Raw genomic sequence first — 72,089 nt, 5'->3', positions numbered from 1 at the left:
GACTTCTGTTGTATGTTGTATTTCGTCTTTCTGGATTAACTGTTGTTTGTTTCTTTTTTTGTAAATTATCCCAATCTTATTTTTCCCGAACTACCTTCAGTTTGGCGTTGGGTCGGGGCTTTGGTTAGGTTAAGGTTTAGGTTTTGTTCGTGTACCTTCGCGAGTTTCCGTTCGGATCTTGGTTTCATTTTTTCTGCGATATAGTAGTTTCAGTTACTGTCTTGAGAGAGGAAGGAGAAGGTTGTTGGAGGGTTGTCTCTCCAAATGTTGAGAGCCGCCGCCGCGGAGGGTTGAGATCTGAGTATGGGTTTAGGTTTTGGTTCGGTTTAGGCGGGTTTCTTCCTTCTCCGTTCATGGGAAGTATTGGGTTTTGAATGAAGAATTTGTTTAGGTTCAGAAGAAGAAGGAAGGAGGAACATGTTTAGACTGACTGTTTTTCTTCACTTGCTTGGAATATGTTTGGTCTTTTGTTAAATTTCCAAGGCCATCATTATCGTTTCCTTTTAGTGGCCTTAGGCCTGCGTAAAAGCTGCAAAGGGTCATTTTCCACTTAATATCAGTCAGCATTTAAGATAGGAGGCATTCATTAGCTTTTATTTGTTTGGTTTCCACGTGCAGACCGTTGGAGAGGGAAGGGGCGGCGGTTTCCTTAGATCTAGGGTTTCCAAGTGTGGTTACTACCAAGTGGGGTTGGGTCGGGCCTGACCCGCCCCAAGAACTGTATCCATTTTCCTTTTGTGGGCTTCTTACCCTCCCACACGCGGCCCACGTTGTCTTCTTTTATTATTTAATTTGTTTTTTTATAGTGTTGTGTATGTACCCGTGGATGTATCTAACATCTAACCAACCCCTCTTAGCCTAGTGGTTGAAACTTCCCTTGTTCCCTATGACGTCCTTGGGTTTGATCCTTGGCTTTTGATTTTTTTTTAATTTCATTAATTTATTCTCTTTATTTGGTTTTCGTTCCGTAAATATTTGATTTGGATTAATTAGTTTTGTATCCCCCCACTTGATTTAAATTATCTTGGAGCATTGTGGGTTACATTCTTTTTTTAAAATGCGTTAAAAATAAACCTATTTATTTATTCTTATTTGTTTATTTATATATTTATTTATTTATTTATATGTTTATTTATTCATTTGTAATCGACTTCTTACGGGGTCCTTTTATATCAAGCCTTAGGGAGGGCATCCATTCAATTTCCTTATAATTCAAACTTCTGTGCCTCGAACATTTGAGTCCTAAACCTTCACTCTCCAATATTCAAACCCTTGTTCTCATTAAAATATGAAGAAAAAAGATTACCTGGATGGAATATCCAGTCGTAATCCCAAATAGTAGGCCCAAGTTGTAAGAGCTTGTAAGCCATAAATATTCGTCTTCTCTTCCCCACACTCCATTATTCAGATCATTTTCATAAGTAAGTTGGAAAAAAAGATTACCCTGGATGAGATATCCAGTCGTAATCCTGAATATTAGGCACAAGTTGTAAGAGCTTGCAAGCCATAAGTGTTCGTCTTCCCTCCAAAACACTCGTAAATATTCGAACCATTTCCTTAAGCAAATTTGGAAGAAAAAGATTACCTGGGTGAAATATCCAGACGTAGTCCCGAGCATTAGACTCAAGCTGTAAGAGCTTGCAAGTCATAAGTACTCGTCTTTCAAACTCCAAAATACTTAATTCCTATCTTAACCCCTTTCAATAAAGATGAAAATGGAACATGGTGGATACCGTGCACTCCTGAGATTAAGATTCGAGGTGGATGCCTCGCCTATCTTAACTCTCGCCGTCATTGTCAATGCGGTTTCTTCAAACCCCTTTCTCAATCAAATTCAAAACACTTAATCTTTATTAAACACTTTTGCCAATAAAGATGGAAATGGAACATGGTGGATACCGTGCACTCCTGAGACTAGGATTCAAGATGGATATCTCGCTCATCCAAGTTCTCGCCATTACTCAAAAATACATCCAACCAATCAAACTCTTTCTCGCTGCCGTGCGATTGATCAGAAAACCCTTTTCATAAACGAAAGACATCTTGTCTTAAGATGACGCAAAGCAATGTTTCGGCCATAATTGTTGAGTTGAGATAAGTGACGTTTTTCCGAATGTTGATTTGTAAATCCATTCGATGTGTGGTATATGTCTGCTCCTCATCTGTTTTGGGTAAAACAATGTCTTCGTCGATTAATACAATATAGCTTTCGTTAAAATCGACCAACAAACAAACATTTTCTACCCAGAACTACGTAAGCCTTGATTTCTCTGTTGAGATACGTAGGAGCAGGATTTGTAAATCTTGTCAGGCCCACTAATAAAAAACTTAGGTTTAGTCCTTCGTCGAAAATCCAAAAATATTCTCCTCTCTTCTATTCTTTCTTTCCCATCTAATAACTTAAAGCCTAACATTTCTAAGCCAACAATAACGCACACAATTAACCTAATGGTTCCCGTTGAGTACAACGGACGTAAGGGGTGCTAATACCTTCCCCTTGCGTAATCGACTCCCGAACTCTGATATTGGTTGCGACGACCATAATCATTGTCGTTCTTTCTTGGGTTTTATCGATATTTCCTCTTTCATTTTTAGGAATAAATAAAGTTCGGTGGCGACTCTGTTTAGTCCATCATGCGAGCGTGCGATTACGCTTCACTAAGTCGTGTTCTCATTTTTCGAGGTGCGACAGATGGCGACTCTGTTGGGGAACTGACTCCCTATGTGAGTCAAGCCTAGTTAGGTCGTTTGTGTGCCTTTTCTTGTTTACTTGTGTGGATTTTCTTTCTCGATTTTGCTATCTTTATTGTCATATTGATACAAATCTATTGTATTGGTTTGATTATGCTTTGGTACATGGATACTCTGATTGCAAACCGTGTGGGAAAGACTTTTTACCCGAGTCTTGAGTAAAAACTTAAGATAGGACAAGGTTGAGTAGTGCGGGTCCGCGAGATGAATTTCTCGTTGGGTCAGTGCGAGAACCTCACTTAGAGTAGATTCTTGAGAGGATGTTGTCGCTCGACAAGTAAGTTGCCGTAAGCTTCGACATTTTCTTTAGGATCCATGACTCTAAGAACCATTTGTAGAACCTTAATTCTTTATCCAACTAAGAAAGATGGTTGTGTAGCGTGGGTCTGCGAGTTGAATTTCTCGTTTGATCGATGCGAGAACCTCACTTAGAGTAGATTCTTTAGATTGAGTTGATGCCCGGCAAGTAAGTTGCCGCAGGTAGCAAACAGTCTAATGGATCCATGACTATAGGAACCTTTTTTTAAACCTTAGATCATACCGGGTGAGAACCAAGTTCTATACGAAGCAATCAAACTTATCTATGCCTTAAGCCTATTGAACTTATACAAAAAATGCATCACATTCATCCACATACATTGCATCAACATCATAAAAAGCAAGCTCTTAGTTGTCTCTTATTTGTTTCAGGAATTGAGAACTTGAAAATGACAACTCCAAGGAGAAACACTTTCACACTTAAGTACAAGGAACCTAAGCTGGACAGTCTGAAGGGTTTGATCTCTGATTTGACTCTCAGTAAACGTGATTACTTAGGAAAAAACTATGGGAAAATTTTGAGCCTTCTGACTAAGAAAGTTGACTATGGGATTATCAGCTCTTTGGCACAATATTATGACCCACCTCTACGCTGTTTCACATTCGCTGATTTCCAACTAGCTCCTACTTTGGAAGAAGTTGAGAGAATCGTGGGTCTCAAATTGAAAGATTTCAATCCATTTCCAAAGCTCGAAGAAGAAGCGGGCCCAAAGAAGATAGCTTCAGCCCTAAGTATCAATGTCCTGACTGTTCTAGACAATTGGGTTGAGAAAGGGGGTTGCGAAGGTTTTGCCATGACGTTTTTGGAAGATTTAGCTCTGAAGTTCAAGAAAAAGGGAAATTTGAATGAATTCTATGTTGTGTTGGCTTTATTGATCCATGGGATTGTGCTCTTCCCAAATGTTGAAAAATTTGTGGATCAGGTAGCCATAGAAGTCTTTCTCCCTGGAAATCCCGTACCATTTCTCTTAGCTGACATTTACCATGCCCTTCACGCTCGACATGAAAAGAGGGGTGGAACTTTGTTGTGCTATGCTCCTTTTCTTTATACTTGGTTCATGCAACATATGCTCGAAGAAGGCCCTTTTGTGGCAAAAGAACTTAAATCTCCTCAAAGATTAGCTTCTCTCACTGCAAGTTCCATCCGATGGTATATCCGAGAGTGGGAAACCCCAGACATTATAGTCAGCTGTGGGGAATTTCCTAATGTACCGTTGTTGGGTACTAAGGGTTGCATCAATTATAACCCTATGTTATCTCGAATGCAACACGGCTACTCCATGGATGGTCCTCCTGACGCAAAGGACTTACAACCATTTGTGCTCTTTGACATCCAAGCAAGCAATCCTGATGTAAGAGCAATACGAAAGGCTTGGTTAAAGGTTGTTAGGAAGGGTAAAGAGTTTGGAAAAAGAAACCTTCTCGCCAAAGAACCTTACACTCGATGGGTGAAAGAAAGAGTTGGGGAAATCCATTTGCCATTTATCTTAAAGGCTTCAGCTTTTCCCAAAAATCCTGAGCCTAAGCCCATACTCCTTGAGGACATGGAGAAACTCACTACTAAGGTTAAGGAGCTCGAATTGGAGAATACTGAATTACGGATTCAGATGAACCGAGTTATCTTGGAAAATCAGAATTTGAAAGAGGAACGTAAGGGGAAAGCCCAGGAACTTGAGGATAGTAACAAGAGAGCCAGGCTATTGGAAGACCAGAAGGACGATCTTGATCATATCCTTATAGGTTCCACATCAGTGATTCGAACCAGGAAGGAAGAGCTCAAGAAAGCTGAATATAGAATCTGTGAGTTAGGGAGAATGTTGGATAAATCTCTTATGGATAAGAAAGAAATTAAGCTCGACTTTGAGGCACAGATCCGTGAACTAAGGGACACTCTGAAGAAATGCAAGGAAACGTTATCTCGCGAGATACTCCAAAAGGAAGAAGCTGAAAGAAATTGTCACCATCTCAAGTACCAGTTGGAAGAAGCTAATAGGAGGTTTGCAATTTTGGAGAGCCAAGAAGGTGATGCAGCCTACTTGCTTCTAAAGAATGATTGTGTGTATTGGAAAAGGTTGTATAGAGAGGCTAGAGCAACCTTAGATGAAGATCAACAGGTCATCAAGAAACTCCAAGAGATCTATGTTGAATGGAATGGCAAGTTCCGCAACTTAGCTAGATTTGTTAACCTCAACATGCTGGAACTCCCAGAAAAACTCCAGGAAGCGGATTGGTGTATGTGTCCAGAAAACACGCCTCCTCAAGTTTTGCAAGAAAATGATTAAGGAACTCACCACAGACCTTGCTACGATCATAAGAGCTGAGACGGAGCTTAAGTTTACTTGTACTTGAATTTGAATTGTTGGTGTTTAAATCTTTTGTATTTGAATCATTTGTACTTGAAGTTAAATCCTTTTGTATTCGAATCTGATTTTGATTAATGGAAGTTGTCATTTTGGGCCTCAATTATTACGTGTTATTCTTATTTAATATATTCTAACATTGTTGGAATAAATAATGAAGATAACTAAGAGCTTTGCATAAAATGCACCCATAACATACACTCATGTCATTCTTCAAACAAAAAACTCATTTTTGTGTCTTCTTCAGTTCCACACTGAGTCCTCAACACCACTACAACACCAGAGCCAGCGCTCGTCAAAGAATGGAAGATCAAGAACAAGAATTGGAGAGAGTAAGCTCAGAATTTGAAGACCTACGAGGAAACATGGGTCAAGTCATGGAGATACTACAAGTCATTAAGGCCAAGTTGGACACCCAAACGGCAGTCGTTTCAGAAATCACCATTCCTACGATTGAACCCCAACCTGCAAGGACAGTGCCGACCACTTGGCCATTCTATGGCTTACCTCCCGGCTTCACACCTCCGGTTGAAGGCGCCCTTGGTTTTAGACAATCCACTCAGCAGACGGTTCCTCTACCAACTATCAATGAAACTCATCCAGTGGTCCACACGTTCGCACCACCTCTTGTCCATGCACATGTGCAGCCTTATTTTGAAGATCAACAACATGCTCCAGATTTTTCGGACGAAGATGATGAAAGGCATGAAGACATAAGAGGAATGAAAGAGAATTTCCAGATTCTTGAGAAAAGGTTAAGGGCTATGGAAGGTGACCAAGTCTTTGGTGCTGCTGCTAGGGAGATGTGCTTAGTGTCAGGTCTTGTGATTCCTGCGAAATTCAAGACCCCAGATTTCGATAGGTATGAGGGTCACTCATGTCCTAAAAGTCACCTTATTATGTACTATCAAAAAATGGATGCGCACGTAGAGGACGATAAACTTATGATACATTGCTTCCAAGACAGCTTGATGGGTGCTCCCTCTAAGTGGTACTTAAGTCTTGATCAAAGTAGAATTCGTTGTTTCCAAGACTTATCTGATGCTTTCATCCAACATTATAAGTATAACATGGATATGGCCCCAGATAGGAGGCAATTGCTCAGCATGTCCCAGAAAGATAACGAGTCTTTTAAGGAATATGCACAACGATTGAGGGAAGTGGCCTCGCAAGTCGAACCACCCCTTGTTGAGAAGGAGTTAGTAGATTGGTTCATGGATACGGTAAAACCTATGTTCTATGAAAGGATGGTGAGTAGTGTATCGGCAAGCTTCTCTGACTTGGTTGCCGTGGGCATAAAGGTCGAGCTTGGATTGAAGAATGGAAAAATGATAACCACCTCTGAAACATCTAGTAATAATGTCAAAAAGTTTCCCGGAAGTTTTCAGAGAAAGAAAGAGGGTGAAACAAACGCAATGTCAACCAGTCAAAGAAGGAGTCATTCATGGAAGAAGCAACATCAATTTGCTCAGCAACAACCAACTTATCCAATGTAGTATATTCAACAACCGTATGTGGCAGCAGTCACACCAAATTTCAACCAATCACAAGCTCCTGTCTATCAACCTATTCAACAAGCACCGGTATACCAGCAAGCACCCATGCCACCCGCTTATCAACAGCCGAGGGCACAGGCTCCACGTCCACAAAATCTTCCAAATCAAAATAGGGTACAAAGAGGTAGACCTCCTTTCGCTTCAATCCCTATGACGTACATTGAGTTATACCCATCGTTACTGCAGAAAGGGTTGGTGACTCCCAGACCTTTGGGTCCTCCACCAAATCCCTTACCTCCATGGTACAATCAAGATGCCCATTGTCCTTTCCATGAGGGTGCCCTTGGGCATGATCTAGAGGGATGTTATGCTTTGAAGCATATTGTGTGAGAGCTGGTTGAGAATAAGATCCTTTCATTCCGAGATGTTGGACCCAACGTAAAAAGTAACCCTCTGTCGGTGCATGGTGATGTTAATGCCATTGAGGATGCTTCTGATGTTTGTATAATCCAAAATGTTGAAGATGTTAAAACTCCGTTGCTAGCACTCCATGCAAGATTGGTGGGAGCTAGTTTGATTGATACATGTCACAACAACTGTGAAGAATGTGTCGTTCATCCAAGGGGATGTAAAGTGGTACGAACCGATAATCAAAACTTGATGGATCAAGGTGTTTTACAAGTTTGTGGTCCTGCAACAAACGAGGAAATTTCAGTCATTGAACCCTTTTTCAATCTACCAGAACCTGTTGAGATAACTTATCAAAGAAAAGATGTTGTCCATCCATCACCCGTGGTAGTTTATATGCCTACCCCCTTTCCTTTTGCAAGCACCAAAGCGGTACCTTGGAAATATGACATAACTATGGTAGATGGAGTGGTAGATGAAGAACCCAGAGATGTTAAAGGTGAGAAAAGCTTGGAGAATGTTGACACCAATATCACTAACATCGCAGAGACGAGCAAAATGACCCGCCGCGGTCGGATTTATACTCCCGATGTTAATATAATCCCTCAAGAACCAACAAGGGAAGCTACAACTGCAAATCCTACCCCAGAGTATGGAGGGGTACAGCCGGCAGTGCAAGCAGATGAAGCGATTGAATTTCTAAAAATGATAAAGAAAAGCGACTACAAGATAGTTGACCAGTTACATCAGACACCGTCAAAAATATCTATCTTGTCCTTGCTTCTGAATTCCCAAGCTCATAGGGAGGCTGTACTGAAAGTGCTTGCTCAAGCTCATGTTACCCAAGATATAACGGTTGGCCAATTCGATGGGGTGGTCGCCAATATCACAGCCTGCAACGCTCTAAGTTTCAGCAATGAAGAGCTACCCAAGGAAGGGAAGAATCACAATCGCGCCTTACATGTATCCATAAAGTGCCAAGAAAATGCTCTGGCCAGGGTCTTAGTTGACACTGGATCGTCCCTCAATGTTCTACCAAAGAGGGCACTTGCTAAATTATCTTACCAAGGTTCGGAAATGAAACCTAGTGCACTGGTGGTAAAAGCATTTTATTGTTCTCGGAGGACAGTAGTTGGGGAGGTAGAGCTCCCAATCCAAATCGGACTGCACGTATTCCCTATCAATTTCCAAGTCATGGACATAAATCCCGCTTATAGCTGCCTTTTGGGACGTCCATGGATACATGCTGCTGGGGCAGTGACTTCTACTTTGCATCAGAAAATGAAGTTTGTCGTCAATGACAAGCTCGTCATTGTCTCGGGTGAAGAAGATTTTATCATTAGTCAACTCTCCTCTTTCCGTTATATCGAGGCTGATGAAGATGCCTTAGAGACCTCTTTCAAAGCACTTGAAATATCCAATGCCACACTTGTAGAAGTAAAGGATCCTATTGAGAAAACCAGTTTATCATTCGCCTCTTTGAATAGTGCAAGGTCAGTAGTTGAAAGTGGAGGTCCTACAGGTTGGGGGCAAGTCATCAATGTCAGCGAGAAAAATGATCGATTTGGTTTGGGGTACAAGCCTTCTGCTAAGGAAGGAGTGGTCCCTGCAAAGGACCGCGTGCGGAGCATACAAGAAGTTTTCCTGAGCATAGGATTTATCCATGGGGATCAAGTTGGTGCCGTTGAAGATGACACTGAAGATGGAGAAGCATCAAATCTGGTATATCGGTGTGAAGCAGCCTTAACAAATTGGGAAGCAGTTGAGATTCCATAAGTTTTTCCTGTGTCAAAGTAATTGTGTTTTCCTTTGTTTTTTGAAAATCCTTAGCTCTGCCCAAGGCTAACGGATCATTTGTAGGGCCACTTTAAATTTCAAAATCATTATGACAAATAAAGAGCATTTTGTTCAAATTCTTATCGTTCATTTATTTATTTTTCTTTCCCTAAAATGGCAATCCTTTCAAAAACTACAAAAATATTTTTAATTCTTTTGCATTTTGTTTCCACTTTTCTAAAAAAACCATCATTTAAAAAACATGCAGAATAATCAATAAACCAGTTGAATTCGATGACCCCACTACTTCCTATAACTTTGAACTCCCCATCTACCAAGCGGAAGAGGATAGTGAGGAAGATTGTGATTTCCCTGAAGAATTGGAAAGGCTGCTCGAGCACGAGTCAAAGGCCCTTCAGTCGCATCAAGAACCAGTAGATACAATCAACCTTGGCACTGAGGAAGAAAAGAAAGAGGTCAAAGTTGGGACTACACTTGGGGCAAGCATCAAAGAAAGATTGATCAAGTTGCTACAAGAATATGTAGATGTATTTGCTTGGTCGTATCAGGATATGTCAGGTTTAGATACTGATATTGTTGTCCACAAGCTACCACTGCAGCCAGACTACCCGCCGGTGAAGCAGAAGCTCCGAAGAGCAAGACCCGACATGGCTCTAAAGATTTGTGACGAGGTGAAACGCCAATTTGATGCCGGTTTTCTAGCAGTTGCGAAGTACCCTCAATGGGTAGCTAATATTGTACCAGTACCCAAAAAGGATGGCAAGGTCAAGATGTGTGTTGATTACAGGGATCTAAACAAAGCTAGTCCAAAGGACGATTTCCCCTGCCACATATTGACACTCTGGTAGATAACACTGCTAAGTTCGCGGTCTTCTCCTTTATGGACGGATTCTCCGGTTATAATCAAATTAAGATGGATCCAGAAGACATGGAAAAGACCACATTCATCACCCATTGGGGAACATTTTGCTACAAGGTAATGCCATTTGGTCTAAAAAATGTCGGGGCAACTTACCAAAGAGGAATGGTCACTCTTTTCCATGATATGATGCACAAGGAAATTGAGGTTTATGTAGATGATATGATTGCAAAATCCCAAAGTGAAGAGGATCATATAGATCACTTGCAAAAGCTATTTGAGCGTCTTCAGAAATTTCAACTACGGTTGAATCCTGCTAAATGCACCTTCGGTGTCCGATCTGGAAAATTGCTTGGTTTCATTGTTAGTCAACAAGGAATTGAGGTAGATCCAGACAAGGTTAGAGCAATACAAGAAATGCATGTTCCACGTACAGAGAAAGAAGTTAGAGGATTCCTAGGACGTTTGAACTATATCTCTAGGTTTATATCTCATATGACTGCTACGTGTGAACCTATATTCAAGTTTCTTAGAAAAGATCAAGCAGTTGAATGGAACTCTGACTGCCAAAGGGCTTTTGAGAAGATCGGACAATACCTGCAAGAGCCCCCTATTCTAATTCCACCTGTTCAGGGGAAACCACTCTTTATGTACTTAACTGTGCTGGAAAAGTCAATGGGATGTGTGCTAGGACAACATGATGAAACCGGCCGAAAAGAACATGCCATCTACTATCTGAGCAAGAAGTTTACCGATTGTGAAACCCGATATTCACTCTTGGAGAAAACTTGTTGTGCTTTAGCATGGGCCGCTTGTCGTCTAAGACAATACATGATTTGTCACACTACTTTGTTGATCTCAAAAATGGATCCAATAAAATATATCTTCGAAAAGCCTGCTTTAACTGGAAGACTCGCCCGTTGGCAGATGTTACTGTCTGAGTATGACATCCAATATGTATCCCAGAAAGCCATTAAAGGAAGTGTGTTATCAGATTACCTGGCAAACCAGCCAGTTGAAGACTATCAACCGTTGAAATTTGACTTCCCTGATGAAGACATTATGGTATTAAAGGATTGTGAAATCCTAGGACTTGATGAAGGACATGAACCCGGATCTCGGTGGAAGCTCATGTTCGATGGTTCCTCCAATTACATGGGGCATGGCGTAGGAGCTGTTCTATTGAATCTGAATGGTGGATACACTCCTTTCACAGCAAGATTGTGTTTTGATTGCACAAATAATATAGCAGAGTATGAGGCGTGCATTGTTGAAAAGTATATTTTCGGCAAATATTTTAATATCGTATCCACAGAGATTGGTTGTTATTATCGCCGTTCTATAATCCGAATTGTTATAAGTTTAGAATGTAACCAAGTTGTTTTGTTTGAAAAGTTATCTTTTGAGTAAAATGTCACTAAAACAATAAAATGGTTTTAATCAAATGTAAAAAGCTTGGCAAGATTGGAGTTCACTATTCAAATTGCTTATGATTCCTTACGACAACTATATAGATTTAAGATTATTGATGGTGTTCAAGTATCCTCTCAATATCATTTATGTCTAAATGATATTGTGATAATCACTATATTAATCTTTAGACGATTTCTCCACCTAACTATCAATATAGCAATCTTGAATGATTGATACAAAAGAAGAGTAGTGAATAAATCTATTTCTACAACTTATTCACTACTTGAAAATATATTTTATGTCAAGACTTAAATAATCTCTTTCAACAACTACTCAAATCTAATATTCAACTTAGGGCAAAAATATCTTTCAATACATCAACAATCTTTCATCATATATAAGAGTCAAATGAAATACATAAACAAATAAGAATAGCTACTACCTCCAATCTTGACAAAATGGGGTTTAGCTCCTCCTCATCATTTTGGAAAGCAAAACTCAATGGTAAGAAATCTTTTTTTCTCTTACAAAGTATCAAACTATGAATCAATCAATGAACATTTTCCATTCTGTTTTCTTAAAGGGTTGACCTTTCCTAAAATGCTCATTTTCATCTAAAACTGAAAAGCCCCTTAAAACAGATACAAAATTGTCATACACAGCTGGCAATAAAAACAGAACACTTGGCCAAAACAGCTTGCTGAATTTGCAAGGTTCGCGGCGCAAAGGGAGATCGCGGCACGAACTGAAGCTACTTCAGCTTCCATGCCTTGCAAGCTTCATCAATTATTCTTCCAAGTGTTAATCTTCAAAAATAGGCCTCCAAATTGCATTCAACACTTCTTCCAAATTATGATTATGCATTCCGAAGCTCTCTTGTCCAAAAATTCTACAAAACTAACAGATATGTGAAATAACTACTCAAAACAACATCAATTAAGCCTAATTGCATTTATACAAAATAGTGAGAATAAAAGTGTGTAATTGCATTAAAAATTGGTAAAAGGGACTAATAAAATTATATAAAAAGTAGTACTAATTGGTCCCTAACAACTCTCCCCAACTTAGCATTTTGTTTGTCCCTAAACAAAAGTTTCCACCAACACAACCAAGGTAATGACACAAAAGATTGAAACAAGGATTAACCAAGGACATTCAAATGGTTCAAAAGTGTTTGGCACTTTCTCAATCCACCTATCTCAATGCTAGACAAAACATGAATAAGAGCAATGGTTGGGTGCAAAAATCATACCAAGGAATTCAAAGCCATATATGTCAAAATTGAATCAAACTTGCACACACATCATAATAATGATGAATAACATGAAGGTTTACTTTCACTCATCCAAGCAATTAAATCAACAACAACTCAAATCATGCGGTCATCAAAATAAATACCGAATCATGTAAAAAATGAGAATCAAGAGGTCTTTCAAGGGTTGTAATGTGGCTTGGGTTACAAGAAAGGATATGATTAAGAGAATTCAACAAAGTTGCCTATCCTAAGGGAGAATTCCTAAACTTTTAACTCTATATAATTTCCATTTCTTTGATCCCCGTCTTTTTTTCTTTTCTCAAATTTATCCACACAACCATGAGCCTTTTCTTTGTTTTTTCTTTCTTTTCTTTTTCTTTGCTCTATGGTTTCAAGGGTGATTTCTTTTTCTTGTTTCTTTTCATATTTTCACCCTTTCATAAAAACTCACTTTTTCATGTTTCTAATCAACTCTTTTTACTTTACTCTCCCCAACTTTAGATACCAAAACCAAATTTATTCAATAATGCTCCCTACTTAGACATAAGCAAAAGGCAAAATTTGCAAACAACTCGGTTCGAGGGTTCAATTGACACAAAAGAAATTAGGATTCATTTATTCACAAAATTTTCAATTGATTTTACAATTATCAATCAAATGAATCCTAAAGTAAGCTCAAAGGGGGTTAACTAAGGATTACTCCTCACAAGGTTCGTTGATTCAAAACTTTTTGGTCAAGTGGTTTTTCTCAACAAACAATGCCTATATCATTTTCAATATTTTCATACAAAAATAGATTGATGCATGATTTAGCATGATAAGAATAAGTTGAAATAATGTTTGGTTTCCCGCATTTTAGTGTACAATGGAAAACCTCCTCACAATTGGTTAAGTCCTATTTTGATTCAAAAATGACATGTATTTCAATGAATTTATGATATGGAATTTGCAACACACCATCAAACTACTCATGTTAAGTCTAGAAAGCGATAAAGTGTACCTTGAAATGCCGACACTAATTCTTATCATCAGCACTCGAAGTGTCCTATGCTTCTTTCTTTGCGAACATTTCTTAGTTGCTTTAAGCTTGACTTAAGATTAAGAACAATTAAACAAAAAATTGTTGGTAAACCAAATTCATTGTAACCCACTTAAATCTCACAGAGTATTCATGCAATTAACAAGACAAATTAACAAGCCAAAATTTTGGTGAGCTAAAGCCACCCAAAAGTACAATCAAAATTCAATAAAAGCAATAATAATACAAAGAAAACTCAAAATAAAAACAAACTCTAAAATTCAACAAACTCCTCAATCTTCCTCCTCTTGGCCACCACCAACAGATCCAAGGATATCCTCCATCTCACCGTCATGGGTCGCACCACCTCCTGCACCCCCCATAAAAGCTGACCTGCCCTCAGGCCAATTAGCATAAGCAACATATTCCGCCTGGGAAGGAAATGTGCGGACTTCAGGTGCAAGGAAAGTTTTCTGAAATTGTTGCTGCATAGCATCAAATTTGTTGAAATTGACTTGGTTCTTTACTAACAAGTTGGGATTTGGGAGATGGAGAGGGAAATTTTTGAGTTTTGGAAGTTTTGGAAGTGGGGTTGTTGAAGAAGAGTTGCTGTTTTGTGAAAATAAGAGTGGACAGAAAATAACCTAAACAGAACTTAGGTGGTTCTGCCACGCTCAGTTCGCTGGGCGAACTTTGTTCGCGATGCGAACTAAAGCTTTCCATTCAGTTCGCGGGGCGAACTGAAGGAATTTCTGAAAAAATTAATTTGCAGTGGACAGAACTCAAGTTTCACAAAAATTAACACAACAGAATATCATAACAATCAGAATTGACAAAATATAAAATGCAGACTTACAACGTTGGGTTGCCTCCCAACAAGCGCTTTGTTTAACGTCGTTTTGAGCTCGACGGTTCAATGATTCTCTTCACGATCCGGCTTTGTTGAGCAACTTACTCAAGGGATTTGTTGTCTTTAAGAGGTTCTTGATGAACCTTCGATAAAATCCGATACCACCCTTTTTCGGAACTACTTGCACCAGACTCACCCATTCACCATCGGAGATAGGATAAATCATCCAGGACTCCAATAGTTCGACAACTTCCTTCTTTTTCAGCACTCGTATCAATTGATTCTCCTCTTTTATGGACAAGGTATTGCTAATGATCATGGGTTTAGTACAATCATCACCAAGGAACACATACTTCAAGTGTGGCTCTAGTTTTGGCTCTTCCACTTTCTTTGTCATATCCAAGCCTTCGTTTGTCTCTTCATGATAAACAAGCTCTCCACAAGACTCTAATTCATGCAACATTGCTTCAATCTCTTTTCCTTCATTTTCGATCGAAACTTCGTAGACTCCGATAAGAGATCTCTTTGATGGATTAGAAACATGAACCTGGTTTGCGATCTCCACTAGTTCCTCCTTGGTGGCATCGATTCGGAAAGAATCATGCTTATCATTAGGATGCTTTTTGGCTTCAAAAAGATTGAAAGTCACCTCTTCATCTTGCACTTTTACTTTCATGAGTCCATCATCAATGTCAATCATCATTCGGGCTGTTTTCATGAATGGTCTTCCAAGAATTAGAGGAGCATCACGATCCTCATCCATGTCCACTATCACAAAATCTACCGGAAACAAGAATTTGTCCACCTTCACTAGCATATCTTGAGCAACTCCATATGGTGAAGTGGTAGATTTATCGGCTAGTTGTAAAGTCATCCTTGTAGATTTGATCTCAACATTTCCCAATCTTTTAACAATGGATAGGGGGATTAAATTGATGCTAGATCCCAAGTCAATCAAACCGTTACCAATGTAGGTGCTTCCAATGGTCACCGGTAAAACGACTCGGCCCGGATCGGATTCCTTCCTTGGGAGAGTTTTTTGGATGATGGCACTACAACGTGCATCAAGCAAAATTGTCTCGTCTTCCACATGTCTCCTTTTCTTTGTGAGAATGTCCTTCATGAACTTTGCATACCGTGGCATTTGCTCTAATGCATCAGCAAATGGAATATTGATTTGAAGTTGTTTGAATATGTCCATAAACCGTGCATAGTGTCTAGCATTATCCTTCTTTGATGGTGCGTGTGGATAGGGTAGATGTTGAACTGGAATGACACTCACTCCTTTGTCTCTTTTTTTCTTCTTTCTCGGTTCAATTTCCTTCTTCATTTCCACTTCACACTGCTGTTCTGCTATCAATTGCTGGTTCTTCTTTTTTCGCGGCGCGAAGGGAGATCGCGGCGCGAACTGAAGAGTTTCTGCCACTTTCTCCTTTCCACAAGCCACATCCTCATTTTCATATACAACATCCATCTCATTCTCTACTATAATCTCCTCACTTTTTCCACTTGTCAACTCTTTACCGCTTCTAGTAAAAATTGTTTTACAATGCTCCTTTGGATTAGTTTGAGTGTTAGCGGAGAAGGAAGATCCCGCAGTTTGTTCCGACAATTGTTTCGCAAGTTGACCTACTTGGTTTTCCAAATTCTTGATTGCTGCCTCGTTGCTCTTCTGATTTGCCATGGAGGCTTGCATGAATTGTTGGAGAGTGTCTTCTAGCTTTGAATTTCCTCCTTGCGATTGTTGTTCTTGAGAATTTGGGTGTTGATAAGGACTTTGCTGCTGAAAATTTTGGTTGTTGAACCTTGATGGTTGATAACCTTGATTGTTCCTTTGATATGAGTTATTGTTGGGTGGAGGTTGCCTTTGATATCCCTGATTTTGGTTGTTCACATAACTCACTTCTTCCAATGGAGGACAATAACCGGTTGGATGATCTCCTTGACATAGTTCACAACATGCTACTTGATGTCTATCTTGAGATACTTGAATTTTCTTCAATTGTTGTGGAAGTTTGGACATTTGTTGAGTGAGCAACTCCACTTGTTGAGAAGGTAACTTGTTTTGAGCAAGAATAGCATCATTGGTATTTAATTCAAGAACTCCCGGTTTCCGTTGTGAAGGATTACGATCATGTTGACTTTGACGATCATTTAGTGCCATCCGGTCAATAATGACTTTTGCTTCTTCCGCATTCTGTGACATAAGAGAACCACCCGCGGTAGCATCCAAAAGTGTTCTGTGAGTTGATTGGAGCCCATTTAGAAAAATATGGATTTGAGTGAGCTCGTCAAAACCATGGCCCTTGCATTTTCTCAACATTGAGTTGAATCTTTCCCAAGCCTCATTTAGAGACTCGTTGCTTCCTTGAGTGAATACCGCAATAGCCGTTTTGGCTTCCATGAATCGGGATTGAGGGAAATATCTTTCTAAGAACTTTTCTTCTAGCAAATTCTAATCCGTCATCACTCTTGGTGCTTGATCAAGGTACTACTCTTTTGCCTTTCCCACTAAGGAGTGTGGGAACATCCTCTTGAATAATGCTTCTTCACCCGTTTCAACAATTGACCTCCGAATCAAAATCCTTGAAGTATGTGGAGACTCGGCCTTGGTGATATATCAAGTCAAAGGCGAATGGGAAACTCGTGATACCAAGTTGATCCCATATCGTACCCATGTCATGAGAACCGAATTGCTGATGCTTTGGCTATGTTGGCTTCAATGTACCAAGTTAGATTCCATAACGAAGCGCCTCTCATTTAGATCGAGCGGAAAGTTGAGCCTGCCTACTGCCAGTCGGTTGAAGAGGAAGCTGATGGTAAACCTTGGTTTCACGACATCAAATGCTTTTTGCAAAACCAAGAATATCCAACAGATTCAACAACCCTTGACAAGAAGACATTGAGGAAGTTAGCATCCAAATTCTTCTTAAGCAAGGATGTGTTATACAAGAGAAACCACGACATGATTCTGCTCAGATGCGTAGATGGACGTGAAGCAAGCCTGTTGATCAAGGAGATTCATGAAGGATCCTTTGGAACTCATGCTAATGGGCATGCCATGGCCAAGAAGATTTTGAGAGCTGGTTATTATTGGTTGACCATGGAATCCGACTGCTTCAATTATGCCAGAAAATGTCATAAATGCCAAATCTATGCCAACAAGGTACACGTGCCTCCGACCCTACTCAATATTTTGACATCACCTTGGGCTTTGTCAATGTGGGGCATCGACATGATTGGCACCATCGAGCCTAAAGCTTCCAATGGTCACCGCTTCATCCTAGTTGCCATTGATTACTTTACCAAATGGGTAGAAGCCGCCTCTTATGCTAATGTGACAAAACAAGTGGTTGCACGGTTCCTCAAGAAAGAGATTATTTGCCGTTATGGAGTTCCAAGCCGGATCATTACAGATAATGGGACGAATCTGAACAATAAGACCATGAAAGAATTATGCGAAGGCTTCAAGGTTGAGCACCATAACTCTTCACCATATCGTCCAAAGATGAATGGCGCTGTTGAAGCCGCTAATAAAAACATCAAGAAGATCCTGCAGAAAGTGGTGAAAACCTATAAGGATTGGCACGAAATGCTACCCTTTGCACTGCATGGATACCGGACTTCCGTCCGCACCTCAACAGGGGCAACCCCATTCTCTTTGGTATATGGGACGGAAGCGGTTCTCCCAATTGATGTGGAGATACCTTCAATGAGAATCTTGATAGAGACCAAGCTAGAAGAGGCTGAATGGATTCAAAATAGATTTGATTAGTTAAACCTCATAGATGAGAAGCGAATGACTTCTTTATGCCATGGACAGTTATACCAGAAACGGCTCAAGAGGGCTTTTGACAAGAAAGTACGTGTTCGGGAATTCAGAGAAGGAGACCTCGTGCTCAAGAAGATCTTGCCGCTACACAAGGACTCACGTGGGAAGTGGACTCCCAATTATGAAGGCCCATATGTTGTGAAGAAAGCCTTCTCCGGAGGTGCCTTGATTCTCACAACTATGGATGATGAAGAGCTCTCACACCCCGTGAACTCTGATGCAGTTAAAAAATACTATGCCTAATAAAAACCCGCTAAGTCGAAAACCTGAAAGGGCGATTTAGGCACACAAAAAAGGGTATCCCGGTGGATCAAAAACCCGAAGGGGTGATCCAGGCAGAAGTTAGGGATGAATAAAAAATGATAGCTCGCTAAGTTGAAAACCTGAAAGGGAAACTTAGGAAAAAAAAGAGTGTCCCGATGGATTGAAAACCCGAAAGGGTGATCCAGGCAAAAGTTAGGGGCAAAAGGCATAAACTGCATCAGTTGTTACTGATTGACACAGAAGAATCTGAGGCGGAAGATCAATCCAGTTACTCCCCTTAGAAGCAAGGTTTTGGAGAATCATATCTATTAGGGATATTAGTGGCCACTGAATTCAACGTAAACCTTTCCTTATTGTCATTTTCAAAATTGTAACATTCCATGGAGCTACGCCATTGGTTTGCTACCATTCTTGAATAAAATACAAGTTTTTCCTATCAATCATTGTTAATTGTGTTCTTCTATGTTTTTCTTTGTTATGCAAAGCGTCATTTATTTGTTAATAATGAAATTTTGAAACTTGAAAAGAATTTGAAATTTAGTGAAAGGAACAAAATTACTTTGATATATATGAAAATCAAGAGAAAATCATTTGTTTTTCCGAAGGTCTCAAGATTGCATAAATGCTCATGGATCACTGTAGCGGTGTATTCGTCGCTATATGATCTATCGATTAAATCATAAGCTAGGAGATACATTGAAATTTCGAGTCGCCACCGCACTTTTATTTATCCGAAGGACTGGCTAAAAAGCGAACAAAAGCCTAAGAAGTTTTACACGTAGAAAACTAATAAAAAGATCAGAGATTCTGGGTAAGGGGTAAATTACGCAATGGGAAGGTGTTAGGCACCCACTACGTCCTAGGTACTCCTAGGGAGCCCTTTTCACACTTGTTGTAAAAGATTGTTATTTGTTATGACAAAAATATTGTGCAAACATGATTGGGATGATGAGAAAAGAATATACATGTTTTATTAGGTTATTGGGTTCGAACGGATGAACCCGTTGCCTACGTACCTTCCATCAAAGGTAAGGATCAGAACGCCGTAGTTCGGCTAAAAGATTTCCAAAAGTTGGTGGATTCAATTTTAAACACAAACCCTAAGGTCTTACGTTATCCACGGGAGAAAACTCAACCTTATACAAATAACGAAGTCCACCATGTGAGAACAGCTTCAACTTGCCAGGGAGGGGTTAACCCTATAATAGGCAAGGAAGACTTACAATTCAATCACTAAAGACAGAAGGTGAGATTAACATCAACCACTAAGATAAATCAAACCTATAGCTCATGTATGAAAAGATTAATGGACAAAGCCAAAACAAGTGAATGGGTGAAGTTAATTGATTGTGATCATGAAAATGGAGTCAAAGTATAATTAAGATTAATTCAAAGAAGTATTATGAAATGGAGTTTGAAAAAAAAAAGTCAAGGACTTGGGTCCAGGTTTTTAGATTTTGAAAACATGAAGAAGTTTGCACAACACTTATGTCAAATTTGAAAGGTAAAGTGTGAAAAGGTTTAGGACATAATGAATGATGAATGGATGAAGATGGATAGTAAAACTTCTTAGAAGGTTCACTTCTTGAAATCATATAGCAGATGATTCAAGTGTGTCCTTTGGAATGGAAATGGATAATAATAAACAAACAAAGCAAAGAAAGACGGATACCGGATGCCAATCAATGGTCTTATACCAATCTCCTAAAACAAAACGGGATATCAGATGCCACTCAATGGTCTTACACTAATCTCCTCAAACAAAGAAATAAAAGCGGATACCGGATACCAATAGATGGATTTACACCAGTCTCCTAAAACAAAACAGGATATCAGAAGCCACTCAATGGACTTACACTAATCTCCTCAAAAGAAAACAAAGATGAAACATGGAAGTCAACTGCCAATCTGTCTGGACTTAGGTTAACTCCACAGTATGGTCCTAGGAAATCCAATGCCACATTACTGGGACTTACAATGGATCCTCACATACAAGAACAAAAGCAACAATATGATCACAGGAATGCAAATGCCAACTTACAGGGACTTATAATTGCAACCTCTCATACAAACAGATAAAACAAACTATGATCACAGGAAAGCAGATGCCAACTTACAGGGACTTATAACTGCAACCTCACATACAAACAGATAAAACAAACTATGATCACAGGAAAGCAGATGCCAACTTACAGGGACTTATAACTGCAACCTCACATACAAATCAAACAGATCAAATTATGATCACAGGACAACAGATGTCAACTTACAGGGACTTATAACTGTATCCTCACATACAAATCAAACAGATCAAATTATGATCACAGGACAACAGATGCCAACTTACAGGGACTTATAACTGTATCCTCACATACAAACAGATAAACAGAAGATATGAGTGACCAATGAGGTCTTACACTCTATCCTTCCATGTCACAGGAACAAATGCCAAGGCAATGGACTTACAATTGTCCTCAATGGGTAAACAACAATAACAGAAGTCACACAGAGAAATGGTATGGTCATGCACTAATGGCAATTGATGATGATGACAAATGCATAACATACAAGCAAACAAGTGCATATGAAGCAATCAATCAATCAATGAATATCAAACAGCACACTCTATAGCCAAACAAAGGGGGGCTCACACAAGAGGGTTTGACTTTGAAAGTCCACTGTAATGGGTAAAAGTCGCTCTTAACCTTGCCATTGAGAGGCTAAGGTGAAGCAGATGAAAAGGAGATGAGGGGTGTGCCTCATTGCTTCTATCCCTGATTAGGGAGAGCATATAAGAAAGTGTGGGAGCTCAGAAAGATGGAGCTCTCTCCACATTATTGACTCGATTAGATCTTGGGTATTTATCTCAATGCTTCAACCATGTAATGGGAGCAAAGAGAGGACACACTGAATAGTGGGGGATAGATTGCTTATCCCTACCTTCCACCAATTGCCTTACTTGAAGGACTTTTCCTGCTTGGGACAAATATAAACACACACAAGCATTGCCTCTTAAGGAGGACTTCAGACAGTTTGCCCGGTCAAATAACAGACCGGGTCTCCAGACTACATGAAGAAGAAAGGTTTATACCTCAAAGCAAATGCTAAAAAGCAAAGCAAGCAACTAAAGCAACTAAAGTGTACCTGAAAAAGTCAAACTCATTAGTAAACAAGTCAACAATCAAAATCAAAAGAAAATGAACCAATAGTCAACCACAGAGGGACCAATTGTGCAAGGCACAAAGACTCAAGTATGTGAGTCACACCTACAAAACAAAAGTTAGCACAATATATAATTCAACTCAAACAAATTTGAATGATCTTTGAAGCACTGGTGCTTAACCTGAAACAATAGCTCAATGGTAAGCTCAAAAGACCACTAGGACTAGCCTAGGGTCAAGGATGAAAGAAAAAAGTCAAACAGCAAAGAAAAGTCAACCCAATTCATGTTCAAACATTTAAGAAGTAATCTCAATTGGATTCACAATCAAATCATGCATCATTGTCATTTCATATGCAAAAGAGTGCAAAGCATGGCAATAAGAAGCACAAATAGGTCAACAGCAAGACTTCATCCAAAAGTCAACCCAAACAATCTCAAAAATCATGAAATAAATCACACTCAATCCTAACATCTAGCATGGTAGACATGTAAAATTTCATGGCATTTGGATGAGAGGAAGGCAGTCAATGAAAATCAAGAAGTCAACATAATTTCAAGCATGCACAATGAAGGTCAACAAACATGGGTCAACTTCAAAAAATCATATCAAATTGAAAACAGAAGAGAAATGAGTGAGGTTAACACCAATGCAAAGCTTGAGAAGTCTAGTTATCACATATGAAATTTCATGGTCATACAATAAGATTTGAGAATTTCACAAAAGATATGGCAATGTGTATCACAAAAAGTCAACAAATGAACAAGTATGGAAGAAAATTCTCAAATAAATGGAAAACAGCAAGATTAATTCCAAGCAAATTCATACACAAACTAGACATGTGATAGATGGTTCATGCAAAATTTGGGGTCAATTGGATAAGAGGAAGCATGTGAACAAAATTTGGGAAAATACATGATCATGGTATAGCACCAAATGTAACACATAACTCCAGAAAATCATAACTCTCAATCCACAAATGATAAATGCACAAACTTTATATGGAAATGAAGGTCAATGTGTCTAGTTTCACCACAAAAAATTTCAAGCTCATTGGATGCAACATGAGTATTTCACAAAAGGAATGGCACAATGTATCATTTATGCATACATGTTGGGAAAATAATTATCAATTAAAATCCAGCCCATGGAAAATTAATTAAAAATCACAATAAAATAGAGGACACAATCATGAACATGAGGAAAAAATTTCATAATTTTTGGATAAAAATTGAGAGAGAAATTAATTTGTGAAGTTGGATGAAGTTTTGAAGCAAACATGAACAAGTAACAAGGCATGGCAAGTCAACATAAGTTGACCGATGGCACAAAATGTAAATATTGCCTTCATTTATCTAAACGCAGAGTTTAGGGAAAGAGAACCAAATGTTCTCATTGGTCCATTCGATGGAACAGTAATCTGACCAACAGCATTCAAATGTGCTGGGTTTTCAAAAACCCTAGGGTTTAAGCATGGCAAAGGCATCGTGTTATCATGTTAAAAAAAAAACAACAAACTAAAATCAAACCAAGCAAAAAAAGACCAACAGCATGGCATTATCAACATCAAGCAACATCAACCAATCGACCAAGCAAACAAATAATCGTGGAAATTCTGGACAGGGTAGGTTGCAAACAACAGCATGTACACATTCATCATCATCATCATTCGACCAAACAAAACAAACAAAAGCATGGTATTGGTAATGTCCCTACTGCAACCGAACAACAGCATACAACATGATCGAATGGATTTTCAGGGCAATATTCAAGGAGTTTCAAAACTGCAGCAAGGTTTTAGCAGCAACATCATGTGTTCAACATCAATGTTCATCATCAAATCGAAATCAAACATGGTAAACAGCAGGGGAATGGCACAATCATGTTCATGCATATCCAGACAGCCATAACACATACATATTTATGCAAAATTCTGGCAAACTCTAGGGTTTGAACAGCAGTATATATTCATCCTCATCATGAACTTGAATTTTCAAAAGGGGCAGAAATAAAAAGCAAACATGTCAACAGCATCATCCAACATTCAGTATCACAAATATGGCAATGGTTTTCACTGAAGCAACAACAAATAAGCAAATCGAAGGAAACTAGGTTTGAGCATGCAAAATAAAATCCAAATTTCTCATGATATGTTTAACCAATCAGCATGACTCAAGTTGCATTGGAACAAGCATGGAAAGACTTTTTAAAAACATAGCATAGCAAGGCAAAAGAAGGGATTCGAAAACTTACTTGGTTTTGAAGCAATTCAAAATGCAGTGAGGTATTGATGGTACAAGCTTGAAACAGCTGAAGAGAGTGCCTTAGAATGATGGATGATGAACTTTTTTAGCTCAAGAATGTCTAACTACATCCAACTTTCGATTTGCCATGGAAATGCTCCTAGAGCAAACAGAGCTCAAGCTGCAAAACAGGTGGTGAATAATGCTTGCAAAAAGTCCTAAATCATGGTTGGATGATGAAGGATGTAAGGGTTGTTCGAGGGTTTTGAGATTTTTCTGCAAAAATTCACCTTGAGCAAAGTTGCAAGAATGAGAGGAAATGAATATTTTGGTCTGTGGCTGCTGTCGATTCGGGTTGCAAGTGACAGAAATATTGCTTTATATGACCTGTTTAACATCCTTAATCCATGTTGTAAGCTAGTTTAGTGTTAATGCCCTCATTTGCATTTTTGCTAAGTGGCACATAAGTGAGTAATGGAGGTGCAATCTTGCCATGAGCTGGGCCTTAAACAGGCTGTAAAGACTTTGCCAATTGCTGTTTTGTGTGTGCTGCAGAACTGCTGTACTTGTTTTGCTTAATGAATCAAAAATGCATTTTGCCAAGTTTGTATATAAGTGGAAATGGAGGTGTGTTTGTCTGCACGAATTTGGGCCTGCTACAGGCTGCCAAGGACCATCATGCTTTGCTGTTTGTGGTCTGTACCAGAATTGCTAGCTTGCCTTGTTTGAATGAAACCAATTTGCACATTTTGACCATTTTGCATCTCTTGCCAAAATTATGGTATAATGGTGATATGAACATGGTTTAGGGCTTGGAGCAAATCACAAATGACATATGAAACATTTCCCAATTGGCCAAATCAAGAAAAAGTCAAAGAATCAAAAAGTCAAAGTTTGGTCAAACTTTGAATTTAAATGAAAAAGGTCCAAAAATGCCATTTTGAATGGTAAGGTTTTGATGAGTGAAATTTATATTTTTGGAAAGAGGATGAAAAATGTGGTTTGTAGGAAAAAACCCCACCAAATTTGGCCTTATGGTTTGGGAGATATGGCTCTGTGAAGTTCAGAAATTGGTGAAAATGATTTGATCATATCTTGACAACCACACATGGGATTTAGGTGTTCTTGGACTTTTTGAAAATGGGAAGACAAGATCTTCAACTTTCATGTTGGGAAAAAATTCATTTGAAGCTTGTATCATGATGTAAGTTTGAGATCAAGAAGTTTCCATTTTTGGCAGTTGAAATTACAGGTCTACTTGCTATTTCTGGAAATTTTCTGATTTGACTTGATTTTCTTCCATGATGAGGTTTGACATGATAGATGAGGCTTGTACAAGCATGAATGAGCTCCTTCAAATCAATTCTATCCATCAAATCCTTGATTAAATCAACTGTTGACCAAGTTTGACTTTTCTAGGGTTTTGGATGATTGGACCACTTCTGATGAATTCCAAACCCTAATTCCTTGAGAACTTGTTTTCAAATGATGTCCCAAGATATATGAGCTCTTGATTATTGATCATGGTGCCCAAATTCTGCAAGAATGGCCACCATCCATTGCTTTGACTGATCAATGACTGACTTTGACCTAATTGCTGATGATTGCTTCAACTGCAAGCAACAAGGTTAGACTGACAATATTTTTGTACTTTTTGAATGATAAACATATGAAAGGCAGAGATATACAAATGCAAAGTATGCTTGGTGATCAAGAAATAAACCTACAAGGCAACCTACCCACTAGGAGGGAAGCAAAGGCATGCAATGATCCTTGAGGTTATGATATGAATGATATGGGCCATGAGGGATCTTAGGGCCCAAAATTGGGGTCTTACAATCACCAACAAAAATCTCCATGGAACACAACTTATTAATCCTCTGGAAGGATGGCCCTTTGGTTATTTATAACTATTAATCTTGATATATTCTCCTCTGGATACGCCTATTACTTGTACGAGTTTGAGTTATTGGTGTTGAGGCACTACGCCAAATAAGGGAAAAGATGGCGCTTTTTTTGGCCTATAACAGCGCTTTAAAGCGCCCTCTAATCTGGCGCTGGCATAGGTAAAGACAGCGCTTTTTTGCCTGGTGAAAGCGCTCTCTAAAGTGGCTCTTTAAGCCCTTTAAGGGCCACTTTAGAGGGCGCTTTTTAAAGAAAGCGCCCTCTAAAGTGGAAACTTTTAAGGGTTTAGAGGGCGCTTTTACTGGAAAGCGCCCTCTAAAGTGGAAACATTTAAGGGTTTAGAGGGCGCTTTTACTGGAAAGCGCCCTCTAAAGTGGAAATTTAAAGGGTTTAGAGGGCGCTTATTTTGGAAAGCGCCCTCTAAAGTGGGTGGTTATTTAAAATTTTTTTTTTAAAAAGCGCTATATTTTTTTATTTATTTTAGACAACCTGTATATTGAAGCAGTACACCTAAAACTGTATATTCTTATCATTTTTCAACACACAAAATATTATAAACTAACAATGGGAATGACCAAAGCAAAAACATCAAAATATATTCTTATCATTTTTCAACACACAAAATATAAAACAATTCGAGGTATATGTTTTAAATCATAAACTAATAATGATTGAATATCTATTTTAGACAGTTTGCATCAATGATTTACAGTACAAATTCATCTGGCACTGAAGTTTCTGCAGTACTTGTTAAATGATAATTCATCTAGAAGTACAAAATATACAGAAAAAATTACTATGATAGTTGAAATTTAGAAGTTTCAAGTCTTAAAATCAAACTATAAGTGGGGGCATTTCAATTCAAGAACATTTCTCTCTTTCACAAGACTGTTATCAGAAATTGAATGGAAACCTATTTGGAACGTAAACCAGGGATATTTTTAAGACCCATCTTGCCAAGGACAAGCTTAGGAATAGCTGGAGGGCTATCAAGCCCCATGCATCGACTGAACTCATTTGCAAGCTCCACTAACCTATACTTATCTTTCCCCACTTTCTTGTTAGAGTTGTAGTAACCAAGCCATGCCTGATATGCTGCTTCTTTATTTTTCATCTCCACATTGGATAGAGCCCTTTCCACCTGTTAACAATTTAAAATGTAAGTGCATCGTTGGAATCACAGTGAGTTTAATGAACTCGAGGTGGCATTGTAATTTTGCTAAAGCTTTAAAATTTAGCTTTTGCCAAAATCATGGTGACACACCGCGATCCTGCCAAACTCGTAGCTAATCATTGCTCCACATATTGGTTTGTTTGTCTAAAAACTAGCTAAAGTATTAGAAGAAAATCAATAATTGTCTCCCTTGTATATCCAAGTATACCTTTTTCTTAGTGTCAGGATCAACTGAAGGGACCGGAGCTTTCCCAATAGGTAAATCTTTTGCAGTAGCTAAAAAGAACTCTTCCCAAGGAGCTAGTAGCAGAATGCCCTGCCCTTCTTTTCCTCTTCTCCCCGTTCTACCTAGTCGATGTATATATTGTTCTCTATCAGCCGGTAGACCAACCTGTTCATTGTAGAAATGGAAGAAACATGACAATTTGAAATCAATAAAAGCGTTAAATAATTTGGCAAATCATAATAAAAAAGGCTTGCACTTTTAGCAAATGTATGTATTGAGTGTCCTTACGAGTATGCGTTAAACAGGACAGAAATTCATATGGACACGAGCATGCTGGTAATATAGTCACAAGTGAAACAAGGAAGGAGATCCAAATATACCTGTACAACAAGAGTAACATCTGGATAATCAACTCCACGTGCAGATACATCCGAAGTAACCAAGATGAGACCCTTTGACTTCCGGAATTCATCAGAAACTCTGGTTCTATAACTCTGAGGCTTTCTTGAATGGATTTCTCTCACATTCAAGTTCAACTCCCCAAGGAGATCAGCAACAAGTCTTGTGACCATAGCGGTTGTGCAGAAAACAAGAACCTGATAAACCAATAGTTACATTACATATCCTCCAAATCCATGTAAACATGATTGTAAAAGTTAAACTTTGTTGTCAAATCACAGTTTACTAATCCAAAATACTAATCTAAACAGTTCATAGTGAAAGGACAGAGAAAAAATTAAAATACAGTTGGTTGCAGATTAGAAAGCAAACCTTGTAGTCAACATCATCTGCAATGTGCTCCTTCAGAATAGCATAGAGTAAAGGGAAATGCTTGTCTAATGGTGCAACTAAATGCATTTGGCGGACCTGAAATGATCCAAAGCACCATAAATAAAGATCCAAAAAAATATGTTATATGATGGCTGTATATGCATATACACATGTAAGTATCTAACAAGTTATTACTATCATGAAATTATAAACAATTACCTGTGAATGTGTATCCTCACTACCCTCCTGAACTGTATTAATATATTCAAAATCCCTTTTCATAACAATATGGCAGACTTGGCGCACCTTCACAATCATACGAGAATAAGCCCAATGCGCATATCTTTTATAAAGCATGAATCATCACAGCTAAAAAGGAAAGGAGTGAAAAGAAAGAAATACAAACCTCGTCGGGAATTGTTGCAGAAAACATAAGTGTTTGTCGTTGTTTAGGGATTGCAGCGATTATCTTCTCAATATCTTTGAGAAATCCCATGTCTAGTAAATGATCAGCTTCATCAAGCACCAAGGCCTTCACCCCCATAAGCCTGGATGCAAAACCAGCGGTATTTTCAACATGATCTCTAAGCCTTCACCCCCAATATCTTTGCGAAATCCCATGTCTAGTAAATGATCAGCTTCATCAAGCACCAAGGCCTTCACCCCCATATTGTTGCCTCATTTTTCTACATCGAGAAACCAAAAATGAACAATAGCGAACGTCAGAAGAGAAACCAAGTAATATGAAGATTAGAAAAATACCTATGGTGTCAAAATCGAACAGCTAACAACGAATTAATAGAAGGAGGAAACGTCGTAGATCTAACAGAGGTGGAAGGAGAACGCCTTAGAAGTAGCGAAAATCGTAGCAGTGAGAACCCTAACATGAAAAAGAACGAAAATAACAGAGAGTGAAATAACAAAACGCGCAGTATGTTATAATTTTAATGTTTACTAAAGGGGACCTTAGAGGGCGCTTGTGGAAAAAAAAGCGCCCTCTAAAGGGGGCCTAAGAGGGCGCTTATGAAAGCGCTCTCTAAGGCTTTCCAAAAGCGCTTTATAAACTGGAAATGCACATGGACTTATAGAGCGTTTTTTTAAAAGCACCCTCTAAGGGTAACCTTAGAGGGCGCTTTCTAAAAAGCGCCCTGTATTGTTGTCCCTCTATCTCCTCCTTATTTTTTCGCTTCACCTTAGAGGGCGCTTTATTACAAAAGCGCCCTCTAAAGTGCGCTGTCTATTCCAGTTGTTCGCTCCTTATTTTTTCGCTTCACTTTAGAGTGCGCTTTTGTAATAAAGCGCCCTCTAAGATGCGCTGTCTATTCCAGTTTTTGGCGTAGTGAGGAATCAGAATCTCTATAAACAGTCCCTATAAACTACCAGACTGCCTATTGTCAACATTGCATATCATGATCATTCATATATCATGCATAAAACAAACAAAATTAAATCATGCATGATTCAAAATGTACTTTGTACTCATTTGTGTTGCCCATTCGTCTCGTCGTTGATTGTTATCCCTTGACCCAAAGACCATTTGTCGCTAGCACTCCATCCAAAGTCGAATCATCATTGGCATCCTGTAAGGTCCAGTTGTCACTGGTGTTATCTCCAATCCGATTGTCATTGGTATGTCAAGTTCAGTTGTCACTGATATCTTATCAGAAATCCAATTATTATTTGGTACCCTTAAAATCTAGTTGTCACTAGTATCGTTTCAAGAGTTCAATTGTCATTGGCATCTCCAAAATCCAGTTGTTGCTGGAAAACTCTGATGTGATGATGAATATTTTACTATTTCCTTTGGTCAAATCCAATTGTCATTGGCACCCATCCGTTAAAAGCTGGTTGCAATCCATTGCTTACGGTCAAAGTCTAGTTGTTGTTGGCAAATTCTGTTAAAAGTTGGTTGTAATCCATTGTTTACCGATTGTTGTTGGCACATACAGAGAGTTTGATTACCCTGTCTTTCCTGATGGTTCCGTGAAGGTCATGTATGACTCATCATCTTGAGGAATTCCCAGAAGCTTGGAGACTTTTCGTGTTAGAAAACTCCAATGATGTTGGTTTTGTTTGATTTCTTTGTGAAGAATCATCATAGTCTTTGCATGGATGATCTACTTATAAGAAGACCCCTGCTTATCTTTGTTTTGCATAAATTCCCTGTTGGGAATCTCAAAAATCTCTGATCGGATGAATTTCTCGTGAGAAATCTCCAGAACTGTCTGATGTATTCTAAAGTGCCTGGTCATGTATGAACCTATTGACGATACTTGCTTTGCATGTTTTCCAATATTGTCAGGTCATGTATGAACCTGTTGTTGCAGTTTTCTTTGGGTTGTCTATTGTTGTTAAGTCGTGTTCGAATTTGTTGTTAAAATCTCTTTGCATATTCCCTAGTTGTCTTTCCTCCAGCAAATTGTTGTCCCCAATGAGTCTCCACCCATTGTCTTTGATATTTCCTTCCGCTACCGTATTCTCATCATTCCCCACAGGTCCGTCCATCATCCTTCATAAAAATCACGCTAGGGTCTATCATATCCCCAGCAAACAAAAAAGGGTCGTTCAACTCATAGCATGGCATGTCATCGCATCTAGGGGCAAAATTCGGGTTTTTTGTATTTAAATGCCTTTCACTTTGGATACCATGAGGATTATCATCACTCATGTCATCTAGTAAAAGTATTTAAATAGGGGCAACTATCGTACCCTAAATTTTGCCCCGCCTAAAGGCATTCATTTACATTTTACAGCATTTGTATATCAATTTGCATCCACCCATTGACATAAATTATTCCATTTTTAAAATAAAAAAATTTCACTGACATTTATTTAATTTTCATTAGACTTTATTTTTCTATTTATCAATTCACATAAAAAAACATGACCTTTATTCATAAGCATTCATAAATCATTCCATTTTTTAATTTCATTTTAATGGCATTTATTTAAATTTCATTAGAATTTTTTCTATTTACCAATTCACATAAAAAATATGATTTTCATTCATAAACATTCATATTCATAAATTATTCCACTTTAATTTTTTCTATTTATCAATTCAAAAAAAAATATATAAGATCTTCATTTTGAAAGTGTAAATAAAATACATTTTTTTTCTACTTTACATAAATTACATTTTTTATATTTATATTGAAAATACAAATCAATTTTTGTTTCACAATTTAAAATTAAGACATAAATTTTAAAAATTATAGATATAGTATTTTGTTCTACAATTTGTTTTATATTTTGTTTTACGATTGGTTTTACAATTTGTTTCACAATTTTAACTTGTTTTACCATTTTTTTTCTTTCACGTGAATTTAAATAAATATTTTGTCACATTTATAATTAAACTATTATTTATTTCTTATTAAAATTTTAAAAATAGTTTTTATTTTACTTTTTCTTTTCTACCTCATAAAAAACAATTAAAAAAAGAAGAAATCTTTAGTTATATGTTTGCACTTTATTTTATAGTAACTAAATAAACAAAGCAAGTTGTTTGCAGTAGCCATTATAAAATAGAGGAATTTCAGTTAAGTAGTAACTAGTACAGTCAAATTTATACAGTGATATTTCAAAGAAAAAAACTTTAAAATAAAATTCTTTTTGCACTTGCATTTAAATACTAGTTTCATCGGGTGAAGCTTTACTTGTTGCATTATTTTTTTATATATACATACTTAAAATTTCAAGTCAGGAACTAATTGGTTATTTTTGATTAATTAGTTTCTAACAAGAGTTTTTTTTTCATAAATATTAGGATAACACTATATATATATATATATATATATATATATATATATATATATATATATATATATATATATATATATATATATATATATATATATATATATATATATATATATATATATATATATATATATATATATATATATATATATATATATATATATATATATATATATATATATATATATATAACAATTCAAGTTTTCAAAATTAGACATAGCATGAATTTTTGTTTTACAGGTTTAATATTTAATCCTTGTACATCAAGTTTTGTCTTTTCTTTTCTTTATAATAAAATGAATACAATTTCATAAAAAAATAATAATAATAAAAATAAGCTCCTAAGCTTGCAAGGTGGTCCCGTGAATACTCTTTCCATGAGGACAACAACAACCTGTATAAGCAGAAGATATAATAGACATTAGCAAGGTTTTATGAAAAGAGGTACAAGGCTAAGAGTCAAAGCTAGAAAGATAAAGATTTCTTTCCAAAATATCACAACACTAGTGTGACAACAGAGGCAGTTTACACAAAAATGTTAAAAATTTCTGTTTGATCTAAAACTTGTTGAAACTCAATTCTTTTTATGTCATTGGTACCATAAAGTCTAACATAAGAGTGCGGTTGGGGGGAAGCAAAGGGATCGAAAAAGATGAGACAGAAGAAATTTCCAACAGCATTTCAAAGGGGCAGCCACAAGCAAAGAAGGGATTTGGATGCATAAAGGATCAAAAATGATATCCGAATAAACATTATAGGAAGAGCCACAGTAACAAACTCATAAGCAATCCAAATCCACATAAAGAAGGGAAGATCTGCAAAAAGGGATTGAGGAACAGATACCTTAGCCTTGCATAAGCTTGTGGGGTATTTTTTTAATTCACTTTTTTTCTTACGAATGTAAACCGGACTTCTGTTGTATGTTGTATTTCGGCTTTCTGGATTAACTGGTGTTTGTTTCTTTTTTGTAAATTATCCCAATCTTATTTTTCCCGAACTACCTTCAGTTTGGCGTTGGGTCGGGGCTTTGGTTAGGTTAAGGTTTAGGTTTTGTTCGTGTACCTTCGCGAGTTTCCGTTCGGATCTTGGTTTCATTTTTGCTGCGATATAGTAGTTTCAGTTGAGAGAGGAAGGAGAAGGTTGTTGGAGGGTCGTCTCTCCGAATGTTGAGAGTCGCCGCCGCGGAGGGTTGAGATCTGAGTATGGATTTAGGTTTTGGTTCGATTTAGGCGGGTTTCTTCCTTCTCCGTTCATGGGAAGTATTTGGTTTTGAATGAAGAATTTGTTTAGGTTCAGAAGAAGAAGGAAGGAGGAACATGTTTAGACTGACTGTTTTTCTTCACTTGCTTGGAATATGTTTGGTCTTCAGTTAAATTTCCAAGGCCATCATTATTGTTTCCTTTTAGCGGCCCAAGGCCCGTGTAAAAGCTGCAAAGGGTCATTTTCCACTTAATATCAGTCAGCATTTAAGACAGGAGGCATTCATTAGCTTTTATTTGTTTGGTTTCCACGTGCAGACCGTTGGAGAGGGAAGGGGCGGCGGTTTCCTTAGATCTAGGGTTTCCAAGGGTGGTTACTACCAAGTGGGGTTGGGTCGGGCCTGACCCGCCCCAAGAACTGTATTCATTTTCCTTTTGTGGGCTTCTTACCCTCCCACATGCGGCCCACGTTGTCTTCTTTTATTATTTAATTTGTTTTTTTTATAGTGTTGTGTATGTACTCGTGGATGTATCTAATATCTAACCAACCCCTCTTAGCCTAGTGGTTGAAACTTCCCTTGTTCCCTATGATGTCCTTGGGTTTGATCCTTGGCTTTTGATTTTTTTTTTAATTTCATTAATTTATTCTCTTTATTTGGTTTTCGTTCCGTAAATATTTGATTTGGATTAATTAGTTTTGTATCCCCCCACTTGATTTAAATTATCTTGGAGCATTGTGGGTTACATTCTTTTTTAAAAATGTGTTAAAAATAAACCTATTTATTTATTCTTATTTGTTTATTTATATATTTATTTATTTATTTATATGTTTATTTATTCATTTGTAATCGACTTCTTCCGAGGTCCTTTTATATCAAGCCTTTGGGAGGGCATCCATTCAATTTCCTTATAATTCAAACTTCTGTGCCTCGAACATTTGAGTCCTAAACCTTCACTCTCCAATATTCAAACCCCTGTTCTCATTAAAATATGAAGAAAAAAGATTACCTGGATGGAATATCCAGTCGTAATCCCGAATAGTAGGCCCAAGTTGTAAGAGCTTGTAAGCCATAAATATTCGTCTTCTCTTCCCCGCACTCCATTATTCAGATCATTTTCATAAGTAAGTTGGAAAAAAAGATTACCCTGGATGAGATATCCAGTCGTAATCCCGAATAATAGGCACAAGTTGTAAGAGCTTGCAAGCCATAAGTGTTCGTCTTCCCTCCAAAACACTCGTAAATATTCGAACCATTTCCTTAAGCAAATTTGGAAGAAAAAGATTACCTGGGTGAAATATCCAGACGTAGTCCCGAGTATTAGACCCAAGCTGTAAGAGCTTGCAAGTCATAAGTACTCGTCTTTCAAACTCCAAAATACTTAATTCTTATCTTAACCCCTTTCAATAAAGATGAAAATGGAACATGGTGGATACCGTGCACTCCTGAGATTAAGATTCGAGGTGGATGCCTCGCCTATCTTGACTCTCACCGTCATTGTCAATGCGGTTTCTTCAAACCCCTTTCTCAATCAAATTCAAAACACTTAATCTTTATTAAACACTTTTGCCAATAAAGATGGTAATGGAACATGGTGGATACTGTGCACTCCTGAGACTAGGATTCGAGATGGATATCTCGCTCATCCAAGTTCTCGCCATTACTCAAAAATACATCCAACCAATCAAACTCTTTCTCGCCGTCGTGCGATTGATCAGACAACCCTTTTCATAAACGAAAGACATCTTGTCTTAAGATGATGCAAAGCAATGTTTCGGCCACAATTGTTGAGTTGAGATAAGTGACGTTTTTCCGAATGTTGATTTGTAAATCCATTCGATGTGTGGTATACGTCTGCTCCTCGTCTGTTTTGGGTAAAACAATGTCTTCGTCGATTAATACAATATAGCTTTCGCTAAAATCGACCAACAAACAAACATTTTCTACCCAGAACTACGTAAGCCTTGATTTCTCTGTTGAGATACGTAGGAGCAGGATTTGTAAATCTTGTCAGGCCCACTAATAAAAAACTTAGGTTTAGTCCTTCGTCGAAAATCCAAAAATATTCTCCTCTCTTCTATTCTTTCTTTCCCGTCTAATAACTTAAAGCCTAACATTTCTAAGTCAACAATAACGCACACAATTAACCTAATGGTTCCCTTTGAGTTCAACGGACGTAAGGGGTGCTAATACCTTCCCCTTGCGTAATCGACTCCCGAACCCTGATATTGGTTGCGATGATCATAATCATTGTCGTTCTTTCTTGGGTTTTATCGATATTTCCCCTTTCCTTTTTAGGAATAAATAAAGTTCAGTGGCGACTCTGTTTAGTCCATCATGCGAGCGTGCGATTGAACTTCGCTAAGTTGTGTTCTCATTTTTCGAGGTGCGACAACTGTGGTTTTTAATTTAAATTTAATTAAATTTTTCACGAGAGTGAGAAGCTATTTAATACGATTTTTCCACGAGAGTGGGAAATTAAATAAGGTGAGAACCGACAATCGCGAGAGCGTGCGGGTCGAACTGGATAGTAAAAACTAGGCATTGATTTTAAAAACAGTGAGAGCACTTTAAAAGCAATTAGAACTTATTTATTTTCAAAAAGTATTTTTAACTTCAAATGGGACAGCGAGAGCGTACATTCTGACTTAAAGGTATAGTCCAAATCAACAATCACGAGAGTGTGAGATAAAGCCTTTTAAATAAGTATTTTCTACTGAAAGATGTTTGGTACTTAAATTATACACCGGTGACTTATCGAATCCCTAACGATTAATGCGTTACATACTGATATCCTTCTATGAATATTTTCTTAAGACTTAACTTCCCTTAGATTTAATTTTCTTCAACCAAACTTCTAAAAACCATTCCCTTAGCTAAACATAGTAACGTCGGTAGCATTAGTTTGACCATCGGTCCTTGTGGGTTCGATATCTTTTAAAACTAAAACGACTAGACTGTGCACTTGCAGTCAAGTACCCGATAGACTATATTCTATATACAGTCACGAGACGTATAAAGTTTTTGGCACCGTTGCCGGGGACCTGATTTAGTAAAATAGTGTGATTCTTTCGTTGCATAGTATAGACTAAGGTAAAAACTAATCTCCTTTCCCTTATTTCCCCTGATTGTATGCCAAGTACTCGCTCACAAGGCGATAACTTAGCACCACCAATCGCTGAATTAGAGAGGTTTTTATATTTAAGACGCTGAATACTAGAGTACCAACGGAGGTACAATATTCCCGATATCTTCTTTCCTACTGTTGAACCAGTTGAAAAACCAACCATGGCTGCAGTAGATCCACATAATCGTCCTCTTAAGTTCTACCCTACCCCGTCCCAATAAGAACCTCACAGCAGCATTTCCGCCCCTGCTATCAATTGAAATGATTTCGAGCTGAAACCCTCATTATTATCATCCGTCCAACAACATCAATTTGCTGGAAATCCTACGGACCACCCTAATGAAAATTTGACCAAATTTGTGCAGTACGTAGACACTGTAAAGGCGAATGGTGTATCTCAAGATGCGATAAGACTACGCCTCTTTCCTTTCTCTCTAAGAGACAGAGCTTGGGCTTGGTTGCAATCCTTGCCATCCAACTCAGTTACAACATGGGAAGAACTGAAGAACGTTTTCTTATCCCGATATTTTCTGCCAAGCAAAACTGCTATGCTGAGAGCTCAAATCAACAGATTTCGACAAAAGGATGTAGAATCTCTCTACAACGCATGGGAGAGATACAAAGACATGATGAGGATATGTCCACATCACGGTCTCAAAGACTAGGTGATCATTCACACGTTTTACAATGGGCTTCTATATAACACAAGAGTGACAGTAGACGATGTCGCGGGCGGTGCACTTATGGACAAGCCATACAACGAAGCCTGTCAACTCATTGAAAACATGGCCCAAAACCATTGCCAATGGGGAGGTGAAATAACTCCAGTAGAAAAGTATCAAACAAAAAGTGGAATGTACGAAATCAATAGCCTTGACCACGTCCATGCAAAGGTAGATGCCCTTGTTCAAAAGTTAGACAACTTGACCATACCACCCGCAGCCACCGTGGCTGCCGTAACTCCAAATTGTGAGTTATGTGGAACTCCTGGACGCACTGCACTAGAATGTCAGATACTAGCAGGAGTCCCAATCGATCAAGTGAATTACGCACAAGGAAATCCTTATTCGAATACCTACAACCCAGGTTGGAAAAATCATCCTAACTTTTTGTATAAGAATAACAACGCTCTGTATGCACCTGGCCAAGCACCCGTTGTTCCGCCTGGATATCAAAAGCTAGCTAATAATGCTCCTAACATGCCTAGGAAGTCCAACCTTGAACTAATGATGGAAATCTTCATAGCTACCCAAGCTCAGACAAACAAAGACTTCTTGAACCAAAACATATATACTAGCGGGCAACTTAAACAAATAGCGAGTAAAGTAGACGCCTTAGCCACCCACAACAAAATGCTTGAAACACAGATTTCACAAGTGGCTCAACAACAAGCATCTATTGTCGCTCCCGCTGGCACATTTCCTGGACAGCCGCAACCTAATCCAAAAGGACATGCAAATGCCGTTATACTGAGGAGTGGAAAAGAACTAGACGGACCCGTAGATCCAAGACTCCAAAATCCTGCCATGTAGAAAAAACCAGACAAAACCACAACTGAGGAGGTAAGTGAATCGAAGGAGAAGGAAGATAATACCCGAGAGGCCGAAGAGAAAGAAAAACCTTATGTGCCTCCTGTCGCATTATGCGAAAAACCGGCGGGAAAACGAAACAACAGAGCCGCCACCGTCCGTTATTTATCCCAAAAGAGGGAAAGGAAACACTCGAAGTAAACCTGGAAAGGAAATGGTCTTACGACCAGAGAGAGATGGGATCGGGAGTCGGTTATGCGAAGGGAAGGTATTAGCACCCCTACGCATCCGTCGTACTCGATGGGATCCACGCACAAAAGAAAGGATAAGGTTGCTAAAAACTGCTCAGACATCACACAAGGCTGGAAGGAAACACAGAAAGACGAAAGAAACGGGACTCGGCAGGATATCGCATCCTGGGCCTACGTAGTCTATCAGACACAGACATCAGAGTCGACGTAGTTCGGGGATAGGGGAAACGTGCTCGCTAGGATGTCGCATCCTATGCATACGTATCTTCTCTGACCGGAGAAGAATCAGAGCACTCGTAGCTCGGCTAACGCACGCCAAACAAAACACAAACAGGAAACCGACTGCCAATCGCTAGACTTACGTCAGACTCCACACACACAGGCAAACATGGAAACCGAATGCCAATCGCTGGACTTATATCAGACTCCGAACCGACAAACACACACACAGGAAACCGACTGCCAATCGCTGGACTTACGTCAGGCTCCAAACCAACGAACCCACACAGGAAACCGACTGCCAATTGCTGGACTTATGTCAGACTCCAACACAACACAAAGGGGGTTGCAAAAGAAAAAAGGGCGCCCGGAGAGATCAGCTCATCTCCTGCCTACGTACCTCATCTGGTATGAGGATCAGGGGGACGTAGTTCCCCTACGCAGGGAAAGAACTTCTAACCTAACTAGAAACAAAGGGAGACACAAACTACTAGGGAGACTACGACTCGAGCCTAGAAGTTGTCATGCATACGATCCCTATGTTAAGGTTTCTATCTAACTTGCACAGGGAGCAAGCTATCCTAAACAGCACAGGCAAATACATACAAGCACACAAAGCAAGCACACACTATATGCACACAATTGGGCTCATACAAGGTTAGGCTGTGAGACACAAGCCAACTGGAATCGGGTGATTTTAGCTCTTAACCCTAACATTGAGAGTTAGGGTGAAGCAGAGGAAATGGGAAGTGAGGGTAAGACCTCACAGCTCTTATCCCTGGCCTGGGAGAGCTTCAGACAAGTGAAAGTATGGGAGTTCAGAATGTAGGAACTCTTCTCCACATATGACTGACACAACATGGATTTTGGGTTATTATTCACAATGCATCAACACAATGGTGTGAGCAGGGTGAATGACACAACTGAATAGCAGGGGATGGATTGCGCATCCCTTTTATCTGCCAATTGCCTCTTAAGAGGTCTTTACCTGCTTGGCGCAAAAGCAAACATTCACAAGCATTGCCTCTTAAGGAGGGCTTCAGACAGGTGCCTGCCTACCCACATAACAGGACAGGTCTTCCAGACTACATGAAGTCAGAGAAAGTATACCTCAGTGGTTAAGCAACCAAGCAAAGCAAAAGCAAGTTCAAAAGAACTCAAAGCAACTTAGGTACCTGTGAAAAATCTAAACTAATCAGTTCAGCTGTACAGACAAACAATCAACAAGCAATAACAAACAGACAGACAATATTCACAATGTGCAAGCCACAAAGCAAACTCAAATGAGCTAACATCAACCTACAAAACAACACAATGTTAGCCAATCATCAACCAATAATCAGGCTTAAATGAATGAGTCACTCCAATCATGGCAATGTGCATCTGAACCTGAAATCACAACTCAAATGATAAGTCCAAACCACTAGGTCAAAGCCTAGGGCCAAAAGTGGAAAAAAAATTTAGAACAGAAGCTAATACTCCTCATGAAGCTCATTTAATCAAGTAATAACATGTCCTAAAATTAAGGGAGCATGCAAGATTGAATTAGTTCTAAGTCTAGGGGTAGAATCGTCATTTCACAGTTAGGGAGTAATATTGAACTAAAACTCTATTTACGAAATTCTAGTTAAAGCAAATTAAATTCTAAACTATTCTAATTATTCTAAAATCCAATTTTAACCTATTTTTAATATTCCTAATTAAAATCTTGAATTCTAAAATTAAACTAATCTCTATTAATTCTAATATCTATCTAAAATTCCTAACAATCCTAATTACTTCTAATTTCTAACGTTATCAAGTGGAAATCTACTTACTTCTAATACCTAAAAATATTTCTACTATTCTAATCCTAGAATTATGTACTTCTAATATTTCTAAAGATATTTTTAATCACCTAATTAACTCCTAATCTTACTTAAGCCTAAGCCTAATTACTAAAGATGACAAAACAAGCAGCCAACTGGATCAAAGGAAACACACTATGGGCCTAATAGCAGGGGGTGTGGGTAGTGAAGTACCATAGGCCCTATCAACTCCAATGCCTAAACGCGTTTGCTGGAAGCAGGAGGAAGCACTTATTCAGATAAGCGAAAAACACTTCCCAACGACGGTCATTGCTTCTCCACCGCTGGCACACCAGGTCTCATACGGAGACTCTACGTGAAACTTCTAAACAAAAACGCAGCTGTGACAAAACGACGCCCTCAAGCTATGGCTCCTGCCTCCATAATTCGATACATCACTATGGCGAGCGAACCAGAGCATAAGCATATGGATTAAGAGAGCTACCTGTCGAAGATGACGATGGCGACGATGATGACGAACGCGCACAATTTCTGAGCGCCTCTCTTCCTCTTCTCACAATGTTGGAGCGAGCCGGAGGCGTGTGAGCAATGACGATCTGCGAGCGTCGAAGCTCCCGGTGGTGGCGGCGATGATGAAGAAGATCACCGGTATGCTTCCGATCCACTTTTGAGCGTCTCTCTTCCTCTTCTCTTAATGCCGAGGGGCTCCTTCCGTATCTGAAGCGTGTGGTTTAGCTCTGCCGTGTAGAGCTTCGAATGATGAAGCTCTCACAACAATGGAAGATGAGCGTGTACTGAAGGCGGGAAGTGATTGCAAAACGCTTTTCAACTGAGGGAAAAAATCTTCTGAACCCAATGATTGGCAATGATTGCCTCTTATATAGGCTTGATCCAAGGGGCAATTTGGAGAATTGGATTTGGGTGGCTCAATCTCATTCGTCCAGCTGGCACTTAATAGAAGGTGAGTCTTGAATTAAGTCACGTGGGTTTTGACACAAGTTTACTCTCTAATCCATTGGCTTCAAATTCAACTGTGGATAACTGTTATTGAACCAAACTGATTTGGACTGTTGCTTGAATAATCACTAGTTTGAATTTAATAACTGGATTATTGCTTGGATAATCACTGGTTTGAATTTTGCAGGACATAGTTGTTGAATTGGTGTTGCTCACTCCATCCACCGTAACCTACCTCAATGCATTACAAAGCTTGTAATTTTCATAGCTTCCATTGGTTGGATTAACTTGTCATGGTGAAGAGCTGTCATTGGCCATTGGGATTATTTTGCACTATTTACTCAGGTAACAGCTTCCTCTAACTTGTAATGATCAATGGTTTCGGCTGTAAGCTTCAAGTGAGCTAATATAATGCTATAGTGAGTTCATGATAGACTGACTTATATATGTATGATCATTTTCTCAGGGTTTGCATTGTGGTTCAACACTGAAGCATGACATTTGTTGCACTAGCTTCTGGTATGTATGCATTGGACCTGTTTTTGTATGGGTTAGCAAAAGGGATTGATGACAAAAAAGGTTTTCTTTTAAGGTTTGTGAACTGTTATGTGATGTAGTGTTGTTGCTTATTGGTGCACACGAATGATGTTATTTGCTAGCTAGATAGATGCATTGATTTGGCTTGAACTGTTTTTGGAACTCGGCTTGATTGCAGGTATGTGCTGGCTTTGGTTCTGCAATAGGTAGAATACCATGATTATGACTCCAGTTCCACAATTTGATCATCATGCCACAACCTAGCTTGCAGTGTGCTTTGTATTTATGCTACTGATTCCAGAACCATGATGTTGTTGGAAGGGTTAGGTCTGCAGCCAGTAGGTAATCACTGTCAGTCTGTAGCATGACTACAACTTTATGTTCATGACAATACAGACAACATTTGCTGGTTGACCACATTGTAGGGTTTGTAGTATTTGAAGATTGCTCCACATGGTTGTTTGCATCCCCATTGTACTGTTGCACATTGCCAACTAGTGATGCCATGGTACTGCTGGCTTGCAAGTAGCTTGGCATCCATGCAACTGATTCAAGGATCATGATGGTGTTTGAAGGGTCAAATGGTGAATTGTAGGTTTGCATTGCCTTGCTGCTGCAGCTTGAAACGAGTATGGTTTTAGGTTTGCCCTCTAGTACCCCAAACAGGTCCTGCTTTATTGCAAGTGAAGCCTTGTTTCACTTGGTCTATGTGTGTCTTGGACAGGGTTTGGCAAATGTTCTGCAGGCTCTACTGCAAGTTTCTATTCATACTTGGTGGTTCCCTTAATGATACTCTGAACTGCATGGCCACAACCAGGCATGTGCCAAATAAATCACACGGTATACAAATTGCTCAGTTCCCTTCCTGGTTTAGATCTTGATGTAGCATTATGGTGCACCACAGGTTTTGCAGGCTTGGCCTATCATGTTCAAACCAGAGTTTAGCCAAGGTAGACACTTTAACTTGAGGTATACACATTGTAATACTGCTATGCCTTTGGCTTTGTATGCTAGGTTTATGAAATATTATGACTACATTTATGTGTCAATGGACTGCACTGTTGTCTTTAGCGGGAAGCTCTGTCCATTGCAGCATATGGCTCGGTTCATGATCAGATGGGTTAGCAGCAAAGTGTTGCAGTTCTACACCTGGATTCCTTATATCATGACCATGGTTCTGTCCTGATTTTGACCATGTGGTTCAATGTTTTTGCTAGGTGTTGTGACAACTTGGTCAGCAAGGCGGCAAAGCACCTCAAACCTCTACATTGCTTGATAACTGTGGATGCCAAGCCTTGTAGGCAGCTGCTGAATGGATTTGGTCTCCCTTGTAGGCCATGAATGCATATGGTAATGGTGATTAGTTGAACAAAGCAGCACGATGGCCAAAACTGAACTTTATGACCACTCACAACACATGGCAAACCCAAAAACAACATTCAATGATTAAAGATTGAGAGTGGAATCAGAATTGGGATTGGGGATATAGGGTTTTAGGAATTTGGGGAATTGGGTTGACTTTGGTCAAAGTTGACCAAAAAGTCAACTGTTGACCAAAAAGTCAGCTGTTGGTCAACACCTCTCTCTTTGTATTTTTTCCATGCAATGAACCTTTTATGATCATGTAATGAATGACATTTCTTCATTTAAATGAACTTGGATTGGTATTTGAACTAAATGGCTCTTGAAATGAATTTGAAGTTTTTTTTTATGAATGAATGGATCTTGAACATGTATTGGAATAGAGTGAAATAGACAGTATAATGACATTGACTGAGCTAATCATGAGTGACGCTCCAATGATAATCATGAAACAAAGGACTTAGAAAGGATCAAGAGGTGCTGAGCTACAACCTACATAAACCAAACACTAGAATCAATGATCATGAGCATGGTAAATAGAAACACAACCAAGAACTCCACCTGGATGAACCAGGACCAAGAAGTTGTTGAATGCAAATTAACCAAGCCAGGAGATCAAGCATCCTGAATGATGATGTACCAGTCGAAACTAGGGTTAGGAGGCCATAATATAGGAATTTGACCTGATTAGGGTTTATGGAGCCATGCCCCAGTGAGGACCCTTCAATCAGGGTCTTGATCCCTCAAGAAACCACCATTGACACCAGATTTAAGCATAATACCCAAGCATCTCCACACTAGGGTTTGATTGGGGCCACCCCAAGCTTGCTGAGAGATCCTAGTTTCCACTAGGTGTAAGCATAAAGCTCTGAATTCAATTCAACGCCTTCTTGTGTTGAACCTTGCTTATGTAGATGAAATGCATGCTCATGATGATATGCAAATGTTAATAACATAAAAATGAAATGAATGTACAAATAGGAGGTGCAAATTTGAGGTGCTACAGCTGCCCCTATTCAATCAGCTGGGAACCTGAACGGGTGATAGCAACGGCTGTCAGACCTTCAAGGTAAACAGGGATTGAATACCGAAGAACCGTAGAAATTTGCACCCTGCGGGGATCCAAGAAAGGAAAATTCACCAACGGACGCTTCCACTGGGATTTGATATTTGTCACTGAACCAGTCAAGATATTTACCAACGACTCCACTGAGGATTTTGATTTTTTAGAAAAAGGAACTACAACCATACATCAACAGGTGATGAATAGGAGAAAGAGGTGCAACTAGACGTCAACGGACGACTAGGAAAAACTTGACGTTTATCGACACCAACGGAGAGGTGACCAGACATCAACAGATGAATGGGAAGACTCAACCATACGTCAACGGACGAACGGGAGAAACTCGACGTTTATCGACACCAATGGAGAGGTGACCAGACATCAACGGATGAATGGGAAGACTCGACCAGACGCCAACGGACGAACGGGAGAAGCTCGACGTATATCGACACCAACGGAGAGGTGACCAGACATCAACGGATGAACTGGGGAAAGAGATACAACCATACGTCAACGGACGAATGGGAAAAACTCAATGTTTATCGACACCAACGGAGAGGTGACCAAACATCAACAGATGAATGGGAAGACTCGACCAGACGTCAACGGACGAACGGGAGAAGCTCGACGTTTATCGACACCAACGGAGAGGTGACTAGACATCAACGGATGAACTGGGAAGAGAGATACAACCATACGTCAACGGACGAATGGGAAAAACTCAACGTTTATCGAAACCAACGGAGAGGTGACCAAACATCAACAGATGAATGGGAAGACTCGACCAGACGTCAACGGACGAATGGCAGAAGCTCGACGTTTATCGACACCAACGGAGAGGTGACCAGACATCAACGGATGAACTGGGAAGAGAGATACAACCATACGTCAACGGACAAATGGGAAAAACTCAATGTTTATCGAAACCAACGGATAGGTGACCAAACATCAACGGATGAACTGGGGAAAAAGATACAACCATACGTCAACGGACGAATGGGAAAAACTCAACGTTTATCGACACCAACGGAGAGGTGACCAAACATCAACAGATGAATGGGAAGACTCGACCAGACGTCAACGGACGAACAGGAGAAGCTCGACGTTTATCGACACCAACAGAGAGATGACCAGACATCAACGGATGAACTGGGAAGACTCGACCAGACGTCAACGGACGCAAGGGAGAAGCTCGACGTTTATCGACACAACGGAGAGGTGACCAGACATCAACGGATGAACTGGGAAGACTCGACCAGACGTCAACGGACGCAAGGGAGAAGCTCGACGTTTATCGACACCAACGGAGAGGTGACCAGACATCAATGGATGAACTAGGAAGACTCGACCAGACGCCAACGGACGAACGGGAGAAACTCGACGTTTGTCGACACCAACGGAGAGGTGACCAGACATTAACGAATGACTGGGAGAAAAAGAGATACAACCATACATCAACGGACGAATGGGAAAAACTCAACGTTTATCGACACCAACGGAGAGGTGACCAGACATCAACGGATGAATGGGAGAAAGGAATACAACTAGACGTCAACGGACGAATAGGAAAAACTCAACGTTTACCGAAACCAACGGAGAGGTGACCAGACATCAACGGATGAATGGGAAGACTCGACCAGACGTCAACGGACGAACGGGAGAAGCTCGACGTTTATCGACACCAACGGAGAGGTGACCAGACATCAACGGATGAATGGGAAGACTCGACCAGACGTCAACGGACGAACGGGAGAAGCTCAACGTTTATCGACACCAACGGAGAGGTGACCAGACATCAACGGATGAATGGAAAAGGAAGGGGTGAGGTGTTACCGGTTAGTAGGTAACAAGCTCGGGAAGAACGAATATCTAAGACCGGTGCACGGGTGAGAGATATCAATCAACCAAAAACATCTGAGGAAAACCTAAATAGGCATTTTTCGACCCAGGAAAATCTGACTCCACAGGGGACCAAGGTCACAAAAAGGAGCAGGAAGGAAGGAACACCAAGGATACCGGGTTGTAGGCATGAAACAGGTGACCGACCAAAGCGTGAATTGGTTTGTGTTTCAAAACACTCATCATCCTGAAGAGAGCGAAAGCAATCTTGTTAAAGGATGGACATTTGATTCCACAAGGAATACGAATCTTACTCAGTTGGGGAAACAAACAAAGGGTTCAACCAAAGAGCGCATGAGATATATTATCTATAGCCGTCAAAAACGTAGATAATACACTCGCATGGAAGATTATCCATAACCGGGTTATAGGTTGTTAAAGGATAAATCAACCGAAAACGTGAATTGGTGTGTGTTCCAAAACACTCATCATCCTGAAGAGAGCGAAAGCAAACTTGTTAAAGGATGGACATTCGGTTCCACAAGGAATACAAATCTTACTCAACGAGGAAGGACGAGACCTCGACTAAAGAGCGCATGAGATATATCATCTATAGCCGTCAAAACGTAGATAATATACTCGCATGGAAGATTATTCATAACCGGGTTGTAGGTTGTTAAAGGATAAATCAACCGAAAAAGAAAGGCATCGGGATACCGAGACTAGGTATGTAAAGATGACTAATCAAAAGGGGAAACAACAAACATTACCGGCAAACGGTGAATGAAAGAGGACCCGCTGAGGATAAAATTGCTTACTCAGAGCAATTATCCACAAGGAAGGGGAAGACCTGCTGGGGATAAAGTTGCTTAATTAGAGCAAATATCCAAAAGGGGAAAGGAATATCAATACCGAAAACTGGATAATGATAACCGCAAAGAGGGGATTACACCTACCGGTTAGTAGGTAGAAAACCACGGAAAAGTAACCGTCATCGACTAGGATGAGCACAAGGGTTGACTCCACAAAGGGGAGAAAAGAGGGTTTACATCTACCGGTTAGTAGGTAAAAGACCACAACAATCTGCTGAGGAATAAAATGGGAGAAAATAGGATTTACAACTACCGGGTAGTAGGTAGAAGACCACAAAGATAGGACTTACAGCTACCGGTTAGTAGGTAGAAGCCAACAAAACCATCTGCTGAGGGACAGAGTGAGAAAAAGGATTTACAACTACCGGGTAGTAGGTATAAAACCACAAAGATCGGACTTACAACTACCGGTTAGTAGGTAGAAGCCAACAACTTCCACTGAGGATAAGATGAATGAGTGCCGGTTAGTGAGAAACTATTCATTTATACCACATGGAGGCACAAGAGACAGCCAATAGGAAGCCAATTTAGGATCGATCCAAAAAGGCAAACTGAATCAAGACTCATCCTAATGAGGAAAGAACTCAATAGGGAAAACCCATCCCATTATGTGTGTAGGGAGGGAACGGAAACAACCGTCATCCACGAGGATATAACTCAGCGGGGAGTGCAGAAGGAAATGACAGACACTTTCTGCTTAAGGGGTCGACTCTATATGGAGAGATCAGACACACCCACATCTGCTTGGGGAATTGATCCAAGCTTGCAAGATGCTACCGATTTTGTGGGGAGTAGCATTGCTGGGGATACCCACTCAACTAAGGAGTCACTTTTTGGGAAAACACCAACCTCTCTACCCTGCTGGGGAACCCAATTCTGAAGTCGATCCAATGTCGCGATGCTAAACTCTTCCGACAACCCATTCTCGGATGGTCACCACGGCATAGGGCTGATTTATGTTTGCAATGCTGATGCATGAGTTTTTTTTCTTTAGCGCAATGCTCCATAATCATGGAAATGCTACACACTAATGATGCAATATGCTATGCTTATCTAAATGATGAATGCATAAAAACACATCTCCTCCAGAGACAACACCGGGGAGCTCAAGGAACTCTGCTGAGGATTTCAATACCACGTCAATTTCCACCCTGCTGGGGAAAGATAACCCTTGCTGGGGATGATCTCCACCGAACCCGATCTGCTTGGGGATTACCCTGCTAAGGGAAGCAAACAATGCTTATCTCTACTGGGGATAATTTTCACCGAACCTGATCCGCTTGGGGACTTCGCTGGGGAAAACCATCAACACAAACCTCTGCTGGGAAGACTGCCCACCTCAGACTTGGAAAACAATCACAACCCTGCTAGGGAAAGGCATTCACGACCCTGCTGAGGATTTCGGTACTTCATACCTGACTGTTGAGGAACAGACTACTCACAGATACCTCCGCTGGGGATACGACAACCTTCAGATTCAGTGGGGACTAACAATCTTCAGACAAGCTAGGGATAGATCCACCTGCAGACCCGGCTGAAAAACATCTTCAACCCTGCTGGGGAAAAAACATCTCTCTACCCTGCTGGGGAAAGGCATTAATAACCCTGATTGCTGAGGAACAATCTACCCACAGACACCTCCGCTGGGAATATGGCAACCTTCAGGCTCGCTGGGGAGACACCGATCTCGAATCTGCTAGGGAGATAACACTCTCAAACCCATTGGGGAGATACGGTCTATTTGACACGGAACACCCGTTGATTCGTCGAACACTGGCATTCATCATCCAACCACAGTGTCCACTTTCCTCTTTTGAGGACTCCCAGATTCATTCGGTCTTTTCTGATTCATCACCTAGTATTCTCGTCTTCTCTTTGGTTCGAGACAATCGATCTCCTCATATCCGGGCCAACTCTCCAATCCTCAGACTTTGAAGAGTCTTCTTGATTACCCTCTAGGATCGTCGTCCTACTTTCGCCGTCTTTTCACCGTTCCTCTATCTCTTGCCCCTGATTGGACTCTGCAGGGATCTCTTTTGTCAAAAGGCATCATATCACAACCTGCAAATGAATGAAGATATCTAACAGCACCTGCACAAGAGATCGTTAGATAAAAGCGTGCCCCATGCGTGCCAACATTTCAACACCTAGGTCACTCAACCTTCCGAATAAGATTTCCAGATTTCAATCTTATAAGCATGCATCAGAAGGGACCTCTATATTTCAAAATGCAACTATTCTTATAAAAAATAAACGGATGTTTTCGCAATCAAAGCGGTAATGAAGACAAAAACAAAATTATTTGACCGAACATGCATTTATTGACTGAAACAAAAAGGTGGCTCAGCACCGAGCAACACACAGGAAGAAATCCCTGAAAAGAGGTGATTGCGCACAAAAGGAAAAATCTATCTTAATGGCAATGTGAAACCGTGATCTCATCGGGTTCCAACCCGGTTACACCCCCCATATCTTCAAGACTTTTCGCACTTTCTGTCTTCTGAACAAGACGCTTCCAATCGATCTCTGTCGGGGATTATCCAAGTCATATCCAAAGCACAAACGATCATGCTAGACGCAGTTGTTCGTTTTGTCGCATCCGCGAAAAACAACCGGCGGGCTAAAACAAAAACAACACAGAGCCGCCACTGCGCGTTATTTATCCCAAAAATAGGGAAAGGAAACGCTCAGAGAAACCTGGAAAAAGCATGGTCTCGCGACCAAAGAGGAAGGGTAAGGGAGTCGGTTACGCAAGGGGAAGGTATTAGCACCCCTCACGTCCGTCGTACTCGACGGGATCCACGTTCTAAAATAAAGAATAGGTTGCTAAAACATCACACACATACACACACACACAAGGAACGCAGGTGGGGTTAAGAGAAGGGAGCTCGATAGGACGTCGCATCCTATGCCTACATATCTCGTCTGGAACGAGAATCAGAGCTGTTGTAGTTCGGCTCACGCACGCCAAACAACACACGCACCCAAACACACAGGCAAACATGGAGCCTGAATGCCAATCACTGGACTTACATCAGCATCCGAACCAAAACACACACAAAAAGGCAAACATGGAGCCCGACCGCCAATCACTGGACTTACATCGGCATCCGAACCAAAACACACAAGAACACTGGAACCCGATTGCCACTCAATGGACTTACATCAGCTTCCAAGCACACAACAACCAACAAGCAAACACAATCAGGATACGGACAGCCAATCGCTGGGCTTACATCCGTATCCTGACACACAAGCTTAACAAGCAAACACACGCAAAAAGGAAAAAAGGTGCCCGGAGAGACCTCGCACGGTCTCCTGCCTACATACCTCGTCTGGAACAAGGATCAGGGCGATGTAGTTCCCCCGAAAGGGAAAGAAAATCTAGCCAGAAACCAAGGGAAGACACACTACCAGGGAGCTGTACTCGAGCCTAGTGTAGTCATGCATCATTGCCCTACGTTGAGGTTTCTACCTACTTGCACAACTGCAAGCTAATCCTATCCAGGAAGAAAGCAAGCATACAAGCATACAAGCAAACAGAGCAAACAAATATTCACAAAGCACACACTATAACCAGTCAAGTGAGGCTCAAACAATGGGTTTGACTGCCGAAGCAAGTCATCTGTACAAGGGTATTATTCGCTCTTAACCTTGCCATTGCGGGGCTAAGGTGAAGCAGATGAAAGGTGAGTGAAGATTAGACTTCACAGCTCTTATCCCTGGCCAGGGAGAGCTTCAGACAAAGGAGCGTGGGTCCAGAATGGAGGGACCCTTCTACGCTCAAGACTCTGACTCGATTGTACAAAGTACAAGATCTTGGGTTTGTGCCCCAATGCATCAACACACAGCCGTGTGAGCAGAGGGACGACTCAACAGAATAGTGGGGGATAGATTGCATATCCCTTGGCTTCCACCAATTGCCTTAATCAAGGACTTTACCTGCTTAGGCACGATATTAAACAATCACAAACATCGCCTCTTAAGGAGGACTTCAGACAATTGCCTGGCCAAGTAACAGGCCAGGTCTTCTAGACTACATGGAGAATAGAAGTCCTACCTCAAGTGGTTTAAAAACCAAGCAGCAGCAAGCAAGTTCTTAAAGAACTGTAAGCAACTAAATGTACCTGAAATCAATCAAGTATCATCAGTACTCAGACAAACCAACAATAAACAGCAAATGTTAATCTATACAGACAACACAAGTTAATGCACATAAGTGCAAGCTATAAGCCCAAGCTCAAGCATCACAACCTACAAAACAAAGTCAAGTTAGTTTATAAACATCAACCAAACTCAATTCAAATTGCCTTGAAGCAATCTCCTTAAGCATTGTGCATTTCATCTTGAAAATCCACACCAAATGTGAGAAACTAGACCACTAGGCCAAGCCTAGGGTCCAAAGGCGATAAAAAATCCTAAACAGCAAGCAAAACCAATCCAAAATCTCATTCAAACAAATCAAAAGCAAATGCAATTGGTCCCATGCTTATACCATTCTCCATTATCATTTCATGACCAAAACATGTCAAATTAGATCAAATGCAACATCAAATGTCCCAACAGAATGACCTCAATCAAAAGCATACCAAAACAATTCCAAAAATCCTCAAATAATTCACACCTAAACAGGACACATTCAATGTATGGCATGTCAATTTTCAGCTCAATTGGACAAAAGGAAGTAGGTCAATGAAAATCAAGAAGTCCAGACACAATTATACAAGCCAATTCAAGATATCCACACAAGCATCAACTTCAATAATTCATAAAACAGTGACAACATATTAGAAATGAATGGGATCAAAAGCATGATGTCCTACAATGTGTCTAATATGCTCATGTCAAATTTCATCTTCATCCAATACCATATGAGAATTTCACAAAAGAAATGCCAACATGTGTCACACAAGGTCATCAAATGAGCATACAGAGAAGAAAATTATCAATCAATTTGAAAATGCAACCAAAAATCCCAACAAAATTCACATGTTATCTTGACATATCAATGATCATTCATGCAAAAAATTGGAGCAATCAAACATTTCTAGGCCATGCAAATAAAATCAGAAAGTTGACCTAGCTTGGTGTGACACAAATTGTCACACCTTACTTCAGAAAATCATATCTCCATCACCAAGTATCCAAAAACCATAAACTCTATATGGAAATCACCATCAACATGTCCAGAACAAGCACAAAAATTTTCATCCATTTATTTAAAAGTATGAGCATTTCATGAAGGATATGGTGAAACATGTAAAAATGTACACAAGTCAAAGATCAATAGGCCAATCCAAAACTCCTCCAAGCACAACTTGTACTACCATGCCTATAAAAAACTAGAGAAAATTATGAATCCAACAAAAAAAGTCTCACTAATCTTGGATTAATAATGAATTTTTTATGATTTTTTTAAGATTTATTAAATTAGTGAAATAATTATTTAGTTTTAATATGGAATTAATTATTAACGAATGGCACAAACGTAAATACATAGGCCAGGCTTAAAACGCTGTAGCATCACTTATGCCGTGGCGGCTCCTCATTCGTGGAATCTGGCGGCAAACAGAATTCGAAAGTTGCCATGCGAAGGAATGGATTGAAACGTGTTTTTTCCCAGAATTTCATCTTCATCGCGCGCTCAAGAGCTTCTTCATCCCAACATCGGTTTCGATCAAATCTCTATGAAAATGGACAAACGACATACCGTTCTCTTCCTCTTCCAACGTACATTAAGGTTATGTAACTTGTTTCTCCTAATTCTAACCATGGCGAAGGGATCGAACGATTAAAGTTTCACATACAAACATTCAAAGCATGATAACTCAATCCACAGTTAACCAATCCAAAAACTACACATATCATGATGATCTACAATGCACGAACTACAAAACGCCTATAACAATTCAAGCAATGGTGAGATTCGAATTTTGGTACCTTGGAGATGGCAGTGATGAATCTTGATGTTATCTTGAGCAAGAACCAAAAACAGATGGAGATTAAGGTTGAGGAAGATGAATGCCACGCCTAGCTTGATCCAAAACAGCTCCAAGTGTGAAAAATCTCAAAACTCCATTGTTGAGCTTCCTTTGAACAGTTACGAATCTTGATGGTTCTTGCTTTAATTCACCAAAACAGATGGAGCTCTTGGCTTATGGAAGATGAATCAAGAAGAATGAACAAGTTTCATGAAGAATTGATGAAGATTGGATCCAAAATGCTTGATGAAGTTCTTGATGAATTTGGAGAAAATGGAGGGAAAGTTAGTTAGATTCTTGTGAATTGTGATGTGTTAACCAATTCTGTTACAATTAGTAACTTATACCAATCCCTTAATCACTCTCTTAATCCAAATTAGCACAAATGAGTGAAATTAGCATAATGTGGTTTAATTGTGAAAGCTCAAAAATGCCCTTGCCAACCATTGCCATATGACAGCTCATGACAGCTCAAGCAACTTCTAAATACCATTTGGAATGTGTTGGCTTTGGTTTCATAGCAATTGGCATTGTATTTCTCATTTTCCATATATCATGCCAAAAAATGCATTTTAAATGATAGTTCAAAAATGGCCTAGCCAAATATTGCATCTTGAACACTCATGACAATTCAAACCATTTCTAATTGGCATATGTGATGTGTTGCAAAAACTCCCATTCCAAAATTCCAATTATTTCTCCATTTGGACCATTTTGCCCTTGGATCTTTAATTGTACACTTGAAAATTGACCTTTTGCATTTACCATTTTTGATGAATTTCAATTATGCACCATGAAAGTACATGTCAAATGGAGTTTGCTCATAAAAAGATCACTCAATTTGGACACTCCATGTGAAAGTTATGCCACTTTGATTATGGGTCATTTTTGAAATTGAATGGACCATAACTTGCCAACCATACATGGGAATTTCAAGTTCTTGGACTTTTTGGAAAGGTGAGACCAAGATCTACAACTTTCATGTTGAACAAATTTTCATTTGAAGCTTCCTTGGACATGTAAATTTGAGGTCAAAAACTTTCCATTTTTGGAAACTTCCATTACAAGTCACTTTCTATTTTTGGCAATTTTTGTCCTGACTTTATTTTCTCCAATCTTGAGCTTTGACATGTCAAATAACACTTGTTCCAACATGAATGAAGTGTATCCAACTCAATTCCACCTCCAAATCCATAAAATCAAGCACAGTTGACCACAGTTGACTTTTTCAACTGATAGATGAATTTGACCATGCACTGATCAATCTGAGCCCCAATCTTCTGATGCAATGGCTCAAGGATGAAACCCTAGCCTCAATAATCTCCACATAATCATAAAATGATCCTCATATCCAACATAGACCCCATCTCCTAGCCATGCCCTGATTGGCCCAATGCAACTGATTAGGGTCGACCAGTGATCAAAACCCTAATCTCAAGGAATCTTGATCAAACACTTGATGATGACAAACCATGATGATGATGATGAATCATTTCAAACAAGATGAATACCAATCCCCTTGAGAATCATGAAACCCTAATTCACAGTCCAATCCTCAGATGGCTAATGATCAGTCAAATGAAACCCTAGCTTGCACATAACCTCTCCATCTTCTGATCAAGACTGGTGAGGATGACTTGCACTATGTAACCACATGATATGCAATATGCAATGCCTAATGACCTAAAATGCAATGCAATATGTTAAGCTAGTCCCAAGAGAGGAGGGCAAATTTTGAGGTGTTACACGTTTCATTCCCTCTTTTGCCTGGACCGTCCTTTCGGGTTTTCAGTCCACCGGGATACCCTTTTTTGCCCAAGTCGCCCTTGTGGGGTTTTCGACTTGCCGGGTGTACAGTTTTTTCTTTTATCCCTAATTTTTGCCCGAACCTTTTTCCTCTCTATTTTTTTTTGGTTCACCGGGATGCCCATTTTTGCCTGGACTCTTTTGTTCTTTTCGTCCAGCGGGTCTCTTTTACGAAGTATTTTTTTTAACCGCGTCCGCATTCCCAGGGAATGGAAAATCTTCGTCATCCGTGGTCGTCGACACCAAGGCTCTGTCAGATAAAACCTTTTTGACCACGAATGGGATCCATAACTGTATATCCATTTTCCCCACGATCGCCTTGAGGAGGAAGGATCCTTTTCAATATCAGCTCTCCCACGTGGTACGTACGAGGTCGCACTTTTTGGTCAACAACATGCTTCATTCACTGGGTACAACTGCCCCATGACAAGTAACTGCTAGCCTCTTTTCCTCAGTCAGGCTCAATGCGTCATACCGAATCCACTCAGCCTTCTCTAATTTCTCATCCATCAGGATTCTCCACAATGGGATCTAGACTTCAGTAGGTAATACCACTTCTATCCCATACACGAGCAAGCGCGGCGTTGCCCCAGTAGACATACGCACCGAAGATCGATACCCAGGATACAAGCTTCGTACTCAGCCACCTTTGTTGGTGCATTCAAATGTTACCCGGGCAACAAAAGGAATGTGGGATCTTTTCGACGTAACCAAAGCAGCACTAACTCATTCACATTAACCCCATCAGACATCAAAATTCGTTCGGATTCAGGGTCAGGCCCCTCCTCCGGGATCGGTTCCTCACAATCTTTCGATTTGAGCACCTCGAGATGTCCTCATCAGGGAACTCAAACTTCCTTGGTTGATAATCCTCAATGGGTTGCGGGGCGATGTAATCGGACAATACACTCCCCTCGATTGCTTTATGAGAGGTATACTGAATATCGTATTCAGTCAACATCATTTGCCCTCTCGCCACCCGTCCGGTCGATGCTGACTTCTCAAACGCATACTTGATCGGATCCATCTTGGACATCCACAAAGTGGTATGAACCAGCATATACTGTCTCAGTCGGCGAGCAGCCTATGCCAAAGTACAACAAGTTTGCTCGCACAGTGAATGTATTGTTTCACAGTCGATAAACTTTTTGCTAAGGTAAATTGCATGCTCTTTTCGACCAGACTCGTCATGCTGACCCACTACACACCTCACAGACCCCTCGAGGGTTGTCAAGTACCAGATTAACGACCGTCTCTCCATAGGAGGCAATAGAATCGGAGGTTCCTACAACTTATTCTTTTATCTTTCAATGCCACTTGGCAATCATTATCCACCTGACCGTTTGCTCCCTTTTTTCTTGAATGGGTTCCCACGTGGCTATCAGATGAGATATGAACCGTGAAATGCAATTCAATCTATCTAAGAAACCATGAACCTTCTTTTGTTTTCGGTTCAGGCATTTCTCGTATTGCTTTTTCTTCTTTATATCCCTTTTTTTTAACAGGATCGACCTCGATTCCTCTTATCCGCTCACAATAAACCTCCGCAGTTTACCGGACAGCACTCCACAAGTGCACTGATTCGGACTCAACCTCAGTCTGAGTTGTCTCGATCCGGTCAAACAACTTGGCCAGATCCACCAGATGCCCCTTTTCTGTTTGAGACTTTGCTATCATGTCATCAACATAGCATTCGATTTCATGATGAATCATATCATGAAATAAAGTCACTCTGATACGTGGCACCGGCGTTCTGCTTCACTAGAGGACAGTCTTCTCTCCATGGTAGCTTGCGCACAACGACATCGATATCCGACCCTGGCATATCCTGATACGACCAGGCGAAGGTATCCACATGCTCTTTCAACAGTGCTACCATTCTGCTCTTGACATTTGCCTCTGAAGCGGCCCCAACTTTCACTTCCTCTGACCTCAGCGGTGCCTGGAATAACAATCTCGAATCGCTCCTCGTGCGGTTGAATCACTTTCTCCTCTTATTTCAACAACCTGGATAATTCCAGTAGATCACAATCTTCTTCGCCTTATTCTTCGGCATGATAGATCGGATTGTCGAAGTCATACAGAGGTGTAACCGAATTGTTATCAATGAGATCAGGAGGATAGTCACTTTTGAGGTCGGAACAAGATGAATCAAAAGGAAAGAAAAATGAAAATAAACATTGCCATTTTTATTTTTTTAAACTGCAAAAATAAATGAAAAACAGGGAACACCGCTTTTAATCACAAAAAACATCCATTTATTAATGATGCAAAATGTTGCACAATGAAACACATGAGATGGCCCTTACAATGGACCGTTACGTTTCGGGCAAAACGTATGGCTTTCATGCAAACAGAATTAAAAAACAGAAATACTACTCTTCATGATGAGTGACGGTGATGATATTTGAGGCCTTCCAGTTCCCTGGTACGCACGATCTTATCCACGAGTCAAGCTCGCAGTCACTGTCAATCTCTTCACCCACTGTACCGGCGTGACCTGGATCCAGCATTCCGGCACTGACGAATGTGAACGGTTGACGACGTCCTCTGTTTTGCCCAGACGAGCCTTGGTCTGGTTGATAGCCAACCCCGAACATATCCGCTTTCACCACAATGTCTATGATCTTCCCCCAGCCTAGGGCTTCTCCGTTCTTCACCACTTCCATGGCCTGTTTGTAAGAAGAAATGGACAGCTTCTTCTCTTTCTCAGCCTTGACGATTTCAACTGCCTGACTTGGCGTTTCAAATTTCACACCGCCCATTCCTACTTCAATCATTCCCTGAATTGTTTCCCTCATCACTGCACACCCATTGGTAGCGACAACCGCACAACAATTGCCACCATCAAGGAAAGCTCCACTCTTTATCATATGCTTCGGGACCACAGACATTGGGGTTTTTAACTGATCTCCATCAGTCACCTCTATTCCTCTCTTGTTCTTTGACATCACTTTCATCTCTACAGTACCATGCATTGGCACGGGGTTAACATTATCATTCAGTATCTGTGCCAAACTGATAGCCTTAGAATCCACCATATCTTGGACGGCATGCTTAAAAGCTCTACAACCTTCAATGTTATGTCTGAGTGCCCCAGCATGGAACTCGCACCTGGCGTTCTCGTCGTAGTTTGCAGGCCTCCGATGCAATTCTACAGGAACCGATATCCTCGGCCTAACTAACCCAAGATCCCTCAACCTCTTGAACAGAAAGGCATAAGTCACGGGTGGCTTATCAAACTGACGATCCGTCGTCCCCTTCTTCACCTGGCCCTTAGCTTTCGGTGCCTTCTGTTGAGGTGGTGGTTGTTGCTGTTGTACAGGTGGATTACCGAAAGGAGTGGTTACAGTGGCAGCATAAGGGTGGTAACGATCCTTACCGCGTTCTTCTTTGGCCTGCATACTGTAAGACCCCAATTTTGGCCCTAAGATCCCTCATGGCCCATATCATATCATATCATGGCCTCAAGGATCATTGCATGCCCTAGTTTCCCTCCTGTTGGGTGGTTTGCCTTAGTGTGATTCTTGATCACCAAGCATGCTTTGCATTTGTATATCTTTGCTTTTCATATGTTTACTAACCAAAAAGTACAAAAATATTGTCATCTAACCATGTTACTTGCAGCTGAAGCAATCATCAGCCAATTAGGTCAAAATCAGTCAAAGTCAGTCATTGCAGTGGATGGTGGCCATTCTTGCAGAATTTGGGCACCATGATCAATAATCAAGAGTTCATATATGTTGTGATATCATTTGGGATCAAGACCTCAAGGAATTAGAGGTTTGGAATTCATCAGAAGGTGCTTCAGTCATCCAAAACCCTAGAAAGTCAAACTTGGTCAACTGTGGATTTAGTCAATGATTTGATGGTGGGAATTGGTTTGAGGGAGCTCATTCATGTCCATATAGGCCTCATATATCATGTCAAATATCATCATGGAAGAATTTGAAGTCAAACAGAAAATTTCCCAAAATAGAAACTTGACCTGTAATTGGAATTTGCCAAAAATGGAAACTTCTTGATCCTAAACTTACATCATGATACAAGCTTCAAATGAATTTTTGCCCAACATTAAAGTTGAAGATCTTGTTCTCCCATTTCCAAAAAGTCCAAGAACACTCAATTCCCATGTATGGTTGGCAAGATATGATCAAATCATTTTCAAAAATTTGTGAACTTCAAAAGGCCATATCTCTCAAACCATTTGGCCAAATTTGGTGGGGTTTTTTCCTACAAGTCATATTTGATCCCCTCTTTCCAAAAATGTCATCATCATGCATCAAAACATCACCATTCAAAATGGCCTTTTTGGACTTGCATTAATTAATTTCAAGTGTGGTGCAAAAATGGACTTTTGAAATAACCAATTCTAACACTTTTGGCCAATTGGGAATGTTCTGAAATGTCATTTGGGACATGTTTGCAGGCCCATTTTCGCAGCCAACACCATTCACCTCACCACTTAAGTGAAAATTGCACAATTAGCAAAACACTTCAATTATGCAAATTTCCCATTACCACTTTAATTAATCATGCTCAGCTCACTAAACAGAAGTATATATGTCTATTTTCTGTCAATTCAAACCCTAGCAGCCTCTTACCAAAACAGAAAAAACCATTTTCTCTAAAAGACACCATTCTTGATTTTTGGAGATTCTGCTCAAACTTTCAAACACCACGATTTTTGCTTGCTTGGTTCATCATTCATTAGCCATTTGGAAGCACTGTTGAGCTTCATATCCCAACTGTAAGCAAAAGAAAGGCAGCTGCTATATCAACATCCATTCATGGCAGATGTGGTTTTGAGCTGGAATCAACATAGTTAAGCTTAAAGTCTTCAAGCATTCATCATTTGGAACTACAAGCTTCATCTGTTTCATCATATCACAGCCAAACAACATCCATTTCATCACTGTGCTTCCAAGTTGGTCAGTTTTCGATTCACTTATCTTTCTAAACCATGCTATGTTTTAAATAGATCTTGCCTTGCTGGTCACCATGGACTTTGAATCGTGCAAAATAGTTGAGTAATGAGTGAGATATTTGGAAATGAAATTTGTTGTTCATTGTTGTTTCTGCTCGATTTGTGTTACTTAGCATGATTGATTGAAAATGAGTGATGGATTCATGTTGTTTGATGATTGCTGAATCGATTAATGTGTTCAATTTGTGTTTCTGGGCATGGAAATTTTTGAATCGAATTTGAAATGGTGAAGAAGATGACACTGTTCATAAAACCCTAATGTGTATTTGCTGCCCAGAATTCCTCTCGTTTTTGCATGGCCATGTCACTGTTCTATTGGCATGAGCCAATCAGAACATTTCATTTGTTCTCCCTGTACGCTGCGTTTTGGTTAGTGGTTTCAGTAATTACAAGTATGCCATCGCCCGAGCCTTTGTACCATTAAATCCATGTCATTTTCATTATTTATTTCATTTGATTGCTCCATCTTACAAAATTCATAACTCATCCATCTTTGATCCAATTTTCATGAAAATTTTTGCATTGTGCTCTGTTTGATCCCTACTTATTTATCATGATTTTTCCTGATTTTTTGGATAAGTGGATTTTTATTGGTATTAGGGTTTGTAACATGTGACAATATTTTGTACCTTTTACCAAATCATTTGTGAAATAGTGACACTATATCCAATGGCCCTGAATTTTTTTGTGCATAAACTAGACTCATCCATGGTGATTTTGGTATAAAGTTTGTGAATTTATCTTATCTGGTCATTGAGTTATGAATTTTTGAATTAGGGTGTGACAATTTGTGTCACACCATTGATGTGCAACTTCATGATTTTTGATACCATGCTTCTTGACCTCAAATTGATCTGAATTTTTGCATGAACCTACTCTTGGATGTCTAGTTTACATGTGATTTTTCTTGGATTTGTTTGTGGCATTTTCCAATTGATTGAGATTTTTGTCCCCTGTTTGACCAAAATGTTGACTTTTGTGATACATGTTGCCATTTCATTTGTGAAATTCTCATACTTTATTAGATGGACATGAAATTTGAAATGTGATTACTAGACATCTTAAGCTTTGCCATGGTGTTGATCCCATTCATTTCTTATATGTTATCACTGAGGTATGAATTTTTGAAGTTGATGCATGTTTGTTTGACTTCTTTGAGCATGCTTGAAATTGTTTTGACTTCCTGATTTTCATTGACCATCTTCCCATGATCCAATTGAGCTGAAATTTTATATGCATGTCATGTTATGGATTATGATTGATCATGAATTATTTGATGATTTTTGGAAATGTTTATGGTTGGTTTTGAGTTAAGTCTTGCTGTTGACTTCTATGAGCTTTCATTTGCCATGCTTTGACTTCTTTTGTTTATGAAATGATGATGATGCATGATATGAACATGAAACCAATTGAGCTTGCTTCTTAAATGTTTGGACTTTCTCATTCTCTTTTGACCCTAGGCTTGTCCTAGTGGTCTTATTGCTTATGTTTGAGTTCATGTTTTCAGGTTGAGAAGCAATTGCCTCAAAGAACTTATACAAGTTGAATGAGTTTATTTGTTTTGAGCTAACCTCTTTGTTTTGTAGGTGGCTTGACTCATAAGCCTTGTGCCTTGTGCATTGCACATTTGTCTATTTGTTTGACTGTTGACTTCTGTTTCCTTTTGCTTTGACTTTTGAACTGTGTACTGATTCTGTTTGACTATTTCAGGTACCTTTAGTTGCTTAGTTCTTTGAACTTGCTTTGCTTTGCTTTAATAGCAATTTGCATTGAGGTATAATCCCTTTTCTTCATGTAGTCTGGAAGACCTGGCCTGTTATTTGGCCAGGCAACTGTCTGAAGTCCTCCTTAAGAGGCAATGCTTGTGTGTGTTTATATTTGTCCCAAGCAGGAAAAGTCCTTCAAATAAGGCAATTGGTAGAATCCAAGAGATATGCAACCTATCTCCTACTATTCTGTGAGTCTTCTCCTTGCTCCCATTACATGGTTGTAGCATTGAGATCCAAGCTCAAGATCTATAGAGTCTTATCTGTGGAGAGAGTTCCTACTTTCTGAACTCCCACACCTTCTGATATTCAATGCTCTCCCTGACCTGGGATAAGAGCAATGAGGCACACCCCTCATATCCTTTCATCTGCTTCACCTTAGCCCCTCAATGGCAAGGTTAAGAGCACCATTGACCCTATTCCAGTTGGCTTCAATTCCTAACCCTTTTGTATGAGCCTCCTTGTTTGGTTATAGTGTGTGCTGATTGACTTCACTGATTGATTGTTCTATTCATATGCACATGTTTGCTTGTATGCTTTATGCATTTATCATCATTGATTGCTCATTATTGCATGATCATCTCATTTGTCCTTGTGACATCATTTATCATTGTTTGTTTCCCATTGAGAACAATTGTAAGACCATTCCTTTGGCCTTTGTTTCTATGATATGGAAGTGAGTTGTAAGACCATCTCATTGGCCACTCATCCCTGTGCTTGATGCATTTGTTTGATTGTGTGTGAGGATGCAATTATAAGTCCCTGTAAGTTGGCATTTTCTTTCCTGTGATCATAAGTTGCTTTGTTTGTTTGTATGTGAGGATACAATTATAAGTCCCTGTGATGTGGCATTTGTATTCCTAGGACCATACTGTGGAGGTTAGAGTAAGCCCAGATAAATTGGCATCTGACATCCATGTTTTGCTTCTGTTTTGTTTATGTGAGGATGCAATTATAAGTCCCTGTAAGTTGGCATTTGTTTTCCTGTGATCATAAGTTGCCTTGTTTGATGGTATGTGAGGATACAATTGTAAGTCCGTGTAATTTGGCATTTGTACTCCTATGATCATATGTTGGAGGTTAGAGTAAGCCCAGATAAATTGGCATCTGACATCCAAGTATTTGTTTCCTTTGTTGGAGATTGGTATAAGTCCATGACAGATTGGCATCCGGTATCCACTTTCTTTCATTTTCTTTGTTGAGGAGATTAGTATAAGACCATTGAGTGGCCTCTGATATCCATTTCTGTTTTAGGAGACTGGTGTAAATCCATTTATTGGTATCCGGTATCCACTTTTTGTCTGTGAGATTGGAGTAAGACCATTGAGTGGCATCCGGTATCATTTGTTTGTTTACTTTATTATTGCTTATTGCCCATTCCAAAGGACACACTTGAATCATCGTCTATATGATCTCAAGAGGTGAACATTATAAGAAGTTTTACAACCCATTTCCATCCATTCATCCTTATTATGTCCTAAACCTTTTCATACTTTGATTTCAAACTTGAGATAGATATTGTGCAAACATCTTCATGCTTTTCAAACTAAAAACCTGGACCCAAGTCCTTGACTTTTTTTTTTTTTTCAAACTCCATTTCATAATACTTCTTTTGAATTAATCTTAATTATACTTTGACTCCACTTTCATAATCATAATCAATTAACTTCACCCATTCAATTGTTTTGTGGCTTTGTCCATTCTTGTTAAGTTTTCATACATGAGCTATAGGTTTGATTTATCTTAGTTGGTTGATGTCAATCTCACCTATTTGTCCTTAGTTGATTGAATTGTAAGTCTTCCTTGCTTATTATAGGGTTAACCCCTCACTAGCAAGTTGAAGCTGTTCTCACATGGTGGACCTGTTGTTTGTATAAGGTTGAGTTTTCTCCCGTGGATAACGTAAGACCTTAGGGCTTGTGTTTAAAATTGAATCCACTAACTTTTGGAAATCTTTTAGCCGAACTACGGCGTTTTGATCCTTACCTTTGATGGAAGGTACGTAGGCAACGGGTTCATCCGTTCAAACCCAATAAAAATTGTATATTCTTTTCTCATCATCCCAATCATGTTTGCACAATATTTATGTCATAACAAATAACAATTTTATACAACAAGTGTGAAAAGGGCTCCCTAGGAGTACCTAGGACGTGATGGGTGCCTAACACCTTCCCACTGCGTAATTTACCCCTTACCCAGACTCTCTGATCTTTTTAGTAGTTTTCTACGTGTAAAACTTCTTAGGCTTTTGTTCGCTTTTTAGCCAGTCCTTTGGATAAATAAAAGTGCGGTGGCGACTCGAAATTTCATTGTATGCTTTGCTTATGGTTTAATCGATAGATCATATAGCGACGAATACACCGCTACACATACCACTTAATTCAACCTCCTTCTTGAACTGACCACTACCAGAGGGCTTCTTTACTACGGATGCCGGAGCCTTTCCCTGAACTTTCTCCGTTATCAGCCATTTCTCAATCCTCTCCACCTTCTCAGCAATTGCTTTCTGCCCCAAGGCGAGCCCCTGCACTGCTTTGAACAACTCCCTCATCATCTCTTTCAATTCGAGAATGTCGGCGTTGGGTGGATCCATCAGCTTGGATTTGTTGAGTCTGGCTGGATATCTGAACAGAAGAGCTATGCGCACCGGTTAGATACTGACACCTACAAAACAGCAAACAGGTTAATATGACTCACACATGCAATGTCTATCCGTTTGAGGAATATTCTGTCCTTTGATTCCGGCTTCATAGAGACGAATAATATTTCATTGATAACATTCTGACATCCGGATGTCTCTCGACCAGAATCTCAATCAAAAATGGACCCCAGTATGGATAGACATGGGTTAAATGCAGATGAATGCGAAATGGGAATGAGGCAAATGCATGCAGGCAGGTCACTGTGCCATCTCCCAAGTCATCTGAGGATCCATCAAGTCTTTGAACCAGTCACAGTCATCTGAGGGACTAAGTCACCATAAGTCCAACTTGGGGGGTTCTGAAATAAACGGAACCGGGGAATATATCACTATCATCACAAGAGATCCACTGAACGGACGACAACCAGATCCTCTGAACAGGTATCTTCAAATTCAACCCGGGGATCCGAAATAAACGGAACCCGTTGATAGATATCACGGACAGAACTCTGGCGTCAGAGATAGATATCCATAAGTTCATCTGAACCATAGTCACCATCAGTACCTGCAAATGATTCAATCCCTCCCCACTCACGGGTGTCATCTAGGCCAGGGTAAGGTCAAGAGAAACGCAGGATAAACAACCCTTTCAAGAATATCATCATGTACACACCAGATGTATGTAACGATAATACCCCATCAGAATCTGAACTGCTCGTGATATCATGTTCCGCTAAGTGGTGCAATACCACCCTCTTCCCAAGAATCACTCTATTTCTAGGTGTCCTAGAGTTCACTCATAGCCTGGGTATTGGGCCTTTTACCTCTTGTAACTCCCACCCCACAGAGAGACAAACACACAGCCATCACAGATGAAAATATGATGCATGCAAACATAAATGCAAACATAAATGTAAACATAAACGATCACATCATAATCATAAATGCAATACATAAAGCAGTAAAAGCAACCAAACCCTATCCTACAGAGCGCTAGGACTGACTCGCTTAGGGAAGGTGGACCAGCAAGAGGTCAACTTCTCAATGTCCCCAGCAGAGTCGCCAGTTGTCGCATTACGCGAAAAACCGGCGGGAAAACGAAACAACAGAGCCGCCACCGTGCGTTATTTATCCCAAAAGAGGGAAAGGAAACGCTCGAAGTAAACCTGGAAAGGAAATGGTCTTACGACCAGAGAGAGATGGGATCAGGAGTCGGTTATGCGAAGGGAAGGTATTAGCACCCCTATGCATTCGTCGTACTCGACGGGATCCACGCACAAAAGAAAGGATAAGGTTGCTAAAAACTGCTCAGACATCACACAAGGCTGGAAGGAAACACAGAAAGACAAAAGAAACGGGACTCGGCAGGATATCGCATCCTGGGCCTACGTAGTCTATCAGACACAGACATCAGAGTCGACGTAGTTCGGGGATAGGGGAAACGTGCTCGCTAGGATGTCGCATCCTATGCATACGTATCTTCTCTGACCGAAGAAGAATCAGAGCACTCGTAGCTTGGCTAACGCACGCCAAACAAAACACAAACAGGAAACCGACTGCCAATCGCTAGACTTACGTCAGACTCCACACACACAGGCAAACATGGAAACCGAATGCCAATCGCTGGACTTATATCAGACTCCGAACCGACAAACACACACACAGGAAACCGACTGCCAATCGCTGGACTTACGTCAGGCTCCAAACCAACGAACCCACACAGGAAACCGACTGCCAATCGCTGGACTTATGTCAGACTCCAACACAACACAAAGGGGGTTGCAAAAGAAAAAAGGGCGCCCGGAGAGATCAGTTCATCTCCTGCCTACGTACCTCATCTGGTATGAGGATCAGGGCGACGTAGTTCCCCTACGCAGGGAAAGAACTTCTAACCTAACCAGAAACAAAGGGAGACACAAACTACTAGGGAGACTACGACTCGAGCCTAGAAGTTGTCATGCATACGATCCCTATGTTAAGGTTTCTATCTAACTTGCACAGGGAGCAAGCTATCCTAAACAGCACAGGCAAATACATACAAGCACACAAAGCAAGCACACACTATATGCACACAATTGGGCTCATACAAGGTTAGGCTGTGAGACACAAGCCAACTGGAATCGGGTGATTTTAGCTCTTAACCCTAACATTGAGAGTTAGGGTGAAGCAGAGGAAATGGGAAGTGAGGGTAAGACCTCACAACTCTTATCCCTGGCCTGGGAGAGCTTCAGACAAGTGAAAGTGTGGGAGTTCAGAATGTAGGAACTCTTCTCCACATATGACTGACACAACATGGATCTTGGGTTATTATTCACAATGCATCAACACAATGGTGTGAGTAGGGTGAATGACACAACTGAATAGCAGGGGATGGATTGCGTATCCCTTTTATCTGCCAATTGCCTCTTAAGAGGTCTTTACCTGCTTGGCACAAAAGCAAACATTCACAAGCATTGCCTCTTAAGGAGGGCTTCAGACAGGTGCCTGCCCACATAACAGGACAGGTCTTCCAGACTACATGAAGTCAGAGAAAGTATACCTCAGTGGTTAAGCAACCAAGCAAATCAAAAGCAAGTTCAAAAGAACTCAAAGCAACTTAGGTACCTGTGAAAAATCTAAACTAATCAGTTCAGCTGTACAGACAAACAATCAACAAGCAATAACAAACAGACAGACAATATTCACAATGTGCAAGCCACAAAGCAAACTCAAATGAGCTAACATCAACCTACAAAACAACACAATGTTAGCCAATCATCAACCAATAATCAGGCTTAAATGAATGAGTCACTCCAATCATGGCAATGTGCATCTGAACCTGAAATCACAACTCAAATGATAAGTCCAAACCACTAGGTCAAAGCCTAGGGTCAAAGTGGGAAAAAATTTAGAACAGAAGCTAATACTCCTCATGAAGCTCATTTAATCAAGTAATAACATGTCCTAAAATTAAGGGAGCATGCAAGATTGAATTAGTTCTAAGTCTAGGGGTAGAATCGTCATTTCACAGTTAGGGAGTAATATTGAACTAAAATTCTATTTACGAAATTCTAGTTAAAGCAAATTAAATTCTAAACTATTCTAATTATTCTAAAATCCAATTTTAACCTATTTTTAATATTCCTAATTAAAATCTAGAATTCTAAAATTAAACTAATCTCTATTAATTCTAATATCTATCTAAAATTCCTAACAATCCTAATTACTTCTAATTTCTAACGTTATCAAGTGGAAATCTACTTACTTCTAATACCTAAAAATATTTCTACTATTCTAATCCTAGAATTATGTACTTCTAATATTTCTAAAGATATTTTTAATCACCTAATTAACTCCTAATCTTACTTAAGCCTAAGCCTAATTACTAAAGATGACAAAACAAGCAGCCAACTGGATCAAAGGAAACGCACTATGGGCCTAATAGCAGGGGGTGTGGGTAGTGAAGTACCATAGGCCCTATCAACTCCAATGCCTAAACGCGTTTGCTGGAAGCAGGAGGAAGCACTTATTCAGATAAGCGAAAAACACTTCCCAGCGACGGTCATTGCTTCTCCACCGCTGGCACACCAGGTCTCATACGGAGACTCTACGTGAAACTTCTAAACAAAAACACAGCTGTGACAAAACGACGCCCTCAAGCTATGGCTCCTGCCTCCACAATTCGATACATCACTATGGCGAGCGAACCAGAGCATAAGCATATGGATTAAGAGAGCTACCTGTCGAAGATGACGATGGCGACAATGATGATGAACGCGCACAATTTCTGAGCGCCTCTCTTCCTCTTCTCACAGTGTTGGAGCGAGCTGGAGGCGTGTGAGTGATGACGATCTGCGAGCGTCGAAGCTCCCGGTGGTGGCGGCGATGATGAAGAAGATCACCGGTATGCTTCCGATCCACTTTTGAGCGTCTCTCTTCCTCTTCTCTTAATGCCGAGGGGCTCCTTCCGTATCTGAAGCGTGTGGTTTAGCTCTGCCGTGTAGAGCTTCGAATGATGAAGCTTTCACAACAATGGAAGATGAGCGTGTACTGAAGGCGGGAAGTGATTTCAAAACACTTTTCAACTGAGGGAAAAAATCTTCTGAACCCAATGATTGGCAATGATTGCCTCTTATATAGGCTTGATCCAAGGGGCAATTTGGAGAATTGGATTTGGGTAGCTCAATCTCATTCGTCCAGCTGGCACTTAATAGAAGGTGAGTCTTGAATTAAGTCACGTGGGTTTTGACACAAGTTTACTCTCTAATCCATTGGCTTCAAATTCAACTGTGGATAACTGTTATTGAACCAAACTGATTTGGACTGTTGCTTGAATAATCACTAGTTTGAATTTAATAACTGGATTATTGCTTGGATAATCACTGGTTTGAATTTTGCAGGACATAGTTGTTGAATTGGTGTTGCTCACTCCATCCACCGTAACCTACCTCAATGCATTACAAAGCTTGTAATTTTCATAGCTTCCATTGGTTGGATTAACTTGTCATGGTGAAGAGCTGTCATTGGCCATTGGGATTATTTTGCACTATTTACTCAGGTAACAGCTTCCTCTAACTTGTAATGATCAATGGTTTCGGCTGTAAGCTTCAAGTGAGCTAATATAATGCTATAGTGAGTTCATGATAGACTGACTTATATATGTATGATCATTTTCTCAGGGTTTGCATTGTGGTTCAACACTGAAGCATGACATTTGTTGCACTAGCTTCTGGTATGTATGCATTGGACCTGTTTTTGTATGGGTTAGCAAAAGGGATTGATGACAAAAAAGGTTTTCTTTTAAGGTTTGTGAACTGTTATGTGATGTAGTGTTGTTGCTTATTGGTGCACACGAATGATGTTATTTGCTAGCTAGATAGATGCATTGATTTGGCTTGAACTGTTTTTGGAACTCGGCTTGATTGCAGGTATGTGCTGGCTTTGGTTCTGCAACAGGTAGAATACCATGATTATGACTCCAGTTCCACAATTTGATCATCATGCCACAACCTAGCTTGCAGTGTGCTTTGCATTCATGCTACTGATTCCAGAACCATGATGTTGTTGGAAGGGTTAGGTCTGCAGCCAGTAGGTAATCACTGTCAGTCTGTAGCATGACTACAACTTTATGTTCATGACCAATACAGACAGCATTTGCTGGTTGACTACATTGCAGGGTTTGTAGTATTTAAAGATTGCTCCACATGGTTGTTTGCATCCCCATTGTACTGTTTCACATTGCCAACTAGTGATGCCATGGTACTACTGGCTTGCAAGTAGCTTGGCATCCATGCAACTGATTCAAGGATCATGATGGTGTTTGAAGGGTCAAAAGGTGAATTGTAGGTTTGCATTGCCTTGCTGCTGCAGCTTGAAACGAGTATGGTTTTAGGTTTGCCCTCTAGTACCCCAAACAGGTCCTGCTTTATTGCAGGTGAAGCCTTGTTTCACTTGGTCTATGTGTGTCTTGGACAGGGTTTGGCAAATGTTCTGCAGGCTCTACTGCAAGTTTCTATTCATACTTGGTGGTTCCCTTAATGATACTCTGAACTGTAGGGCCACAACCAGGCATGTGCCAAATAAATCACACGGTATACAAACTGCTCAGTTCCCTTCCTGGTTTAGATCTTGATGTAGCATTATGGTGCACCACAGGTTTTGCAGGCTTGGCCTATCATGTTCAAACCAGAGTTTAGCCAAGGTAGACACTTTAACTTGAGGTATACACATTGTAATACTGCTATGCCTTTGGCTTTGTATGCTAGGTTTATGAAATATTATGACTACATTTATGTGTCAATGGACTGCATTGTTGTCTTTAGCAGGAAGCTCTGTCCATTGCAGCATATGGCTCGGTTCATGATCAGATGGGTTAGCAGCAAAGTGTTGCAGTTCTACACCTGGATTCCTTATATCATGACCATGGTTCTGTCCTGATTTTGACCTGTGGTTCAATGTTTTTGCTAGGTGTCGTGACAACTTGGTCAGCAAGGCGGCAAAGCACCTCAAACCTCTACATTGCTTGATAACTGTGGATGCCAAGCCTTGTAGGCAGCTGCTAAATGGATTTGGTCTCCCTTGTAGGCCATGAATGCATATGGTAATGGTGATTAGTTTAACAAAGCAGCACGATGGCCAAAACTGAGTTTTATGACCACTCACAACACATGGCAAACCCAAAAACAACATTCAATGATTAAAGATTGAGAATGGAATCAGAATTGGGATTGGGGATATAGGGTTTTAGGAATTTGGGGAATTGGGTTGACTTTGGTCAAAGTTGACCAAAAAGTCAACTGTTGGTCAACACCTCTCTCTTTGTATTTTTTCCATGCAATGAACCTTTTATGATCATGTAATGAATGACATTTCTTCATTTAAATGAACTTGGATTGGTATTTGAACTAAATGGCTCTTGAAATGAATTTGAAGTTTTTTTTATGAATGAATGGATCTTGAACATGTATTGGAATATAGTGAAATAGACAGTATAATGACATTGACTGAGCTAATCATGAGTGACGCTCCAATGATAATCATGAAACAAAGGACTTAGAAAGGATCAAGAGGTGCTGAGCTACAACCTACATAAACCAAACACTAGAATCAATGATCATGAGCATGGTAAATAGAAACACAACCAAGAACTCCACCTGGATGAACCAGGACCAAGAAGTTGCTGAATGCAAATTAACCAAGCCAGGAGATCAAGCATCCTGAATGATGATGTACCAGCCGAAACTAGGGTTAGGAGGCCACAATATAGGAGTTTGACCTGATTAGGGTTTATGGAGCCATACCCCAGTGAGGACCCTTCAATCAGGGTCTTGATCCCTCAAGAAACCACCATTGACACCAGATTTAAGCATAATACCCAAGCATCTCCACACTAGGGTTTGATTGGGGCCACCCCAAGCTTGCTGAGAGATCCTAGTTTCCACTAGGTGTAAGCATAAAGCTTTGAATTCAATTCAACGCCTTCTTGTGTTGAACCTTGCTTATGTAGATGAAATGCATGCTCATGATGATATGCAAATGTTAATAACCTAAAAATGAAATGAATGTACAAATGGGAGGTGCAAATTTGAGGTGCTACACCTCCACCGCCTTATAAACCACCCATTTCGTATCCTCAAAGACTCGCAAATTCTAAAACTGCAGGGCAATTTAGGAAATTTGTTGAACTTCTGAAGCAACTAAACATTACAATTCCCTTTACAGAAGCCATCACACAAATGCCCTCATAGGCCAAATTTCTTAAGGAGATCCTATCCAATAAGAAAAAGATCGAGGATAATGAAACAGTTACACTTACTGTTGAGTGTAGCGCAATAATCCAAAATAACATGCCTCCCAAACTAAAAGACCCGGGTATAGTTTCTCCATACCCTGTGTCATTGGAAAATTCGTCATAGACAAAGCTCTATGCGACCTAGGAGCCAGCATTAGTGTAATGCCATTAACCGTCTGTAAAAGACTCAACATGGGAGAACTAAGACCAACCAAGATGTTTGTTTAACTAGCTGATCGCTCAATCAAATATCCTATCGGTATACTAGAGAATGTCCCAGTACGTGTAGGACAATTTTACATTCCTACAGACTTCATAATCATGGACATCAAAGAAGATGCCAGTACACCTATTATATTAGGAAGACCATTCTTAGCCACCGTCGGAGCCATAATAGACGTGAAAAGAGGTAAGCTAACATTCTAAGTTGGAGAAGAAAAGGTTGAATTCATCTTGACACAATTTTTACAAGCACCAGTTATAGACGATACATGTTATCTACTTGATGTCATAGACGAGTGCGTAAGAGATATGGATATGCAAGAAACCACATATTCCGATATAATGAAAATCCAAATCCCTCAAATCTTTGAAGATGATAATTGGCGTGAACCATACCAAAATGACAGTCTAAGCGAATGCTTAGCACTTACATCCAACGACATGCCATGCCCGAAGAAACCAGACTTGGAATTAAAAACACTACCAAAGAACCTAAGATACGAATTCCTAGACACTGAACTCAAAAGACCAGTAATAGTCAACGCTGACTTGGGACAGATGGAAACTGAAAAGTTACTAGATGTCTTAAGAAAATATCCAACTGCGTTAGGCTACAACATTGCCGACCTAAAAGGAATAAGTCCTTCTATATGTATGCATCACATTATGCTAGAGGAAGATTGTAAAACCTCTAGAGAATACCAAAGAAGGATCAACCCAATCTTAAGTACTATAGTCAAGGATGAAGTAAAGAAGTTACTAGATGCTGTAATCATATACCCGATCTCCGA

General features: G+C 39.9%; 1 protein-coding gene and 1 non-coding gene across 2 annotated transcripts; both read right to left on the bottom strand.

Annotated features, from left to right (window-relative positions):
- Positions 1 to 26,843: 26,843 nt before the first annotated feature.
- LOC127137271 (DEAD-box ATP-dependent RNA helicase 31) lies at positions 26,844 to 28,645 on the bottom strand. The gene is made up of 6 exons (XM_051063742.1): positions 28,508 to 28,645; positions 28,321 to 28,407; positions 28,102 to 28,197; positions 27,711 to 27,926; positions 27,313 to 27,495; positions 26,844 to 27,071 (listed from the first exon to the last, which is right to left on the bottom strand). Exons 1-6 carry the CDS (start codon positions 28,643 to 28,645, stop codon positions 26,844 to 26,846), a joined length of 948 nt encoding a protein of 315 aa, XP_050919699.1.
- An 8,091-nt stretch (positions 28,646 to 36,736) lies between these two features.
- LOC127076958 (small nucleolar RNA R71) lies at positions 36,737 to 36,843 on the bottom strand. Its single transcript, XR_007786963.1, has one exon. It is a non-coding gene; the product is annotated as a small nucleolar RNA R71 (small nucleolar RNA).
- Between the last annotated feature and the right edge of the window lie 35,246 nt (positions 36,844 to 72,089).

Source organism: Lathyrus oleraceus, chromosome 4 (assembly GCF_024323335.1).
Source record: "Lathyrus oleraceus cultivar Zhongwan6 chromosome 4, CAAS_Psat_ZW6_1.0, whole genome shotgun sequence".
Classification (NCBI taxonomy): Eukaryota; Viridiplantae; Streptophyta; class Magnoliopsida; order Fabales; family Fabaceae; genus Lathyrus; species Lathyrus oleraceus.
The sequence above is the reverse complement of the archived record's forward strand: the minus strand, read 5'-3'. Positions and strand labels throughout refer to the sequence as shown.

Bases quoted from the DNA above. Each gene is read 5' to 3' on its own strand.
- LOC127137271 (XM_051063742.1), bottom strand. From the start codon at position 28,645: ATGGGGGTGAAGGCCTTGGTGCTTGATGAAGCTGATCATTTACTAGAC. The intron at 28,408-28,507 runs GTTTGTATTTCT...ATGATTGTGAAG, and splicing joins CTGCAACAATTCCCGACGAG to GTGCGCCAAGTCTGCCATAT. The intron at 27,927-28,101 runs GTTTGCTTTCTA...TTGGTTTATCAG, and splicing joins CAGATGATGTTGACTACAAG to GTTCTTGTTTTCTGCACAAC.